This window comes from Poeciliopsis prolifica, unplaced genomic scaffold (assembly GCF_027474105.1).
Source record: "Poeciliopsis prolifica strain line A6 unplaced genomic scaffold, Auburn_PproV2 SCAFFOLD042, whole genome shotgun sequence".
NCBI classification, from domain to species: Eukaryota; Metazoa; Chordata; class Actinopteri; order Cyprinodontiformes; family Poeciliidae; genus Poeciliopsis; species Poeciliopsis prolifica.
In genome coordinates this window covers 4,858,370-4,919,317 of record NW_026562417.1, presented here as the reverse complement: position 1 = coordinate 4,919,317, position 60,948 = coordinate 4,858,370, and the positions used below count along the sequence as shown (strand labels likewise).

The window sequence follows — 60,948 nt, the reverse complement described above, 5'->3', positions numbered from 1 at the left end:
GAGGGTCAAGCTGGAACTGATCAGAGTCTGTAAAGAATTGCTCCAAAAAGGTGCAATTCTTCCTGTCCCTGAAGTGCACACACTTCTCAGATTTTGATTTGGTTTCAACGCAGACGTAACACACTACTTCTCCTGATTTGGCCTCCTGTTGCAGTGAGGTTCTAGACCACGTCAGTAACCAGCTAGAGAATAGTTTAAGTTTATATATGTAGAAGAATTGCAAGGCTCCTCAAATTATTTACAGTTTAAAAGGTTCCCAAGAACATCCTGCCCTCTAGTGGTCTAACATGCTCAAAAGAAGCAAAACCGAGCCTTTTAAAAATTAAATTAAAGAGCACTTTTCATAAAATCGGGCAGCTAACAGTTTTCCATAAGATAAAAACTGGAGTGAATGACGAACATCACGGTAGGTTTCTGTCTCCATAGAAGCAGGGAGCTTCTGGACGGTGGACAGAAAAATATGCACAAAATAATCTAATCAACAAATCCAGAAAAATCAAAAATAGTTCAATAAATACAAATTAAATAAATACAAAAGAACACACAGCAATTATTAAAATAAAACATGCCAGCAACACCAAAAGCCCACATCGGCACATAAGCTTCTCTGAAGCTTTTTGATACTTGTTGTACATTCTGTCTTCCTGTCCCTCCACAGGGTCCAGCTGAATGTGTCTCCTCAGGTCTGGCATCCTCTTATGGAACACCTGATGGGTCTTGCAGTAGGAGCTGAGACACACCAGGCAGGACATCTGGGCCTTCTTGGTGCAGACGCTACACACAACCCGTTCTGCATCAGGATGTGGTTCCAAGCTGCAGCTGACAGTCTGCTGAGCCGGCAGCTCCAGCTGATCACTTAGTTCAGACATTTCTATGTTGACCTGAAGTTCTGGTCTGCTGGTGAAACACCTGTTACACAGGGGACACCGCCATCTGTCAGCGGTGTCCAAGTGTTTGGTGATGCAGGTCCAGCAGAAGTGGTGTTGACATGGCAGAGCCACCGGCTGGGTGAACACATCCAGGCAGATGCAGCAGAGTGGCTGATCCTCGGAGAGCCCAGCAGCTGTCATGTCTGACAACAGAACCAGTGACAAGTTTCAGCAAACACAAGGATTTAAGAAGGTCCTAAAGAAATGAAAACATATTTATTTTAAAGTACAGGTGAACCCTGCAGCCTTGTGGCATTTACAATGCTTTGCAGATGCATGCACTTTTCTTTTATTTGTCATGATTATATGTTTCAAATAAAAAAAATGTTTACTAATGCTCTTAAAAATCACAAAGAGGATGTCGCTGCAGCAAACACAAATAGTGGTGGATGACTGCACTTTGTGTCATTGTTCAAGATTCTGTTCCAATATTTCCAGGAAGTTAGAATCGATGTGTCCCATTGTATTTGCAACAAGCTTCTTATTTCTGCTGTATCTGCGTATTTACTGTATAATAAAGATGGAAGCCCACAGGAACTAAAAGTCAAAGCCTTAATGATGCAAAAGCTTCCAGCTTTCAGAAATCTAAACAAAGGCGGCAGTGACTCAACGTCTGTGACTCTCTGATAGCGCTGCTGTTTCACTTTACATACTTACTGCGTTTCAGTTCCCTTTGGCCTCTTTCTAAACACAAATAGCTGCACTCACCTACCGATGGCTCACAAAGGACTGGCTGGATGTGAGAACAAAACATAGGATTTTGGATGATGTTGATTTTGGATGATGTTGTCTGCAGACTCAGTCAGCTGAAGCTCTGATGATTTTGCTTTCATTTCCTGGTTGACATGTGATTTACAATAAACTCCTGCCTGAATTTGCTCTGTGTGATCTGCAGGATCAGCTGATGAAATCTCCTCTTTGTTTTTAACTGACTTTAACCAGTGAAAAGCCTCATTAAGTGAGAACTGAACCATTTATGTACATTAAACAGTTGTACATTAATGTATTACCAGGTGGTGCTGAAGGTCATAGAATACATTCCATCCTGACCAGGTTGAGGATGTGGTAACTTTTTTGAGAGCTCACAATAGATTGGCTGACAGCCAGAAAAGTTGAAAAGTTAAAGAAATTCACTGAAGATCAAACAATGTCTATATAAGCATGGGAACAATTTTACAGCCACATTCTCAAAACTCCTTCAGATTAACAGCAGAAGCAGGACAGACATCCTCAAAGACCAAAACTGGTTTTAAAATAGATTACAAAGTACCAAACATTTTGCAAAAGTTTGAGTCCTCATTTTAATTCTGCTGATTAGAATAGTGTTAAACATGCAGCTGGTATTGGGATAGAAATTGTTGATGGCTACAGAGAGCGTGTTGAGGTCCAACTTCCTAAAGGAACATTTAAACAAACATTAGTGCAGATGTGAATAATATTATTGTGTGAAAATTCACATTCAAACATATACACAAGAAAACAAACAACTCAAATAAATATTAAAATGTCCAGATGAGTGAATGAAAACCAGTCAACAAGTGTTGAATGTAAAGTGAAACCGCAGGGCTATCAGAGAGTCACAGACACCGGGTCATATCAGTATCTGAAAGGAAGGCGAAACCAGATGGCGCTTCTTGCTGTCATTCAACAAATCAAGCAATATATGTTTGTACGTATATTTTTTATGTATATAGGTTTTTTTATGCCAGTTTGCAGCAGAGCTCAACAACACTGTGTAAGCCCCCAAATGCTTTAAGCATATATTTTCTGCTTAGAGCTGATGAAAATGTCACATTTACGATTAGAAAATTACATCAGACCAATAAAAAAAATGGGTGTGAGATTTAGACACTTTCAACAGTCGGCAAGGATAAAAATGGAGCCAAAACGGCTGGAGATCCGATTTTAACCAGAACTATCAGCACAGGATGACCTCAGTGCTACAACATTTCAGTCCGAGGTGAAGACACATCAGCTCATCATTTTTATCATGACATTGACTCAGTTTAGTCTCCAGAATAACAAAAGAAACAAAACAAAAAGTAAGAAAATGTGTGTTCTTTTTGTTGTTACAAACAGTGAAGGAAAATAACTGCTTATTTCTCTTTCAATGTTGCCTCATCTGTCAGGAGAATGCATTCAGAGTTAAGTATGTGGGTTGAACCCAGAAATGATCTGGCAGTACCATCAGAACCAGTCATCCCTAAAATACTCATGGTTTTTAATTTGAGCTCTAAGTAAATTTGGGGGCTTACACACAACATCGTTGAACTCAGCTGTAAACTGGCATGAAAAAAAACAACAAACAATGCTTGTATTTCTATTTACAAGACAGTTTTGCCAGATGGCATACAGCTTACCCAGGAAGACAGGAAATAAAAGATATATTCATTTTAATCACTGCGCACAGGATTGTGTATTTCAAGTGGTTTTTCCATTAATTATAAATATTCTGTTTTCAGTTAAAGGAAGCTCAAAATTCAGTCTCAGAAAATGTTAAGAATAAATAATACCAATAAGAAATATCTTTTACGCAGGCATCTCTTGGCAACCCCACACAGCAGTATCATAAATAATATTATTGTATATATTAAAATACATACAAAATGCAGAAGGTATTTTAAAATAAATTTCAATTATCTCAGCTAAATCTATATTTATATATCTGTAAATGATTCTTAATAAGCTTAAATAATACTGAGAATTTATGAAAAACATACATACACCACAGAAAATATGAATAATTTTTCTTCTCATAACTTCAGTGAAAACAAATCACATAAAATTTAAATACCAGAATCTTGTTTCTTTAACAACTTTATTTATTTAAACTCTGTTGGTATATACTGACTAATTCCTTTCAATACATTCTAGAATTGATAAGACTGTGTAGAAAATAACTAATTTAAAGGCATATATGCATACAATATGAGTTCCTAAATGAAATCAAACAGATGTAAATGCATAAAACTTAACTCTGCCATGAATCGTTTCTGTGAATTTATTTAGTGGTTAATTCCTAACACATCAAACTTATCACCTGAAAAGCTCCTTATACTTTATGGAACAATAATTCAGATTGTTTTCAAGTATGACCTTGATTCCACATGTTACGTTCACATTTTGACATCGGACAAACTTATAAGACAAGGACAAAATGACAGGAGGAGTTAAAGAAGCCCCTTTAGTTATGACACAAAGGCAGCCTTTCAGTGGGAGCAGACTGAAAGGCTGCCTTTTTGAAATGAGTGGATCAGTCCCTGCAGCGTTGGGCCTTAGCTGTCAATGCCAGGCCGAGTCAAAGTGAATCTTCCAGACGGGTCAGGTATGAACCACCTTTCCCACAGATCTGAGTGGACGGCTGGGTCATTCCATGGTTTGAATGGGCCGTTCCAGTGCAGCAGTTGTGCCCCCTGCAGGAAGCTCTCTGCATAGCGTGCATCAGGGCTCCAGCCTGAAGACAAAACAAATCCTTTAGTCTGATGTGGCGATACCATGTGTAAAATTATTCTTAATCACTAAAATGCTCCCTTCCATGAAACTACATATTCTTACTTGCTGCTCACCAGCTCTGGTCTGGCATTGATGCATTATAAATAGCAATATTATTTCTGATCTTGATTTTCTCTCTTCTCTTGGCGTGACCATGTTTGAAAGGTTAGGTAGAATCTTACCCAGGTGTCTGACATGCCAAAGAGGATCCAGCACTGTGTATTTGTCATAAAACACAATAAGCATTGGTGGAGTGGCCACACCTCCTGCCATAGCACTGCTGTAAATGTTCTGCCTGTTGGACAGAGGAATTTGTTACTGATTAGGCACATCCAAACAGAAGCACTGAAGTAGATGCTGCATCTCACCAGCTGTACCAACTCTTTATAGAAGTTTCCATCATTGTGTTAAAAAACCTCAACCATTCATCAGTTCACTCCCTCTCTACGTGTTCACTGCTCCAAGTGGATCAGTTATGCTAACAGAAGAAAAGGACTTGAACGATTCTGTAATGTTCAACAGAGCTAAATTTATGTTTTTTATCTATAAATGATCCTTAATAAGCCCAAATGATACAGTGAACTAAAGAAAAACACATATACACCATATGAAATGTGAATATTCTACATGTCTTAAAGTAAATAACAAACCATCATTGCCTTTTTGAGACACCTGAAATTATATCATATTAATTTTTTATCTCGAGATCAACCAGGCTGACACAGAATAATTCTGCGCATCAGTATCACACTTATGAGATGCTATAAGTATTCCACATATATGAACTATTACAGTGTTTACCCAAATGTCACAGCAATATCCAAATAATTACATTATTTAATCTCTTGCTGTGCTATGCAGACACTCTCTCTGCACTGATGAAGGTTCATTCAACTCTATATGCCTCCTGCTCCAAGTGGTTTCAACAACAGAGGAGGCCAACCCAGTTTCTGATGAATTTGTTGGCACTCACAACACCATCCTTGTGGTTAGCAACCCCACCCTGCACCTCCCTGCCCAGTTAGTATGGACCAGTGATGATCCTCTGTTTGGGTTCTGGTTATCTCAGCTGCACCAAAGACTTCAATGGAACAAAAAGGAGATGAGCAGAATGTCTCCACTAATAAGAACTCACTGGATTTTTTTATTAACTTTCTTACGACATTGTTGTACGAACAATGTTTCCCATTCACCTGAAATTCTCCTCCATCCATCTCTCCAGCTGTTTGGTGATCTTCTGCTTCTTCCACTCTTTGATTTCTGCGACAAACACTCCGGGGTTAAAGGAGCAGTGGTTGGGGTTGATGGCCAAGTCTTTCACTTCTTGCTTTCTGTAGTCCAGGAATCCCATGTAGGTGGTCTGAGGAACAAGGTCAGAAAACAACAGACTTTCGTTACCAACATAAACTTCATCATCTGTCTTACACTCTACAATATTCTGGTAAAAATGTTGTTAAACTATCCAAATATAATATTGGATAGTTTATGTAAATGTGTATTCACATAATCAATCCAGTGTAATGTGGTTTTCATTAAAAACCATAGAGATGCACCTGCATGCCAATGCTTCGAACCATCTCGTGTGTGGAGGGTAAGTCACAGTCAGAGGCAAAAGCAGCAGCATGTCCTGCTTTCAGCTTTATATTGTAAAGGTCCTTAATGTCACCTGAAAATAAGAAGCATTTAATCAACCATAGAGTCGTACATCGCTGATCATATAACATAAGAGCAGTGCTTTATTTATAGGTTATTATTGTTGCTGGTTCAATAAAGAACTTTCACAAATACTGACTCTCCAATGAAAGTGCAGTAAGCACACAGCAAAACACTGACAACTATTTCACAACTATTTTCAAAAATTTGTTTTGTACATTTTCAAAAGTTAGTTATATATATACACATAATATATAGTTTCCTCATATATATTATAGATACTTATAATATAATAAGTGTCTGTCTGTCGAAAGCTTTGTTTAAATTTAATTAGTGCAGCACTTTGTTCTAAAAAAATGTAAATGACTTCACAGAAGCTTATTTGAAATAGATAGTCCAGGATGTTGTAAAAGATTTTAAGAATTCATAAAAGTATGAGAAAGTAAAAACAAAACCAAACATCATCTATCTTTCAATCTGTCCGTCCATCCGTCCACTCATGTATGTATTTATCTGTCTGTCTTCTATCTGACTGTCTGTGTAGTTAATTATACAATATTTTCTATTGATACTAAAACAGTGAAATGGATCAGCAGTGAGACAGCACCTTCTAAACTCTACCCAGATTCTGTTTTTAAACACATACCCTGCACAATGACATCGTCATCCACATATATGACTCTCCTGTGGCTGATCCCTAGTAGAGGTAGGTAAAATCTGACAAAATTAAGCTGTAAAACACAGTTGAAGTTATTCCATGTGTCTGAAACAGACGCTTTGCTTACTGTAGTTTAGCATATGTGCGAACAACATAATTTGGGAGTAAAAATTGAGAACTCACTGGATGAAGAAGATCAGGACGAGAAGAATCTGGCTTCACCTTTCCTCTTAGAACCATAGGGTTAAATTCTAAAATCTTATACTGGATGCGTTTCAGCTTGGTCTTCTCTATATACCTCCTTGAGAGAAACAAACAGTGATACCTGGATGTGTGAGATGTGTGTGAGAGAAGCCTTTATTCTTGATTTATAGCTGAAGACAGTGACAAACCTTGCTATTTTGACTGCATCACGCAAAGTAACAATGTAGAAGAAAACACTGGAATCAGTGTTACTAATGATGCTGTTGATGGTTGCCATGGTTGCCCCAGTACGCTCCTCGGAGGCACAGATGATAACAGGAACAACATCATCTGTTTCAGCCTCTTCAGCAGGGAGGTCAGCTGTTAAATCGTGGCTCTGCCTGTATGCTGAGAGGCACCAAGAATGGAAAGTGGAGATGAGTTAGATTTGGTTGGGATACCCTGAGTGGAATTGTGCAAAATCAACTTTTTTTTTAGCTTTACATCATGTAACAATGTCATTCCCTCATCAAAAACATACCTGGAGTGTTGCCTTGATTTTTTATTTTTTTTATGCATGTTTGAGAAATCCTTTAATCTTTAACCTAGCCCCGCCTTTGAGGGTAGAAGAAGTGGAGCTGGGCATCTGCTGAGCTTATTATACAAAGTACTTCTCAGTGCAACGCTGGTAAAAATGTTAAAGGGTTAATGGGTGAGCCATGTGATGACTTCATGAAGGAGGAGCTTCAGAAAGAACAGGAGTTTCTTAAAGAGGCGGAGGCTCAATTTCATGGCAAATTTCTTTTAAGTAATATTTATAACAACTGGAGGTAACATAGTTGCTTGATTGTGCTATAAAGTGGCACTCTATGCCTGGAAAACACATAATAATGCCTCTTTAATGCTCAGAGCAGAAAATCAGACATCTCGACTGCCATACCTTTTTTTTGTTGAGTGGAGAGTTTCAGTGAACTATGGAGAAGCAAACATGCCAGCAGCAACAGCAGCACAATAAGAACCTGGTTGACTGGCACATGGAAAGAGTTGAGAGTCAACATTTACTTGGAAGAACAACTAAAGTTTCATTTGTAACAAGAAGTAAATTAATCAAAGACAAACAATTCAGGAACCTGAAAAAAAAAACAACAGAAGACAACGTAAAATGCAAAGATAAAAAAAAAGTACTATACCTTTCATTTCATTGTAGACTGAGTCGTCATCCTATAATGTTTTATCACAATTATTTGATTTAATTGGAACTTCAGTTCCAGTTCAGTTGCCCTTATATTTAAATAAACTACAGAAAAGACTGACATACCTGAACTGCTGTGCTTACAGTGACATTCACCATCAAATCAACTTGTTTTGCTGAAAAACCTAAACAGGTGTATGGTCCTATCTTTAGGATTCAGTGCAAATATTGGCAGTTTGTTTATTTTGGCATTATTTTGCCTCAGACCATCTCAATTCTGGCCTCTTCAATTGAACGATTCTTTCAAAATGCTTTCAGAACACAGAACGCCTCTGGCACAATCTCTTGAAAGAAATGGGATCCCAAATTATTTGAAATAAACTCTGTGCTCCTCTTTTTAACATCTGGTTTATAGGAGTCGATGTGGTTTGTCTTTATGCATTGCTTCCACAATCGACTATCACTAACAAAAAGAAGTGAAATGCTTCGGAAGAGAATTTATTTATCTCCAAATAAATAAATAATTCATTCTGACTTTTTTTTTCTCAGAGTTCTGAGAATGAAGTCAGAATGTTGAGCAAAAAGTCTGAATTCTTTTATTTTTCTTTCAGTGGCCCTAGTCTTTTTCCATAAAATGCAGAGAGGTAAGTACCCCTTTAAATGCCAAACAATGAGCTTTTGAAGTTCTGCTCTGTTTCACCTGCCAAAGGTAGGAGGATTTCTTTTTGTCAGCATAGAAAGTTGGCAGGACTTCACTACTGCTGAGCTGAAGGCATGCGATTCATGCTGCCTCACAGTTTGCTAACAAGCACCACACATGACGCACTTAGTCGAAACAAATCTTAGAAAAGACATGGGGAGAATCAGGATGGTGCTGATCATGATTACTTTTTTGGAGAAGCTTCCAGACGTTTGCGCAATCCAATTGGCTGTTCTCTATGTGACTAAACTCATAAAAACGTAACTCCATACAGACTTGTATCATCTGCTAAGTTAATCACAGCTCACACAGTTCCTCCTCTCTTACCCTGGAGGAAAACTTAAGTCTGTCACTGGCAACAGCTGGTTCTGATAAACTTCCACTTTAAAAACTATGTGCACATGCATGGTAAACTAGACATTGTCATTTGTAATTGTTTCCTCTTCAGCATTGATTGGATCTCACTTAGCACTTACGTTTTTTTAGGACAGGCATATTTCATAATTCTTCCAAGTAGTATCTGCAAAACACACGAAATAAAAGAGAAAGAACGACTGTCAGTTCTTCTGACACATTGTCATTTTGGACTTTATTGGGATGGATTGCATATCACTGGAAGTAAAGCTCTCCAAAAACAAATACTGCATGAAAAAAAATCTGAAAAAGGAACAATGGATAGGATATTGAAGTTCAGGACAGCACATCCAGGCAGTCCGAGATGAGCCCAGAACGACCTCTCACTGTTAAAGTACATATTCATGACTCAACAATATGAAAGATTCTGGATAAGAAATGGGATTCATGTGAGAGTTTAAAGTACAACATCATTGCAAAGCAAAAAGAACAATCTCACATGTGTGGAGCTAACACAGCATTTTACAAAAAAAACAGCAGATTCACAGTCACACACGGAAGAGGTGGTGTGATGGTCAGGGGTGGCTTTGCTGCTTCAAGACATTTGGTCATAATTGATAGAACTATAAATCCCACTCAGTACCACTGAATTCTGGAGAGAAGAGGGGACCAGAATTTCTCCATGGCGATGTTAAAAACTTACTAGTTATGTCTTGGCAGTTAGCTATCACATGTATTTATTAAGTATAGTAATCAAATGCTTTTTCTCATATAGTGCCAGATTGACTTGCATACTTTTTCCCCTTATATTTCTTTATGAAATAAAACAATTAATTGAAAACTGTTTTTTGTATTTATTAAGGCAATTTTTCTGACATTAAATGTGTTTTATATGTTACAGAAGAATTGTGTCTCATGTTTTGGGGAGCAACACTCTCTGACTTGAACAAATTGCTCCTGTGAGTTGAACTGCAGGAAATTTATGGTCGTCCAAAGCCAAGAGAAACTGGCCAGCACATGTGGCTGATTTTGTTTTCCATGGCTCCCTTCCTTCCTGATGCCAGGCTTAAAGAAAAAACTCTGTTTGCATTCTAGCTCTCTAAAGTCAAACTTATTGAACTGGTGGACTAAACAAACACAGATTTCTATGAATTTAAAGCCTTTCTTCCCCCACTAGCTGATGTTGCTGAATGAAGGGTTGGAATCCTTCACAGGAGCTCTGACAATAAAGTGAGTTTATGAAACAACCAAAGGTGAACATACAGGCCGGTTTCTTCCTCCTCTGTCTGCTTTAACTTTTGAGCGTTCTCATGACTCAGCCTGATGTCAGCTGAAATTAAACATGTCCGTTTCACACAGCACATTTGTTTCAGTTATGTTTGTCACTGTTCAGAGAACCTCCACACATCTGGAAGCATTTAGCTGCAGACACACTTTTCATTGTTTCTGTTCTAGATTTGAACAATTAGAAGTCCACTCTGGACACTATGTGTGACAGCGCACTCATCTTTCATCCACATCATTCCCCCACCCATATTCTTCTTTTTCTTTTTCTTTTTTTTTTTTACCAGAAATACTTGTTGGGTCATAGACTTGCTGCAGCGACAGGAAAACACAGACTGGATAAATCCAAATAAAAACAGGATGTTCTTTACTTTCGAGCAAGTCATGCTGCTGGTATTCTACCAGACTGAACTCATCCATTGTGATGAGTTCAAATCTTTCTGGATAACGTTACACATCATAGACTCATGCACAAGTATTCTTATGTTCTTAAACCTTTCTCCTTTTTCATCCTATTACAATCACAAGCATATTTCATTTGGATTTTATGTGGTGTTGTGGATCAGCAGAAGCTATAATTGACATTTTTGTCCTATTTGCAAAATGTTATGTGTGGAAAACCTTTAATTTAAATTCAGTTCAGCGTATGTAAATAGTGCCAATTTACAATAACAACTAAAAAGTCAATTCAATTGAATCATAAAGATTTCAAGTCAAATATATTTATTCCAATTGATCCTGTTATCAAAGAATGGAGTGAAGTTCTGTTTACTGTTCCAATTGGTTAAAAAGGAAATCCAGAAGATTACATCCAATCAGTGATTGGCAGCATTTGGTCCTCCCATATAACAGGAGGAAATCTCCAACATAACCAGAACCTGGCTCAGTGTGAGCAGCAATCTGCCACAGCAGGACCAGAGGTTCTGACAGTACAGTTAGAAAAAGTAATCATGCCATAGGGAAGCATGTTCATTTGTCAAAATCAAGACTTAAATCTCAGTGAGAATTAACTTAACTTGCTGTTAATGGACACACTTTATTCAATCTATTCGAGCTTTTTTGCACGGAAGAACGGCCAAAAGTTTCAGTCTCTGAATGTGCAAAGGTGGTGCAGTGAAAGACAGTTCCACAAAGAACTGACTCAAAGGCATGAATACAAATGCACACAGTATTTTGCACATCTTAACATAAAAAAAAAAAAAAAAACATTATAATTTTCCTTTCCACTTTATAATTCTGCACTGTTTTGTGTTCTTGTATGTGAAAGTTTGTGGATGTAACTTAAAATGTGAATAAGTATAGGAAACATGAATACTTTTGCACAAGGCATTGTGTTAGTCATTGTGTGTTAGACAAATCGTAAGCATTTTAAATAATCTTTCTAAAATGTTCTTCACTCACCAGTAAAGAGATGTTGACAGTCTCATCCCTGGATTTCACAGTTCATGTTGTAAAACAAATCAAGAAGAAATGTATTCCTTTATTCCTTCTTTTAAACTTCTCTATTATTCATCTTCCTCTTCTCACCGTCTAACCCGTCTTGTTCTCCAGCGCCTTTATCTAATCGCTCTCTGCTCCAGAGAAGGCTGGATCATGGCTTTCTGCTTCCTGTTGCCAGCTGAGTTCCATCTCAGCCACATTGATGGAGAAGGAATAAAACCCGCAAACAAAGCTGTGCTTTCTAAATAGGATATTTAAATGAGATTTTTCTTATATTCTTGAAATAAATAACTAATTAAAAAACGTTTTTTATATCAGTGAGCGGAGAATCACACATTACACATTAAAACTACATTTCCCATAACCCTTGGTGTTTCGTTCTGGTTTAAAGGACAGTAAATGCGGAGCCCGATTCTCGCGTCAGACAGTTTTGTTTGTACATTTGACTCCAAATGCTGTTTTATTTGTCAACTGTTGATGAGCTGTTTAATTTGTTACATATTTGCAATAAAGTTGTAAAGTTTGCATTAAAGAGCTAGTTGGAAAAGCTATTGCAAAGAAACAGCTTTGATGTTCTGCAACCATATTCTGAAATAAGTATTATGTGCTGTAACGTAAGTTTTCACTGATTCACATTGGGACGCTTAGTTCGACTGAAGTTAGAGTTGTGCGAAAATTTGGATAATATAAACATCTCTGGATAGAGACAATCTCCGTAAATACCTATACTTGGCCATCTAATTTTACAGCCTCTGAGAAAAGCCCCTGTAAGAGAATACTTCTCCCAACATGTCTGTATCCCCGGAGTTTAGTCCATTTTGTCTTCCAACCAGCATGGGTGAAGGTGATTTAAAACTGCTTGTGAAGCTAACTCAGGAGGGACGGTTGCTCTGTCTGCAGGAACACATCGCATCATGGAGCTCTGAACCGACCGCTTTTATCAGCGGCAAACACTTTGGACGCTCGGCAGATACTCTGCTGCACTACGCTGCGAGACACGGACACTTGGACGTTATGACGTTCCTAATACAGCAGCTTGGCGCAGACGTGGAAGTGTGCAATAACGACTACAAGAGACCGCTGCATGAGGCTGCCTCCATGGGCCATGAGGAGTGTGTCGACTTCTTGCTCCAGGAAGGAGCTAACGTGGACAGCCTAAAGAGGGCAGACTGGTAAGAGGCAAATGAAAATCGTTATAAAACCCATTCATGACGTAGGACTCCGATAGTCGGATTAAAAGCTTAATGGTGAAGGAGGTTTCGCAGTTCCCTTCGATAGCTCAGTTGGTAGAGCGGAGGACTGTAGAGGCAATACGCTGAAATCCTTAGGTCGCTGGTTCGAATCCGGCTCGAAGGATCGACTTTTTGTTTAATTTTACTATCTGAATTTATAATGTACTTGTTCAGCTTTTATTTTAGCACAAATATATCTGCATTTTATAACAAATAAAGCGAATAGTGACTCATATTTTACACTTTACACCTTTATTAAAAACCGTGTTTTATTATGTTCATTCATTCTCATCATTTTGAATTGTAAAAATTTAAAACTTTCAAATTGCCTCGTAATGTACAGATGGTACAAACCGAATTTATGTTAAAACCGCTTGCCATAAGGTTACAAATATTACAACATTACATCATTAAACAATTAAAATGATTGCTGTGTCAGCTTCTAGTCATGTTTTGTGATTCCTCTCTCACAGGACTCCCCTCATGATGGCATGCACCAGAAAGAATCTGAAGGTGATAGGGAAGCTGCTGTCCCACGGCGCAGACCCCACCCTGAGAAACAAGGACGGCTGGAACTCCTTCCACATCGCTTGCAGGGAGGGTGACCCTCAGGTCGTGGAGCTGCTGCTTCGAGCTGCACCAGACGTTTGGAGAAGCGAGAGCAGAACGGGCAGAACACCACTGCACACTGCAGGTAGCGCATGCTTTTGTCTGCAAATTAATTAAATGGGCAGCACTACATAAAATTGTCTTGTTATAATGTTATTCCAAATGGAGCCCCACGTCTTCCCCGCTGAGCTCCTTTAGACTAGCCAGCAGCAATTAGCAAACACCTGTTGGAACTATAGTGAACATTTGCTGAGTTCACTATAGGAGCTACTTCTCAGTTTAACGCTGGTAAAAACATTGTTAAGGAGTTAATAGAGGAGAGATGTTTTAATGGCTTCCTGAAGGCAGAGTTTCAGAAAATCACCACAAAGAACAGGAGTTTTTAAACATATAGAGACCCAATTTTAAGACGCTAAATTACAAAGTAAAATTTCTTTGAAAATCATATGTGATATACATATGGCTTTTTTATCACTACTGAAATTAACATAGTTACTTGATTATGGTATAAACTGCCTGGAACACACATAATACTGCCCCCTTAAGACTGAATCCAGCATTATCATGGTATAGCAGTCTACTAACATCTTTTCTGCTCTTCCTCTAGCTATGCATGGCTGTGAGGAGGTGGTTAGCATCCTGCTGGAGAGGTATGGGGGAAATGTAACCATATGAAGCTTTAAATCACGTGAAGCATTGGAAGGTTCCACACTGTGCAAAGCCAGAATCTTCCTACAGTATTCATGACAATCACTGTAAGACAAGTCCACAAACGTGTCAGTAAATGGCCTGCAGGAGACCAGAACTGAGCCTTTTCTCCTCTCTGGTAGACAATTAGCACCACACATCACCCTGAAGGCTTCATTCCCACTGGGAAGCATCATAGTGGATGCACTATAATGTGGGAACGCATTTTAGATCAACTATGTATAATAGAATCAAAAGGTTCAAAATGTGTAACAACCTGGGACCCTATTGTAGCCAGACTATGAGCACACACACCCACCTGCTCTGACTGATGTTCAGCTCTGCTGCATCTCTTCCAGATGTGGCTACACCCCAGACAGCGCTGACAGCTGTGGAGTCACGCCTTTCATGGATGCTGTCAGGAACGGACACCTCCCTGTGGCCAGGCTGCTCATAGAGAAACACCAGGTGGAGAAAAGTGTTGAAGGGATTTATATATAAATATATATTTTAATTCTGCATTGGTTGAGTTTGCTGGTTTTTTTCTGTTCACCAGTCCACTGTTCACCAGTTCCTGATGTTTCAGCCAGCTGTGCACATCCCCATGTTTCAATATCATTAACTCCAATTAATGTATTTCAAATGTCCCAAAACGGTCCATATTATTGGGATTGTTAGTTTTACATTTATGTCTGAAAATATGTATCCACTTTAGTGATACAAATCACACTTCTTTTTGTGACTGGTGTCCTAGAGGAGGAGCGTATTACAAATCAGAATACTTTTCCACAACAGTTTCTGTGATTGTTTGGCAGGCATCTCCAGTGGCAGCTGATGTTCTCGGGGCTCAGCCGGTGCACCAGGTGGCTGTCACTGGCCAGGAGGAGGCGCTCCGTTTTCTGGCGCTGGACCTAGCTGTGGATATAAACCAGAGAGCCACTGACATCCAACTCACTGCGTTGCATTACGCTGCAAAGGTTAGAACAGCTGCTATCAGGTTGAGGTTCTTGCACATTAGGACAAGAGTAGGAACTTGCAGAACGAATGAATGTTTAAAAAACAGATGAGCTGGGAGCATGTGTAGTTAGCATGTTCACTTCTGCTTTAGCAGCGCTGCTGTGACTTGGGTTTGAGTCATTGTTTTGTTCACTGGCTGACCACAGCTGGTTTCCTACTTCCTCACTGAGCCGTTGTATTGCTACGTGTGACTGCAGATGGAAACTCCATTTAAAGACGAGTCTGTGATGAGAGACTTTCAAACCACCCAAACCTTTCCCTCTCAGTATATTTGACTTGTTTTCTTCCTGAAAGTTGACAGTGAACTTTAGGAAAAAACAAAGTTTAAATCTAGGTACATTGCAAACATTCTCACCACATAGTTCTATATCACTGATTCATTTTGTTTGACATCTTGTTGAAAAAAATTTTTTTGCACACTTTTAAATCAAGCCAGTCAGGCTTTTCCTGGAAAAAAGCAATTTCTACCAATAGTGAAGTGTCAGAACTAAACCCTGGAAAGAGAAAGAGATGTGCTGCAGAAACCAACAGCTAATACAGGAGTCTCACACACACACACACACACACACACACACACACACACACACACACACACACACACACACACACACACACACACACACAGGTGTTACGATTCAGATATTCTTTATTGGGCTGTTGTTGCAACTAAATACATCTAGTTTTAATTTATAGCATGCAGTGACACTAATGTTATTACATATGCATACCTGGTTTCTCGGTCCTGTTTTTCTCTCTTTCTGCAGATGTAGAAGCAGACTTCTAAGGCATATATTCTCTTTATTCTTCCTTTTCTCCTCAACTCTCAAGTCTTTTATATACATATAAAGTGGAGAATTGCAACGAAAGCCATGATCCTCCACTTGTTGGGACTCAGAAATCAAGCCTGAGAGCCACACTGCCAAACATGACATGTTGAAAATAAATTAAGTAATTTATGAAAAAAACTTTTTAAGATTACCCCACCCTACGCTTTAAAGCAGGTCAGAAAACTTTATTTGAATTTTATAAAACTTTAAGTAAGGTGCAGTAAGACATGCTGTTTGTTAGTGTCGTTACAAATCTAAAATTGTGAAATATCTTAGTTTTGATGTATGTCACACATTGATAAAATATTTTTTGAAATTACCAACAGATGAGAGCTGACTGGAGGTAGAAAGCTCAACTCCCATCTCTGATTAACTTTGTGTAGAAGTTCTATTGAGAACGCATCTACAATGCAGCAGCTGATGGTTTTTTTCTTGTGTAATTTTTAAATAAACTAAACACTAACTTCCTTTATTATATCCAAATCAACAGGAACTGTTGAGTTTTCTCAAATGCTGTTAGGTGATATGAAGCTAGAAGAAACTGTGTAGTTCTGGAAGATAAAACTATAAGAGGTTGCAGAAGAATTGAGGAGATAAAAGGTGAGGGCTGTCCTTCCACCAACAGCAACAAAAGCCTGACTTCTTGGGGAATGGACCTGTTAAAGTCCAGACCCAACAAAACATTTGTGAAAAAACTTTAAAACGGTCCTGTGACAGACAAGTACAGTTTAAGGTCTTGCATATTTGACATTAGAGGGTCATTGTTTTGTATCACAGACAAACTTTTAGACAGATTTCTATGAATATTATTATCTATTATCATCTATTATGCTGGTCAAAAATTTTGTGCATAAAAATCTGCTTTTGGACTTGTGAAATTAAAGTTGTTTGGTCAGCCATACCGTGCCTCTAGAAAATAAATAAATACACTAGGAAATATATCTACAGAAGGGAAGTTACTGACTCCTTCTAAAAACTATGACTTAAAGAAATGTTTAAAAATGTTTCAAAATCCTTTATAAAAAGTGGTAGCAGTGCAATCTGAGACTAATAAGGCTGGGTGCTTTTCAGGAGGGCCACACTGCTGTAATTAAAACACTAGTGGAACTCGGAGCAGATCTTCACGTTCGGGACAAAAAAGGACGCACCGGTAAGCAGTGTGTCAGACATCATGTGTTCTCATTTGCAGCTGGATATATAAATGTAATTTTGCGAAGAACAATAACTTTAATCTCCATGTGCTCCTCATCTGTCCTCCCTCTCTGAGCTCTCCACATGGCCTGCATTGGGCAGCATGCAGATGCAGTTCGGACGCTGCTGCTACTCGGATTGCAGGACTCTGAAGACGGATCCGGTGCAACAGCCCAGCAGCTGGCCAGGAAGCGGGACGTACTGCGATTGTTTGAGCGTGACACGCCAGAAACACATACAGGGTCGGCGTGAAAACAAACACACTTTTGTCATTGTCACTTTGAAGCTTTGATACTTCAGAGACTGAAGCTAATATGAGACAGTTTGCTGGAATTTGTGTAAATATGAGCAGATGCTGTAAGATCAGGTTGTGTCTCAGCATGCTCCCTTTTCTGACAGCATCCTGATGATATTATGACCTTCTATTTTGCTCATGACGTACCTTGGAAAGTGGAAATATGACATAAAAATATTTATTTAGAGATTTGCTATGAGTTCTTTTTCCCTGCCAAATGGTTGTGAAGACTTTTTTATAAAAATCTATTCAATAAATCTTTTTTTTTTTTTAAAAAGGTTTTCATTCACTGAGTGAAGATTTTCATACATATTTCACACTTTGAAATTCATTAACATTAAATTTGTTAATGAATTTCAGAATTTAAATTTATTAATGTTGTGCGGTAAAGTTGAATAAAAATATTCTTGGTTGCTTTTGCAAATGAAATCCTCCAAAGTGAAGCAAGCATTTTATATTCAACCCCATTTACTGGAGATATGCTAAGACTTGCTCAATAAATTGCCTGTAATTAGTAGAATACAGTCCACTTGTGTAGTTTAATGTCAGTATAAAGGCAGATGTCCTGTTTTCTGGCATGAACCCAGCAGACAGATCAGACAGAACGCTGTTAGATGTTTAAACCAGAGTTAGGTTCTAAAACAATTTACATTTTTTGTAAGGACGGTAACGTTTTAACAGGCATTATAAAAAGAACACACTCTTTCAATTCTTGACTTTTATTTGTTAGTAAATAGTAAAAAATAATCTAATCCCATCAAGGTTCTAAATGTTCTAATCTCAGATTTTCAAAACAAAAATAGATTATTTACTATTTTGATTTATTAAAGTTTAAGCCAATGTGGGGAATGATAAGAACTAAGTGCCCCTAATGATTGTACATCTTGTAGAACCATCAATGTTCTGTTGTTTGCCTATCATTTACATTTCACCCATTTTTCTATACCTTTTTTGCTTCGGATGATTGAGTTTTGTTTCTGCACAGCTCTTAAAATGACCCACCTCAGCATTTCAAAAAGGTAATATCCTGGACTTTGACTGGGCAAATGCAAAAGCTAACTGTAAGGTTCTATCGGCAATAAAAAAGCCCAAGTTAAAAACTGTCTTATTGGTTGTTTTGAGGAGTTTGTGCTGATGTGCAGTTTAATTTTCTCCAGTGATGTACATTATAACTGGACATATCTAGTTTGGTCAAAACTGGGACACCTCAAGACTCATGTCAATGCAACTTTGCAGATCTATATTGTGCTTCCATACTTACTCATTCCTCCTGGCAACCAATCCAAGCAACCCATACTTTTTCAAAATGTCTTGTCATTATATGGAACTATAAACATGCTAAGTGCTAAATACTAACATGCTGATTTAAAGAGTTGCGGCAAAAGCAAATGAAGTGGCGTAACAGTGCTTGCCAACAACTGATGTTGTGTTTTCCACGATTACTGTTAGATTTAAATCATTTTAAACATAATACAGATTCAATCATTTTCAATATATATGAAAATATAACCTGATATATTCCACCCGGGAATGATAATGTTGCTTTTGAAGGAACAGAGCAAAAGTGTTCATGCTCATTGCACCTGTGCTGGACCAAATGGCCACTATATTTCACTCCACAGGTAAACTTGCGGAGGCCAATCACACTCTCCGACTCTCCGCTAAAGATTGACAAGCTTGGAAGTCCCGCCCCCTGCGTCACGCGCCTGACGTTGAGCTGCAGCCTCTTTTCGTTTCCAGTCTTTACAGATCTCCATTTTCTTATTTCCCGATAGCTAGGAGCAGAAGACGAAAAGCGTTGCAAAATGAATGAAGAGTACGACGTTATCGTCCTGGGCACTGGGCTTACGGTGAGAAAGCGGAATATGACGTGGAACAGAGTGCAGACTTGATTTGCAACCTGTTACTACCGCAGTCGGTGGCTGACAGCTTGGCTTCGAGATAACTAGGCCCAATTAGCTAAGTAGCTAGCTTAGCCGCTAAGGGGAGCGGCGGCGTAATGTAAAGTAATGGAAACCCGAAACCAAGCAGCTAAGGCGAACACTTAGCATCATGCTATATGCTGTCAATGGAAAGATTAATCCAGTATCGCGAAACCTGCATTAGAATAGTAGTTGACCTTTCAGTAAGTTAGTAATTATTCAGAATGTATTTCCTGTGACGTTATTTTAAGCATTAAGTTCACCAAATATCTGAAGTAGAACGCTACTTTAGTTGAGCTTTCTTCTGCCAAGGCGAGATTAAAAGGCGGATAAGTCCGCTAGCATTGGCTAGGCCACTTTGAGCAAACTAATTTCCCTTGATTTCGCTTCCTTCGAGAATGTTTCTGCATCTTGTTTGAATACAGAATTATTGATTCTGCGCCACTTTTCACTCAGTCTGACTAGTTTTTGAATCTCCAGATGAAACACCAAGCAACCTTTCAAAGTCGATTTAGAGACTTGTCATAAACTTTTGCAGAAGTCCCTCATTTTTTACACTTTTAGTACTTTAAGTGAAATGCTTAAGTACTTTATTTAAATGAAGTGTCCAAATTGCACACCCTTCTGTGACACTTTGAAGAGGCGCACAGAGTTGCTGCCTCGGTTATTGTTGGGAAGTTTCCTGATCTTTTCCAGTATGTTGTGTTGTAACACTAAGAAACTTTTTCATGGCATTTCCAAAACCACATTCACCATTCCACCACTTTATGGAGAGCGTTAGATTCCTAAAGGCCCCCTGACTTTCAGGCAGTTTTAATGGCTGAAGCATACAATGGAAACCCTGTGATGACTTTATTGCAGGCCAATAAGCAGCTCTGTGCTATATATGAGTAGCGACATAACTTCGCATGCATTCTCCTCAACCTAGTGAACTGAACTGTAAAAGGAAATGCTGATATATATATAATATATATATAGGTTTCTTTTTAATCTACCTACGGTTTTTAAAAATACTCTTCCACATTAGTGTCACTGCAAAAACAAACCAAAAAAATAATTACTACTGATTTATTTTTATAGAACTTTTGTATGAGTGTTGGGTGTGAACTCAACAGGACTGGAACTGAAACATCACCGCACATTTTCTGAAAATCCGGTTCAATAAGAGCTTTTCTACCAATCAAAACACACGCAGACTAAAACCTTGTTTGTATGAAAGGAGGTGGGTGGAGCTTCATAGGTTTCAGTTCCTGATTCAAATCAGTGACTTCAACATCTACCACCTTCCTCTTTTTGGGTTAAACGGGCAATTTATGGATGGAAACGTGTCACAGGTGTTATCGATGTAGCTGGGTGTCTTAACATCTGTTTTGTTTCAGTGTTTAAATTACTGGGCAGAATAACATGCAACCCATTGTGTGTGACGTATAACGTCAGCTGAAGGGAGAGCTTTCCTGGATGATCCAAATATAAATGTTGGAATTATGAGATGACCTCTGATTTCTACATGTTAATGTTACCTGGAACTGGTTTTCACTGAGCTCAGAGTCCATCTAGAGGCAGGAAAGAAGAGGCATTTATAGACCAGCAATAGTAGGAAGTATTAGTTTTTATGCATTTAGTTATCATAAATAAATGGAAATGAGTAGTAATGACAAAGACTGGATGATAATAATAATCATTAACATCGACTGAAAATGTGGTCTAATTTTTTATTTTTTTGCAGATTAGACCAGTCAGAACCATATCTCCCAAACAGTTTATTAATTTATTGTTCTGTTATGTTTATCCAGCTAATTAAATCCTACCTTATCCACTCAGCTAGTTGAAGATGATCTTTAAATTTGGATGGAATAATCTAGAACAACCACTTTTGTTTTTATTGTTATTCAAGCTTTGACTTGGTGCTAAAGTAAAATAATATGGCTGCACAATATTAGTAGCCTGTGCACTAGTGGTATTATTGTAGGATATTGTGATTATCAGCTGCACCTAAGCTGTATTTTCTACTTTTCCTTGCCACCACTCTCCCTGGTCCTTTAATCTCAATCACTAAGGTCTTCAGGTACAGAAATAATGAGCAGTAAAGTCCATCCAGCTGGTTAAATATAGTACTTGCTATATGTTTATTATTTGATTGCTGTTTGTAAAGCAGTCATTCCAGGAGCAGTCTTTTTTTCCTTTGACCATGGTTGGCTGTAGTATCCCCAGTAGTGTACAAGAGGACGACCATGGAAATTAACTTTTGCAGTAGTGCTGATATGGTCTCCACTGTATGGATTAATGTGGATCATGGTAAATTGTTTGTACAATTAAAATATTTTGATTATAAGTGTTTTTTAGAGGATGTATCAAGGATTTGTGGCTTTTAGCTCTTCACATTCAGCTGTGGCTCTTAATCCCAGAATATACTGGGATCGACGAACAATACAGTGAGTAAAAAAGTGACAATAAAAATGATGGCCAGAAAATGCAAGCTTATAGTTGGATTTACATATGTTGAATTGCCATTCCTTATAGTGGCTACAGCATGTTTCTGTGGCAAAATGATGCTTTTAAACAGGATGCCTATGTATGAGATTCCAAAAAAATGGACTGAATCAGTCAACTTCACCAGTAAGAGTGGTATGAAACCGTTTCTCTGGGTCTGGGGCTCCCAGCCGTCTGATGATTCTGGAGAAGGAGAACTTTTAGGCCCATTCACTAAAAAGTATTGGCTGCCATTATAGGGCATGCTCACTTTTTATTAAATTAAAATTATTTGATTTCACACTGAAGACTATTGAGTTTTTGAATATGCTTAGGCCACCTGTTTGGGTTTTTGGGGCAGAAAAAATAAAATGGGAAGAAATAATTTTATTCCAATGAGTTTAGCAGTAATTTCATTGCTCAGTCCTAATAAATACTGTGTATATGGTCCATAATCCCCCCCCAACCCCCAAGTGTCCATGATTTAGAAAGCTTTTGTATTATTCAGGCCACATATTGGGCATGTTTGATTTTAATTTACATCAAATGAGTCGATGCTTCAAGGCTTAATGACTAAATAGATTAAGATGTGAACATGGACTTTGTGCTTCCTGTGAATTTTGTTAGCTTTAATGTTTGCACACTTTGTGTGTTTCTCCTGTGTCAGTGTGGTGTTTACTGTGATGAGCACTCTGTCTGTGTTTGCTTTTATGCATGGACCAGGCTGGCTTCAGCTCCAGATCACTGCAGAGGAAAGCCAGTTTTTCTTGATCTAAGCTATTTAAGAGCAGCAGACTAGTTTTAAGCAAATGTGTAAGCTGCCAGGAGACCTTCCCTGTGCAGCAACAGGTGCAGGAGGGGCACTCCTGCTTTAAACATTGTGCTGTAATGCTTAAAGTGTTGTAGTGTTTGAAACTGTAACAACTTAGCTAACGCAGTTGGTGTGTTTGTGAGACACACCGTCTCCACCAGTTTTTAAAATAATTTAAATCCATCAATTGACCTGTCTTCTCTTCTGCTGCTGTTCAGTTGAGTCTTATAGTTGTCCTGTTTCTATATGAGAAAGGTGTTTGCTGCTCTACCTCCTTCAGGGCAGCTTTTCCCTGACAAACAGGAAACATGCAGAGTCTATCATTTTCTGTGTGACGATGATGATGCAGGAAGTTGTAAAAAGTGACCTCACGCTCAGTAGGAAACTTGTTTTAAGTCTCTGGTCACATGATGCACATTACACCCACTTAGTTCTGCAAACTTGCTTCTATAATGGCATAAATTCCAGAATAAAGGAACATGCATACTTCCCTTCATTATGGAACCTCTGTGAGCTTTATTGATACCACCTTTATGAACTTTTAGTCTTTAATTGTGTGCTTTGATTTTGTTTTTTAGGAATGCATTTTATCAGGCATCATGTCAGTAAAGGGGAAGAAGGTTCTTCACATGGACCGCAACTCGTACTACGGAGCTGAGAGCGCTTCTATCACACCACTGGAAGATGTAAGTGCCCCTAAAACCAGTGTCAACCTCCCATCAGTATCGAGACAGACAGTGCTTTGTCCTTGTGTCTGCATCGTTGGAGATGGTGTTGGTTTCAGAAGTGGGGCCTGTAAGCTGAGGGCCTCATTGGGTTCTGCTTCCTCCCTGCAGCTCTACCAGCGCTTCCACCTGCCTGGCACCCCTCCAGAGTCCATGGGAAAGGGACGGGACTGGAATGTGGACCTCGTCCCAAAGTTCCTCATGGCTAATGGTAACAACTGTTCTGGGGCTGCAGCTAACGATTGTCTTAGCAATAGAGTACTCTATCAATTCTGATGATTAATCAATGAATCAGAGAAAAAAAAAAAGGCACATTGTTCAGCTTTAATGCTGGTGTGTTTGTAGGCCAGCTGGTCCGCATGCTGCTGATCACACAGGTGACTCGCTACCTGGATTTCAAGGTGATTGAAGGCAGTTATGTGTACAAGGGAGGGAAGATCTACAAAGTGCCCTCCACTGAGACTGAGGCCCTGGCATCCAGTAAGTACTTACTGATCGGGATGTGATCTCTGCTCTCATTAAAGCAGCTCCTTCACTCACAGCTTGTTCTTTTCTGCTAAAGGCCTGATGGGATTGTTTGAGAAGCGACGCTTCCGGAAGTTCTTGGTCTTTGTTGCCAACTTCGACGAGAACGACCCTAAAACCATGGAAGGTGTGGATCCCCAAAAGACCACCATGAGGGCTATTTTCCAGAAATTCAGCCTGGGACAGGAAGTCATCGACTTCACTGGCCACTCCCTGGCGCTCTACCGCACAGACGAGTCAGTTCTGCCTCTGGTTAACGTTTTGTGGTCTTCTATGCACTGATCTGGAGGCTTAATGTGTCGTCGTCCTCCCTCAGGTACCTGGATCAACCCTGCATGGACACAATAAACAGAATAAAGCTTTACAGCGAGTCCCTGGCCAGATACGGCAAGAGCCCGTACCTCTACCCTCTGTACGGCCTGGGAGAGCTACCGCAGGGCTTCGCCAGGTACCACACTCCTCCAGGGGTTCACTGTGTGGGTGGGTGGGTGTATATATGTAGGGAAACTGCAATTTAGAATGTGACATTGGGTTGGAGTTAGGTTTTCTGTTTGAGATTCTGCATAAATTATACCAAATTTGATTTCTGACTAATCTTTTTTTTTTTTCTTAAATTGCAAATTATATTTTATATAATTTAAAATTGGCTTTGATTTCAATCATCCCTTCTGCGAGTTGATCTAAATCTTTCCTCTTAGGGCATCTTTTCAGTATTCAGCACTGATCTGCTGAAAATTATTTCACATTTCTAGCCGATTGGTGAATCTCTAACTTTCCCGTTTTTACCAAGTAGCACAACTATCATAAGACAGTTCTGTCATATGGCTGTAATGCCCCGCCCCTCTTTAAACTGCCTTCGTCCTCATAAAGCCCATATGGAACCAGCTATTGCTTTGCAAGTGTGATTTTGAGGCAAATTGCTTCTTGAAACTTGATGCAGTCACATAGGGTGTGAAATTACGAAACAAATGGCATCATGTGACGTCTGTCAAAAACAATAAGCCTCTGCTGATTTAAATTCCTACAGCCTTATCAGAGGCGTGCTGCCATGATGATTTAACCAGTGATATGGCGCATTAGCTGAGGCTCGCAGATGTTTCTCTAACATCAAAGACACACCAGTCACTTCAATGACTTCATTGTTAAGACCTCTACTGGTTGCACTCCGGTGTCTTTCTTTGTGTTTCAGCACTTTCAGTCTGAGAGGTAAAAGAAAAATAACATGAAACCCAACTGAGCTCCTGAGTAGGAGAGTTACTACTGTTCCTACTTCCAGGAGAGCAAACTGCTGCAATCGAAATGAAATTCAGCACATCTAAAAATCACTGGTATCCTAGTGATCTGTCCACAGAGCATAAGTACATGTCTTTGTCAATGAGCTCATGCAATCAGTGTGGCTTGCTGCGCGCATCTTCTCACCGAGTTCAGTGCATCAACTATAAAGTGAGTTTGGGAGGTGAAGGTAGACGAGCGTCCACACGGGACAGAAATGGCTCTTGACGTGATCTGGCTTTACTTGGGCTAATAAAATTAATAGAAGTATCTGTAACCATAACCACCTTCTATTACTACATATAGCCATCTTATTGGATTTGAGGGGCCGGTCTTGTTGGCGGGGCCCTAATTGTCTGTGAAACACTGACAATCATGAAGTAATTAATATCAGTGTTATGTCACTGTCATGAAGTAACAATGATGAAGAGAAAAACGCTTCTTCCTTAAGGCAATAAAAGAAGAGCTAAAAAATGTTTCTGTTAGCCCTGTTGGCAGAACGTCAGTGAAGGCTTTTGTGAAACTTTAATTTGTGTTGCAGTGTTTTTTGTTTGGTTCTATCACAGGTTGAGTGCCATTTATGGTGGGACGTACATGTTGAACAAGCCCATAGAGGAGATCGTGATGGAGAACGGGAAGGTGGTGGGAGTCAAGTCTGAGGGAGAAGTGAGCACACAGTTATCTATATCATAGTTTTTACTCACAGTATATGGTACAAACTTGGCTTCCAAACTTCAGCCTACACACTGTTGGGCAGAGAAATGGAATGAATGTAAAAATGTTGACCTTAGTTATAAATTCTTCTATTTATGTTTTCACACAAGACACTAAACAGCTCAATGATTTATTTAATAAAAGCAAAACAAAAAACATATTTATATGCTGTTTATAAAGCATATTTGTATTCATTCATTTAATCAACACTAAATGTAACACTGATATTTTGAACATCTAGGCTGAGAACTTGAGGAATGCTTCTGGGTGACAAACTCATTAATCTAGTCTATGAAGCAGATGTTCAGTAATTCCACTTCATTTTATTTGTAGAAAAACTTCTACTCAGATATGTGATGGACATTACTTACAATTAACAAAAAAATCTAATGAAACAAGATATTAGAAATATTTTGCATATATTTTTTGTTTTATTGCTAACAAGTAGCAGGGAAAAATGTCATCTGCTTGTCAGTTTTCCAAAAACATTAAAAAAAAGCATTACCTGATCATGGTAATGTTTTCTTGAAAGAAGTGCAGGACTGTTGGCATGTTGGAGAAAACAGTCATGCTGAAAATGGGCCTGTTCTGTTGGTTAGCTGAATGTTAATACAACATTACGACCAATTGTTGGCAGCAGTCAAACCCACAATTGGGTGCAGCTCAAATGTCTTGGATCCATTAATTCTGACTGCAACCATTCAGTCAGTGCAGATGACTTAAAACTTGGAACACGATTAAGCACCACTACAAACTTTATATTTTCAAACCAACTACCTACATTTTTATTTCTAAAACCCAGCTGCTCTTTTTATTAATTTTCTGTCCACCACTTCCTCTCAGATTGCAAGGTGCAAACAGCTAATCTGTGACCCCAGCTACGTCATGGATCGTGTGAAGAAAGTTGGCCAGGTGATCAGAGTCATCTGCATCCTGAGTCATCCCATCGCCAACACCGGTGACATCAACTCTTGCCAGATCATCATCCCACAGAATCAGGTTAACAGGAAGCACGGTGAGTTCACATGTGAATAGGAAAGACTTGCTTCGATTAAAACAGAAATGCTGGAAATATTTAATTTCCACAGTGAATCTGTCAAACGTTAACTTCGTATTTTCTCTTTACAGACATCTACGTTTGCATGATCTCTTTTGCTCACAACGTGGCCGCAGCTGGTAAATACATCGCAATCGCCAGCACCACGGTGGAGACGAACGAACCAGAGAAAGAAATTAAGCCGGCCATGGACCTCCTGCAACCCATCGAGCAGAAGTTTGTCAGCATCAGTGATCTGTATGAACCCACCGACATGGGCACTGAAAGCCAGGTAGGTACAGTGGAGTAAATCTACTGTTGAAGACTGCTTCCCATTCTGGTCCTGAAAAAATGGGCAACAATTAAAAACAATGTTTGTTTTGGTATGAGACAAGATATCGTTTTAAGTAGGAGAGGTTAAAGCTGTTGAGGCTTTTGTTTGGTAGAACAGAAGCCAGAGCAGGATTTGTCTGTTACCTCTTTCTAGTCCGCTAGTGTGTAGTTGCAGTATGGATCTAGCATCACCTTGTGAGAGCATATTCCAAATTGTTTTCTCAGTAGGAACATGTCTTGGCGGGTGGTGAGGGAGGCAAGGCAGGCAGATTGATCGCCCAATTTCTTTGATTTTGGGTGATCAATGACCTATGCATACTTGCACGTGAATAGATCTAATCAACCGATATATATATATATATATATATATATTTTTTTTTTTTTTTTTATTTTTTTCTCTACTACCGCAAAGGTCTGAGAGAGGGCATCGTTCAATAATGGTCTGCCTACTGCTGTCAACTTTGCAACTTTTTTGCTATATTTGTTGCAGAAACAAATCGGTGTAGGCCAAAATGAGTCAAGATTTTTACATACTGTGATTGGACGAAAACCACAATGATGTATCCCTACTTTCTAACAGCAATAATAGTTATTCCTGTTGCTATTTGGAGAACAAGCTGCAGCAATTAAAGCAAAATTCAGCATTTTTAAAAAATTGATATCCTTCCCTGTTTTGCAGGTTGTGGCGATTGTTTTTCTGTTTGCTGACGGGAAAATGCTTTCGTTTGTATACGAGCGCACCTGACTCAGCGCGTGAGCGTCTGTAACAGAGTAGAAGTGCATGTTTTTTGTCTACTTTAGCTTTGGCACTTACGAACATTTGCGATGAGCTTGTGCAAGCTAAGCAAGTGGTGTGGCTGGTTGCACTCATTTCAATGTGTCAAGGAGATAAGCGACCACATAGGGACAGAAATCACTATCATTACTTATCAATAAAATCAATAACAATTTCTGTGAACACCTACAATTACAGTACGTCATGATCTTTTCTACTTTCTGTCTGTTTACATTAGCATGCTTCAGTAAAAAATCATTGTATTTTGAGATTTCATTAGCATTTTAATCAGACACCACTCTGATCATCACCTGAAAAATACAGAACTTGCATCATAGACAAGATTACCACAAAGGAAAAGAAACACAAATGTTTGGGTCCCCCGGTGGGTTGGCTGCTCTGTCAGTTCAATCTTATTGCTCATAAATCCACCACTACAGCTCCAGAAAGTCTTTGAAAGTCTCCTGGCTCTGGTTTTCCTCATTGCTGTTTTTGTGACAGAACCTAAATGGCCTCCAGCTAGCGTTGGACTGTTTCTTTGTATTTTTAATTTCTGTTCAAATCCAGAGCACACACTCCCAAATTAGTTTTTTTCTGGAAATCGGTGTCAGCAGACCTGCTGCAATAAACATTAAATCAAACTCAATGACTGAAGTCTTCAGTCTGGTACTTTGGTTTTAACTAAACCTTTAATCAAATTTTGTTAAGAAAGATTCCCTAATTCATTTTATTTATTTCTGTCATTTATTTTGAATATTAATAATGTATTCCAGTTCCAATGTTAAATGTTCATTAGAATTTAAAGTTTATTGATCTCTGGGAATGTATTCTTGCATTATTATGCCATTGCCATTATGTTAATTGAAAATAGTCTCAAAACAACAATATTATTTTTTGTCGCAATAACTTAAAATATATTTAAGAATATATTCAAGTATAAGTAAGACAATCAAATTTCTTGAAACAAACCATGTGTTTTATTATAGATTTAGTTTCTTGCATTAAGGCATTTTGTTCTCTGGGCTCAGTCAGAAATATTCGTCTCATCCTTTTGTCCTTTCCAGATTTTCATCTCCCGCTCTTATGATGCCACGACTCACTTCGAGACCACCTGTGCTGACATCAAGGACATCTACAAGCGAATGACTGGTTCAGACTTTGACTTTGCTGAAATGGAGCGCAAAAAGCAGGACATCTTTGGCGACGGCGCAGAGTAGAGGCGACACATCCACAGTACTCCAGATTATCAAAGATGGCAATTACGGAATTCTTAAAAAAACAAAACAAATAGATAAACTACAGAAATATGTATTCATGGCTGGGCTAACCAGATATTCAGGTATACGGTTTGCCCTCTGGAAGTTTATGATTTATAGAAAGATATGAAATAGTGTTGTTGGATAGGGTTCAGAAAGGGAGCATTGCTTTTTCAGATTTCATTCAGGTGGATGTTGCACTAAATACAGTTTATGCCTATTAGTCAGTACTTTATACTGTTGTGAGTCATCATGTTTAGATGAAGCATAATCCAAAGACCCTGAATCAGAAAAAGAATTGATCAGTATCTCTAAAAAAAACTAATTCTGGGGTTTAGGGTGGATGGGGCCCAAGTTTTTTTTTGTTTTTTTTTGTCATTCAGGTTCTAAAAGATGTACAATATCTCCAACACCATGTTGTTTCTGCAGGTGTTTGTTTTCCATGTCTGACTGAGAGGTGGCTTTGTCCTTTTTGTATTAAATCTTGTAAGCAACTTTGTCCTTTGCAGGGTGTCGTAATTTCAGCAAATAAAGACCTGCGGCAGAAGGGGTCTCACCTCTGACACACTGCCAAGACGGTATGCTTTACTGTTAACAGTCACGCTGATGACCGTACTCAAGAGAAAACTACCTGAAACTACCAACAGCTTGAGTTCCTAGAAAGCAGCAGACATTTGGATCTATGCCTGGTAAAACGATCCAAAAATTGATGGTGGATGGCAAATATGGTTCACTGTAATTACTTAAGAAGGACCAAATGTATTACTGCAGTATTGAACTGATGAGAGCCTCGTCTCTGTTTTGAACAACTGTAAAAGAAAAACACTTGGCCTGGGCTCAAATGATTTCTGTACTGCAAAGTAAAAAAAAAAATAAAACAAGTGACTTGTATTTGTTCATTTTTTATGGAAATGTATAGATTTAGTTGGAATTTTTAAAAGTGTTCTAACACGCAGGAGAATTAATATCAAGTGTTCCAACTAGGACTGAAACGATATACCTGATTAACGGTGATGAGTTGGTTATTGAAATAATCGTTAACTAGTTTAGCATTTGATCAATTATTAACTGGAGTACACAGACTCCGCAGTAACAAAGCTAAAAATAATGCATATGTAAGCACTGACATGCATGCATACCTTTTGCTATCCAATTATTAATCCAAGTAGCTAAATGATCTGCCCTAAACTGTCTTACGTGGAGCAGAAAGGGCTCAGATTTTCACATGTTGAATTATTTTTTACTGCAGATGCAATCTGCAATACAAACCCAGAGCTTCTACTTCTTAGCTGAAACCTGGCGCAAGGAAAGCGTCAGAATGACGTGTCCTCTCCATGGCGAGTGAAGATGTTGGAGAATAGTACTCTGCACAAATCTCCATTGGAATCTGGTGATCACACCGCGACTAGATCTTACGATTCCCGGATTGTTTTCGACCGTCACTGTTTTTCGTCACAGTCGATTCTTCCTGGTTTATGTCTACTAGTCAGACAAGACTCTAGGGTTCAATCCACAGCAGGTGTTCTCTTTCAAAGATAATCTTTTTATCTTTTATATTATAGGTATCAAGCACAAGTAGCTTAGTTATGGTAACATTTCTAATTCCATTAGCGACAAATGCGCATTTCCCCCGTTTCCATGATGAACAGCGTTATTTCCGTCCCTTTAATGACGTTTTCTCGCGCTCAAGCTTAACTCAGGGGTAACTTAACTCAGAATTGAGTTACTTAGTTGATATTCTGAAACTAAAATCCCCGGAGTTTTACAGAGCTGGGTAGGTCTACTCAGAGTACTTTCTACTCAGAGCTTGTTAACCCCGCTTTCTGAAACGGGCCCGGGGCAAATTGTTTTTACACAGTGGACAGCAATGCTCCTAGAAAACTACCTACTATAGGTCATTTTCTAGCACCATTTCTGAGTAGAGTCACTGTCTAGCTAGCACCTAGCAAGCGAGACAGTGACCACCTGCGGACTACACTTCCCACAGTCCCCTGCTGGACAGTCCTCTTTCACCAAAGCGTTGCTGTGCGAGTTCTGGTCGGATTGATTTACCGTCCGGATCATCATGGAGGTGACTCCGGCGCGTCGCTCGTTTCTTTGCGACATTGGTGAGTCCAACTGTTTATGAGCGGAAAACCGCGGCATGTTCAGCAGCCGCGGTTCATGCAGGCTAAACTCGGACAGAGCAAGTCAAGTTAAACTGTCGTAAATCTGAACCCACACAAATGTAAAAATGTTTTATTTTTGAAAATCTCTCTCAAAACCAAGTTTAGTTTGTCAGAAGATGAGCTACGTAAGATCAATGAAATTTATTTTCAATACATATATTTTATGCCACGGTCCACACAGTCATACGAAATACTGCTGAGTTGACAGCTGTCAAATCCTGTTTTTGAAAAACATATCCAGGTGTGATGCGCTTCTTGATGACTCCAGCCTCTTAAAGAAATGTCATTTATATCACTAACTGTACCTAGTAACTGCATATAATTATACATTTTAAATTTACATTTATTGATACTCTCATTGAACAAACAGTGGAGATAACTGTAAAATTAACAATCCTGACGACAGTTTTTTTCTTTTTGACATCACAATTAGGAATTTATCATAACAATAAATCAAAATTCTTATCAAGATGAGTGAGAATTTTGTCACAGTTAATGATAAATGGACAGCCCTATCTGTGGTATCGTTTGGGTCCAGTGTCCTGTCAGGTTGTGCTGTGTGTTACTCTGCCGGTGTGTGTGTCAGGTTCCTGGGCAGACCGTACGGCGTTGCATGAAGCCGCGTCTCAGGGCCGGGCCCTCCAGCTGAAGCAGCTCATAGAGAGCGGAGCCTCTGTCAACACCGTGACCACGGATAACATCACACCGCTCCATGAAGCCTGCATTCAGGCCCGTCCCAATTGCGCCCGCCTCCTGCTGGAGGCCGGAGCTCAGGTGAGTTCAGGCTCAGCAGCACCAAAGATGCAGAGGTGGTGGTGAGACGGCGCCTGGTGTGTGTGTGGCTGTTCCAGGTAGACATCCGGACCATCCACGGCAGCACGCCTCTCTGCAACGCCTGTGCCGCTGGCAGCCTGGAGTGTGCCCGGCTGCTCTTAGAGTACGGCGCCACAGTGAACCCATCGCTCACGGCACTGACTGCATCTCCACTCCATGAGGCCTGCATCCAGGGTGCGCCCTCTGGGAATAGGCTGGGGAAACTAACGTGTTCATTCAGTAACGTTCCAATCTTCTCCCAGGTAATGCTGATGTGGTGAAGCTGATGATAACCAGCGGTGCCAAGCTGGAAGCCTTTGACGTCCACTTCGGTCCTCCGCTTCACATAGCATGTGCTAAAAGTCAAGTGGAGTGTGTCAAGGTGCTGCTGAAAGCAGGTTGTTAACCAAGTCAAGGCCAGTGCCTTGCAACAGATCCATGCATGAGCTGCAACCACAAACTTCACTCATCTTTATCGAGGTTGTATGTGATCCACCATAACAATGTAGTGTACAAAAGTGAATTGGAAGGCATGTAATATAAAGAGTTGTTTAAAAAAGTAGCATAGAGTAGCCTGAATAGACCTTGCCAGCGAGGCTTAAGAGTGTGAGCCCTCTATAATTGGAGCACACCCTCCGGTGGGCTGAGTGGACTAGAATGCAACTGTAGCTTATTTGTTCTGCTATTCAGAATCTCTCACTCCAAACAGCCAACTAAAGCTAGTGTGTTAGTTTTAATGGTTAGCAAGAGCCGTGAGATGAAATGCTGATATTTAAAGTTGAAGAAATTACCTTCAACCGTTCTTTTCTGAATGAACACCCAAGTGTGTCTGTAAAATCATTCAGTGCGCATCTTTTATTCACCCTCAAATAAAGGCAAGTTACATCATGTCAAAAACTACTTCAGTCACTGCAGCGTTCTCCCAAAAAAAGTCACCTCCATTTGTGAACACAACATTGAACATAATAATAATCCTTTTTTTGTGACTGTAAATAATGTGAGCTCATTGATTCCAGGATTTGAATAGGTTGGTTTTCATCCTTTGTGCAGGTGCCAATGTGAATTCAATGAATTTTCACGACACAGCTTTGCACCACGCAGCTCGAGCCCACATGGTGGACATGATCGAGTTGTTGGTGGAATTTGGAGCCAACGTGTACGCCAGTGACAGACGTGGAAAGAAGCCATTCGACTACACAACGCCGGGCTCTCCCTCTTACACCTGCCTCCAGTTTTATGAAAGTAATTTCAGCTGAATTCTGCCAGAAGCACCAGCTGGCCTGAGTGGCTGCAGTCTGCTGAAAAACTAAAAAGTGAATTAACAGAGATGTCTTCTTCCTGACAGGTAATCCTCTGAACCTTCAGCAGCTCTGCAGGATTGTTTTGAGGAGGTTGCTGGGTACCAAAGCCTCAGAGATCATGGACCAGCTGAACATCTCTCGACGCATCTACGACTACATCCAGTTCTCTGGCCACTGCTGAATCTCTCCTATCCACTGAAAGTCTTAAAAAGAAAGTGTCTTAAATAACTGTAATGTGCCATGCACATTTATTGGGTTTCTTGTTAAAGACTTGTGACAAGAGAAACTTAATATAAATGCACCACTCTGAAGAAACATTTTCAAAAACTCAAAATTTTTATGAAATTTATTTATTGGGTGAGACAATAATTCTCTTAAAATAAATGTTCTGAAGGGTTTTTTGTCATTTTTAATTCCCTTTTTAGGTGGGTGCAGTGTGGGAGTTTCAATGAACTTAAAAATGTTGATGTAAACACTTTTTTAAGATGTCTGATTAGATCAGTTTTAAATATTACCTTGTAGTACGTATGTAATTTTACGTACTTAATGTATACAAAACACTTCACCTCAATATGAAGAAGTAGCAGTGACAAGATGTTTGCTCTCTATTTAAATGATGGCTGCAGAAGGATAATCATGTGATTGTGAATACTAAGGAGGTTATACTTTCTCCTGACAAAGACTACTCTATTATTTATCATTTTTAATTTACAGAGTGGGTTGGGGAAAACTTGGCACAGCTATGAAAACGTGAAAGCCTATTTTTACTCTCAAACTGCAACTACCACTCAAGTTGATGTTATGAGGAACTCACATCATCATTGAAATATGAAGTTTTGAAAAAAAAATTCTCTACACAAGCAAGAGGAATCACCTGCAGAGAATGCAAATAGTCAGAAAAAAAATCATGCAGAAAAGTATACAGACCAGTTTTGAAACCTGGACCCTGTTATTGTAACAGCACCTGTTACAATGCCTGCGTGTAACAGCCTGTTGCACAGGCTGTTTATTCAAAGTATACCTGAATACTTTGAATTTAGTAATTCAGGTGTACTTGAATTACCTGAATTACTTCAGAATTACCTGAATTACTTCAGGCGCTCCCTTTCCGGAACGAAAAGGGGTTCGGCTGCAGTTTGCTGAATATATACAAAATATATTTTGTATATTAGCTGCAGACTCACGTTTGTTTTTTTTTTTTTGAAATTTTTATTGATCACAGTTGCTACTGGCACCACAAAAGATTATTGCTTTTAAAAAGAAAAAAAAAACAACAAAAACTCCATACTTTTGGATGTAGAACTGTTAATAAAATCAGTATTAGACTCTGCCATGCGACATGTCCAGGGTGTACCCTGCCTCTCGGCCAAAACATTTGCCGGAGGTAAACCTCACCACCCCTTCTGACCCCACTAGGGAGAAGGGTGTTAGAAAATGTATGGATGGCTTTATTTTGAGTGTAATGTGTTCTATTTGATACCATAGCAAATATAGTATCAATTTTTTTGGATGATGTAGGCAAACCAGAGCACCTGGAGAAAAGCCACATATGCACAGTTACCACATGCAAACATAACACAAACTATTCCCACCTGAGGTTTGAATCCATTCTTGGAGACTGAATATCTGAATATCTCCAAGAATGTTCTCAATGTCTCGTTGGAAGGAAACAAATTCCTTCTTGAGATCATTGAGTTTAAGCACAAGGGAAGTTAAGTCCATCCATCCCTCCATCCATCCATCCATCCATCCGTCCTTCCCACATGTGCCACGCATGTTTCCTCTTCTGACTGGCCCAGCCAGTGCTGGAAAATATATCTCCTACCTCAAGCGCTAGAGTTCATCTGGTCCAGTCTCTCTCCAGATCGTTTTCCCTGGCTTGGTTCTGGTTTTTACATGCGCTGCCCACCATCTGTCTGTCTCTGTCGTATCACTCTTCTGAATGGTCTCGGTCTTCAGATGTGTTGTCCTCTTCTGAAGTGGATTCTTGATGTCTGTCTCTAAGCCTTTGGAAGTCTTAACAGTCTGATTCTTTCAAACTTGTGTCATGTGAATCTGTTATGTTGTCTTCAGATGTCATGTCTTCCAAAGGACTTTCCTCTAGCTTTTTGTCACCTGTCTTGTTCTCTGACTTTGCGAAATCCTCCTGTTTCCCTTTCATTCTCAGCCTTTGGAGGTCCGGAGAGTCTGACCCTTTAACAGTTGTGTTGTGTGACTCTGTCAAGTCATCTTCAAATCTTGCGTCTTTCAAAGTCCTGTCTTCTAACTCTTTCTCGTGTATCCTGTCATTTGACTTTGGAAAATCCTCCTGTTTCTCATTTCCTCTCAAGGTTGAAAGGTTTGGACAGTCTGACTTTTTCACAGTTGTGTTGTATGAGTTTGTTAAGTTATCTTCAGATGTTGTGTTTTTCAGAGTTCTATCTTCAAACTCTTTTTCACATGTCTTTTTCACTGACTCTGAAAAATCTAATTGCTTCTCATTTTCTCTCTGCCCTTGCAGGTTTTGAGGGTCTGAGTCTTTCGTGGTTGAATTGCATGATTCTGTTAAGTTATCTTCAGACGTTGTATCTTCCGTAGTACTGTCTTCTAATGCTTTACCACTTGCTTTGACCTTTGACTCTGAAAAGTGTTCTTTTTCCTTGTTTCCTCTCAGCCCTTGGAGGTCTTGAGGGTCTGACTCTTTCACAGGCGTGTTGCATAAATCTGTTGAGTTATCTTCAGATGTTGTGTCTTCGAACTCTTCATCACTTGTTTCATCTTCCGACTCTGAAATCTTCTCTTGATTCTCGTTTTCTCTCTGTTTTTGGAGGTCTTGAGGAAATGACTCATTTATAGCTGTGCTGTATGATTCTGTTAAGTCATCTTCAGATGTTGTATCTTCCGAAGTACTGTCTTCTGACCCTTCATCACTTGTCTCATTCTCCGACTCTGAAATATCAAGTTGTTTCTCGTTTTCTCTTAGGCTTTGGTGGTCTTGACGGTCTGAATCTGTCACAGTTGTGTTGTTTAAGCCTGATAAGTCCTCTTCAGTTGTTGTTTCTTCTAAAGAGCTGTTTTCCAATACCTTATCACTTGCCTCATCCTCTGACTCTGAAACATCCTTTTGTTTCTGGTTTTCTCGGGAAGGAGGCACGCATTCTCCTTCAGATAATACTGAATCCAATGAAATTTGTCTGCATTCTCCTGCTGAATTAGAACCCTCTCTGGTAAGCTTCTGATCTGCTGGACGAATTTTATCTCGGACATTCACAGCATTAAAAGACTGAACATCTCCAAGAATGTTCTCAATCTCTAGTTGGAAGGAAAAAAATTCCTTCTTGAGATCATTGAGTTTAAGCACAAGGGAAGTTAAGCGTTTTGTCAGGTTGTCTTTGTCCTTTTTCTTTGATTTTATCCCAAGTTTCATCGTTGATTTTAAATCCTCTATTTTGTATAGGTAATTTTGTTTGATCTCCTCCAGCTCTTTGATCAAATCGGCTGTCTCTCTGTAATCACGTTCCAGTGCAGTTTGATATGACAGTTCGTCTGTCAGGTCCTGAACCAGTTTTTCTAACTTAGGGTTCAGTTGTGTGAGCCTTCGGCATTCTTGTTTTACACAGCTGTAGTGGTATCTCATCATAGGCACATCAATTAGCTGTTGTTTCAAACTTTCAAGCTTTTGCAAAAGACTATTGTTCTTTTTGTCTAAATGATCCAGGTTTTCATCTTTTGCCACGTTTTTGTCATTCAAAGCCGCCAAGTTGAATATTTCCAACTTGTCCATAATCTCTGTTATGCAGTTTTCTTGAATCTTCATCAATTTTCTGTTACTGTCTGCAGACTTCGTGTACTTATCAAATACTTTAGTTTGATATGAAAGTTGGTCTGTCAAGATGTTAACATGATTCTCTAACCAAGTGTTAAGACGTTTGAGGCTTTTCTGCTGTTCTTTAGCCCCACTTAAGTAAGATTTTAACACAGGTTTCTCAATTAATTGTTCATTCGTCTTTTCCAAAGTCTGGAAAAGTTCATTCCTCCTTCTGTCTAAATACATCAGTTTTTCTTCCTTTGCATTCCATTTGTCAGCTTCCAGATCCAACTTTCTAATCCGTCTTTCACATTCTTCGCTCAACTCCATCTCAGCTTTCATCACTTTTTTTGGATTTCGGAGATCTCTCTTCTTTTCAAGCTTTTGGTTCTTTTCCAACAGTTCTTGGATTGCCTCATTATTCCTTTTGCGCATTTCTTCAAGATCGATAAAAACAGGTTTCTGCGTTCTCTTGAAAATTGTGAACATTTTGAAATTGTTCTTGCTGTCTGAAACTTAAAAATTGATTACAATTTTTCTTGCCGTTTAGAAATGAAGCAAAATGTCAGAGCAAAACGAATGCTAGCAGAATGCAGAAAATTCTGATGATGTATAAAACGTCAAATATCAAAGGGATATGTGACATCACTGGTGATGTATGATGTCTCATACATTCAGCTAATGGCAGACAGTTTCAACATGAAATTTGGTTTCATCACACTTAATTACAAACTACCTAAAGCATCTATTTCAGGTATCAACAATTAAACTGTGGCTAGTCATAATGTAAATATATATAATATTTCACTTTTTGTTCTGGCTAGTTATAATTCTACAGCTATCTTGAAATACACTGTAATTCTAGATATTTTAAATGTACTTTTAGGTAGGATGTAGATCGATCTGACAAGTGGAAATTAAATTTCAAATATCCTGAAAGCAAATAATAATTAGGTAAAACTAAATCAGAGATATCTGGACCTTGAATTTTGACTCGTCAAAATTTCTTTTAAGATATTTGTAGACATCAAGTTGTACTGCCTATTTTTTATTTTTATCTTTTTTTTTATTACTTACACTGTTTTATCTGGATTTTTGTGTGATAGGTACAGAACGACAAGTTGATCTGATGAGTACCAGCCACTGCTTTTTTGACCACCTTTGGATGAGACACCTTGAAAAATTGGGTAAGTCTCATTTTTGAATTTGTGTTCTTTTTGAATGCATCTGATTTCTTATATCCAGTCAGCCAAGATCAGAAATCTCTACATGTATACACTGTTATTTATTGTCGTATCAGCAGTAAATTTGTTTTGCTCTGCAATCAGTAATCCTTTAATGATTGTTTTCTCATGGATGGATCATTCATGTTGTGATCTGGCCACTCCTGAAACAGGCGTAAGGCCAATATCTGAATTATTAAATCGATATACACGGATACTCCTGGATATAACTTTGTCCGACGTCAATATTCACAAAAACTACAAGTACCAGGCTCCTCATCGGTGTCCAGTCATGTCACGTGACTATGGAAGCACGCAAGCAGTGAAGACGCGGCTGTTTACAAACAACCATAACTGTGTCTGCTTTTAACGCCGCTTCACCGGTGAAAAGAAGAGAACAACCGGGATGGAAGTAGAGATTTCTCAACCGTATTACGTTGGGGATATTGGTGAGTACGAGACACGCAGAAGCTCCGGGGAGACTTCCGCTTGTTTCGTCCCGACCGGGTTTGACGTAGACGTGTTTGGCACGGCTGCCCACGAGCTAGCTAGCTCGGTAATACTGAGTCAGGTTGGAAACAGCTGATTTGGAAATCAGCTGTTTCCAAAGCTACCTCCTCGGGCCGCTAAGCGCATAAACATCAAGAACACTGCGTCAGAAGTCTTGGGTATCGCTGTCATCAGCAGGTAGGTCTGTCTCTGTTGGGGGCCTCAGAGTCTTTAACACAGTGTTTGTACCTGCGACCCTCAGTGTTTAGTTGTTTCTCTGCTTTGACGCACCTGATCCAGCACCTGATCCAGCTGTCAGTTTGACTTGCGCCGGTTAATCAGTTGAAATCAGCTGTTCTGCAGCAGGAAGCCCAACAACATGTTGGGCAGGTCGGAACCACTCAGGTCTGAACAGAAGCAATTTCTCTTCTTAAAAAATAAAAGGAATCATGGATGTAGAAGTTTTTCTACATGCTTTATGCAAGATCACTGAAGCATTTTAGGAAGATGAATTCAGTGTTTGTTTTTCTTTACATTTTTTTTTTTACTAGTTGTGTCCAGTTTCCTATGAGTTTTAATATTTTTTTAGATGAGCTACCTGTTTGTTTGTTTGTTTGTTTTTTTTTAATTTTGTTTTGTTTTTATTCCTTTGTAAACATGAAAATGACCCTATTGGCCTCATTCCACAAAAGATGGCTTTTTTCAAACTAAACAATTAATATTTTTTGTACTTTTCTTCAAAACTAACAGTGTATTTATAACACTTGATATGTGTTTTTCTTCTGGCAAAAATAAATTTTGTTGCACTACCAAATATGTATTTTTTGAGGAAGGATGAAAAATAGTTCCTTGGATTGACAAATTGCAGAGTTCTGCCTTAGATTCTTGAGCAATAATATTGAAATGATGACGGCTACTCTGGGGTTGGGGATGCATTGACTTCATCAATTAATCACAGTTTACATTTTGGAAAAGCAGCTGACTCCATCCAGAGTTATGCTGCCAAATGAAAGGTATAATGATTTTTAGGACATCTTCATACATTGAAATTCAGCAGTAGGATGGATGACTGTTTCTGGATAACATGAAATAGTTTTAACTTGGCCTGTTGTTGGAAATTCTCCTCCTGCCCCCTCTGCCTCTCAGGCTGCTGGGCGGAGAGGACGGAGGTGCATAAGGCAGCCTCTCTCGGCCACGCCTCCCACCTGCAGCACCTCATAGAGGGCGGAGCTTCGGTCAATGTGGTGGCAGTGGACTCCATCACGCCGCTGCACGAGGCCTGCCTCCGGGGACAGGCCCGCTGTGTGCAGCTGCTGCTGGACGCTGGAGCCCAGGTGAGCTCTCCTCGATGACATTAAATCATATCCACCACAATTAACTTATGAGAGGTTACAGTACCTGGAAAAAGCATTTGCACCATTTGAGCTTCTTCAGATTCTTCTATGCTACAGCCACACACTTTAGTCTGTGCTCTGGTCAGATCAGACCAAAATTAGTACGGGACAGAATCGTAAAAATTTGAAATGATATAAATATGTTTAATTAGTCCTGTTAATTGATTAAAACATGTAATCATATTAGTCACACTCCAGTGCAATCATAGCTAGTCACTCTGACTATTGTAAGCTTGAAATATAAATATGCACACGGTTGTGGTTCTTGCAGGAATGGTGGCCAGGGCAAACCTCTCTTTCTGCTGCATGCCAACCAATTAAAATGCCAGAAATTATCAGATTTTTCTTTTTTTTCCTTTATGCTAATAAAGCAGTTATGTAGTCTCCCTGTACACAAAGGTAACTAAGGGATACTAATGCAAATGCTACAAGTAGCAGCTGACAGATGAGGTAAACTTTTTTTTTATTCTTTGTGCCCTATCCTTTTCTGATGCTGCCCTGGGCAAATGCCCATATAACCCATATCAAAAGCCACCACTGTATGCACATTTTAAAAACATGTCTCTGAAATGGTTCATTGCCTCAAACCAAACATGTCTAAAGATTCTCAGTTTTCAGGAGGATTTAAAGGAAGTCATTTTGTTTTGAACGTCTGTTTAGAAATGTCCCTCTCCTTTCATTTCCTATGGAACTTGTCTGATGAGGCGTCAGTTTGTCCTCATCCAGTCGAGTGGTCGACGTATTTTATATGTTGCTATGTTGCTGTCTACCGTTGTGAAAAACTTTTGCTGTCGCTCGCTGTGTGCAAGTAAATAATTTACTTGTGCAATAAATTAAGGTGTCCTGATCAGATATTGATATCGAAAATTGGTTCAATATCAACCTAAAAACAAGTATTGAATTACATTGGCCTGATATAAGCATGCTGATAGAAGCAGTCTGCTCCAGGACTTAGTCCACCCCAGTATTTCTATCCAGCAGTGCTTGTATTCCTGCAGACCCACTGGTTAATAATAAACTGATCAGTTGTTCTTATTGCTATTGTTGCTGACTGTTATTTGCTTTCTAACATTGCACACTAGAAGATATTTAATAAAAAATATGTATAATTGGTCCTGATACTGTATCGGTATCGACCAATACTCAATGCTAAAATATCGGTATTATATCTGAAGAGAAAATGTTTTATCGGGACACCAGTAGAATAAATACAAATCCCCAAAATTGAAGCCATAATAACTAGAGTTCTTCCAGGAAAAGAAAAGCTTTTAGATTGTGACATTGTGCGTCCCATGTTTAATTCCAGGTGGATGCCAGGAACGTGGATGGAAGCACGCCGCTGTGTGACGCCTGCTCAGCCGGTAGCCTGGAGTGTGTGAAGCTGCTGCTGGAGCGTGGAGCCATGGCCAACCCGGCTCTCACCTCCCGCACCGCCTCCCCACTTCATGAGGCCTGCATGGGAGGCAAACACTTCATTCTCAATCATAGACTTTTGGTAGCACTTTATTTGATGGGTTGTCAATAAGACTGTTATGACACCGTCGTAAACATGACATAAAACCTGTCACGAACATGAGTCTTTATGAATATTCATGATTGTTATAAAGTGTCATTCGGTAAATCATGACACTTTAAATACAAAGATGACGTTATTCAAAATGTCTTTGTTATGACAACTTGACATTAATCAAGAAATGATGATCTGACATGACTTTGTTATAAAAGTACTACTAATTAAACCTGAAAAATTATGTAAATTTATGTTATTAAACTTTAGCTTTAATAACATACAGATACATAATTTTTCAGGTTTAATCAGTAGTACTTTTATAAACATTATTTTTTGGTTAATGATAAGTTGTCATAACAGAAGTTTTGAATAACGTTAACTTTGTATTTAAAGTGTCATGATTTACCGAATGACACTTTATGACAACAATCATAAATATTCACAAAGACTTAACCATGTTCTTGACAGGTGTCATGTCATGTTTATGACAGTGTTATGACAGTCTTATTCACAACCCGTCAAAAAAAGTGTTACCAGATTTTTTTTATTAACCCAAATGGAGGATGTTTTTAAACTGGGGAATGTTATATTTCTCACAGGTAACTCAGACTGTGTGAAGCTGCTGATTGCCATGGGTGCTTGCCTGGAAGCATACGATCTTTACTACGGAACTCCGCTGCATGTTGCCTGTGTTAATGCACACACAGAGTGTGTTAAAGTTCTGCTTAATGCAGGTGTGTGTCACTCCAAAGCAGATTTTTAAAATGGGATGGACAAAATCAAATTAGGATGTTTGCCAATGTTCAAAAAATACAACAAGCGGTTTGTTTTCTAGAAAAGGAAAATGACTGGTTGTCCTTTGTTTCTAGGTGCTAAAGTCAATGCTGCTAGGCTACATGAGACGCCGCTACACCACGCAGCTAAACACACGAGAGTTGAAATGATTGAGGTTCTTATAGAGTTTGGAGCCAACCTCTACGCTAGAGATCAGCACAACAGGAAACCGGTGGACTACACCACACCTGGCTCTCCTTCTGAAGCCTGTCTGCAGTTTTATGAGAGTGAGTTTTAATCCTCCCTTGGTTTTAAGAGATGGGGTTATTTAGACACCACACCGTTCGCGATCCGGCAGAGTCCCACTGACTCTGTGAGGTGTTCCATCAGACCAGTGGATGGTCTGCTCAACAGTGACATTGAGTGAAACGAGCAGCCTCTATAAAGGATGCAATGTCAGGGAATCTCCACCAGATGGCAGACTTAGACTCTGTCATAGAAGATCATTCTTACTTGTAATCTAAACGTAAACAGCTATAATATTGGTGCCGGTTTTTTAGAAATTGGTGCCGGTTTTTTAGAAATTGGTGCCGGTCTTTTAGGCATATATGCCTTTAGGTTTCTAAGTGCTAAGTGTTTGATGCTTGTTAAATACTACCATACCTTACAAAAACACCTGAATTACAACATGTTAAAATCTTTTAAACCAAAGATAAGGATAAATACAAAATGAGTTTGAGAAAACTAGATTCTTCCATAGAAATTAAATGAGTCACTATTACTACTGGCTGTAATTAAGAGATCTTCTTCCACCCATCGTTAGCACAATGCCAAGAGAGAAAGACATCTGGAATGACCTTGTAGAGAAGTGAATGAAACAGAACTGTTGTTTCCCTTCAACCTGGGAATAGTTAAAGTGCAATTTCCAGTTGTAAGACCATTTAGTAAGATTAACAAGTGGAAAACATTCATAGATTTAAATACTAAATCTATGAATGTGTTCTTGTAAACATCAGGAGCTAAGTTTGTCCTGTCCTCCCCCATAGCCACCCCCATGACTCTGCAGCAGCTCAGCAGGTTGGCAGTGAGGAGGAAGTTGGGAACAACAGCTCTGAACGTCATAGCTCAACTCGACATCCCAAAGCTAATCATCAGCTACCTCTGCTATCAGTGACCGTTACACCTCCTGGGAGAGTGGGCTCCAGACTGAAATCAAACCTGTTGTCTGGAACGCAAACACACACTGGTCAACATGGTGCCAAGCATCACATCAATGCCTGCTTCTGTCCAATACTGCACTTTATTATTGTGTGAATACTCTAAAGTGTAACTAACAAGGTTCAGTACAGCTCTTTAGTTAATGGTAGCATTTTAGCTAATGATGGTCTATATACTGATTTTAGAATAGAAGAGAGAAGTAGTTAATGCTAACTAACATGATAATGTTAGCTAATACTGTAATCCAATGTTGGCGTCTGAGACGCTCTTAGCATACCTTGCTAAGAGTGGACATATACTATGCTAGATAGCCAATGGGCTAAAATTGCCATGTTAGCATTTTTTATAATGAAACGATATAAGCTACTGTTTGCATGGTGGGGTTCATTCACGCTAAAGTTAGCATCCTGCTTGACTTTAGCATTATCGCTAATGCCGGAACAAGACGCTATTAAAATAGCAGCTAGTCCTGACTATTTTTGGCTAAAATGCTACTATTAGCATGTTAAAGTCGTAGCGCTAGGATTCTCGCACTTTGAACTTTCAGTCATTTCTGCGTATGTTCAGCTCCTTCAGTATATGAGCTCATCAGTTTTATTTTCTTTTGGTTTTGGTTTAAAAGTGAAAATTTTGGACGGAGGATATTGACAGTTGCTTATTTAAATGAAGTTAAATATATATTTGCAATATGTCTTAATTCATGTTTACGGTTTGTCACGTGAGACTTGTAATAGTAATTAATTAGTTTGAGACTATTATTTAACAACACTTGCTGCTTTATAATGGCACTGAAGTCAGCTCATTATGAGGTATCAAAAAAGTTCTTAAAATGCCAAATGTTTGGAAATGTACAGAGATATTTTTTTTCGGATTTTACTTTTTCTTTTAATAGAAAACTGAATAGGCGCATTTAATTACATTAAATCTACTGCTTAAATTATAAAATACTATGTCCATATGTCTATTAATTTGTTTATAAAAATGTAATTATGTATTTAGAATGGCAGTAATTATCTTGAACAAACTTATTTACCTGGAAGAAAATGTTGGGACTGAATTTATATATATATATATATATATATATATATATATATATATATATATATATATATATATATATATATATATATATATATATATATATATATATGTGTGTGTGTGTGTGTATATGTATATATGTTTGTAGGTAATATATAGAAGTACTTAAACAGCTAAATTGTGTGACACCTTTTTTTCAGCCCTTTTTTGAGATTATCTGAGCATTGCCTCTTTCTTCAGTACAGTTTACTGAGTTTGCCTGTTAGGATTCTTTGGTGCTTGATGTTTAGTCTTTCAGGCTGCAGCTAGTGGCGGGCATGATTCCTCTGCACAGGCCAGCTTCAGCCTGTTTCAACTGCACCTGCTTTTTCATATTTTTATGACGGCACTGCGCCAAGCTTTCAAAGCCCTTCATTTTTAGTCTGTGATTGCTGTCCAAGCTTCTAGATTCACTCTCTCATGTGGCTGGGGGCCTAAACCTGCCTGGGCTGTACAGATCTGGCCTGAATACATCCAAATTTTAGTTTATGAAAGTTTACCTTTAGCCAAGTTAAAATGTTTTGACAATTAGTCATTCTCAGGAAAGTAGTCCAAGACAATAAAGTTCGGGCTGTAAATGGAGATCTGTGGGTCTTTAAGCATAAATAAAATGTCTGACTCCAATACAGATCTGAAAATAACCGGTGGAAAACATGCTTTGTTTAAAAACACCTCCAGGCTACAGAGGGGAACGGAAAAAAATCAAGTGAGGGGAAGGTATGAAAGAATGTCCTGCTTTCTAATAACTCAAAAAGACAGATGGGGTTTACATCTGGAACACAGTGTTGCCTTCTGACAAAACCCATCAGAAGCACAGTCTAAAAGACTATAACTTCCAATAGCTTATATAACAGATAAACTCATAGAAGCACATGAATATAAAGTGGAAGGAGAATCATGCATGTTTGAAAAAAAAGAAAAAAAACAAAACACAAATTTGCTTCTGCATTTGCATTCAGCCCCTTATTATGGGGAACACATTTTTAGCCAACCTCAACTGGGAAGTACTTTGCAAACCACCACATATGTAGAGCTGGTCAGTGACCATAAGTGGGCAGGTTGGAGAGTGAGGTGCTTCCCGGTTGAGGTTGGTTGTGGTTCGCTCTTTGGCCAGAGCCCCGAATAGTTTTGGCATCGAGGGAGAACACAGAAGGACAGCCATCTGTAGCAGCAGACATTGGCTCAAAATAGTTGTGGCTTCATTGAGGATAACTATGGAGTAGCTAGTTAGCCATCTGGACATGAGCTGGGGACTGACCATCTCTGGACAGCTCACACAGTTTGAGGAAAGGCCAGAAACACCTAATGATTCTAGGAACATCACTGCTGATGTTTCTGCACACATCAGAATACATCTCACATTGAAATATATTTTTTTCATAATTTGTCTTCATTTCACACACACTAATATATTTCAGGTATTTATTTCAAATAAATGCAGTGACTACAGCTTGTAGATTTCAGTTTGGCAGATGACTGCTGGAACATTCACACTAAATCTCAGGTTGTGTTTATTCTGTCTGCATTCTTCATCCAAACTTGATTTTAAAATAAAAAATAAAAAAAAAACAAGCAAACAACTGATGAAGAGCCCAGGTAAGAGCCAACCACTTACTGTTGTTGCTCGTATCCTGGATCTGGTCGTTTGAGGTGGTTTGTGAAACTCGGACTCCAACTGCAAGCCCAAACCTTGACAATATCTCACCAAAGGTTTTGTTTTGCAGTCCTTTTCAATCTTCTGCTATCGCTGTTCGCCAAAAGCTTTTTCTACTTAACCTTCCATTAATGTGCTTCGCTTCAGTGAAACACTTTATGTACCTCCAACTTCTTGATTCACCTGAAACAACACATTTTAGGGGAATGTGTTTACAAAGTAACTGCCAGTTCAGTTGTACTCTACTACCACTAGGTGGTGCCAGAAATAAAGAAATCAACAGAATACATTTGCTGTTGGAGGACTTACAACTGATGTAGAAAACTAAAGCAGTTGGTAAATATTAACTTGACCTTGCTGCCTTCCTCTCATCGCTCATCTACCGCCTGAGTATTAGACGCTGGTTATAATGGGAGTGTTGGGGTGTGTGGGCATATAGAGGGGAGCATAGAGGAAGTAGAAGGCTCCTGGTTGAGAATGAGGGATAAACATGGTGCTGGATGGTGTGATGGTCCAGTGCCATGCTCCTCCATCAGATACAATGGCTGCAAAAAGCCCCCACCTCTCACCCTCTTGAAATGAACTACAGATGGATTGTGGTTTCCAGACATACATGTTATATTCAGCATATGTGTTTCATAGTGAAAAACCTAATGGAAATGTTTAAGTTAACTGAATGTGGTTGAGGGTCTAAAAACATCAGTAAATGGAAGAGAGAATGTCATGTTGTAGTTTTGGTCTCTGCAAATCGCTCTTCTGTTCTCTCTTAGTTATTTTCCAAAAAGAGACAATTTGGTTTGTTAGAGAATTAGTTCACCCAAAGATGGGACCCTGACTCCATATGAAGTTAAAAAAAAGCTGCTGGAGATAGGCACCAGGTGGATAAATGGATTCTGAAGGGCAGCAGCAACGTTTTATCCACAACATCATTCAGTATATGGTTTTATTCCTGAACTTTGTTTTCAGCTTCTCGCCAACATCCTTGCTGACCTGCCTGCTGGGTTCCTTCTTCATGATGCTGATTGTTTATTAATGTTCACTAGCAAACCACTGAGGGCTTCAAAGAACAGCTGCATTTATGCACAGTTTATTAGAGTGCTGGGACTATTAAAGATACACACAAAAAAAACGTTCAGACATTCTGAGATTAATTTAAAAAAGCCATATAGTTGCAGATAGAAAAAATGCTATTTTCCTTCCTCAAATATGAGTCATCCACATTCATATGAAGGTTTAATATAAATATTTACAATATTAAAACTGAGATCTTCCCAGATGTTATATGGTTGGAAATTTGTAAGAAAAAAAAAAAAAAAGAAGAAATCAAAAGAAGTTGACGTGACAGCTGTACTTGCGAGGGAATGAGAAAAGCATTCAGCACAGGTCAAGAAAGCTCGGATCGCCTAAATTATAGCACATTGATATCCACAAAAATCCTGGTGAACATCAAGTTTGAAGATTACCCCTTTTACAGTGATGATTTATTGATTGCACAGTGAAATGACAGACTTCCAAAGTCTGAATCTCGGCCTCCGCCCATCGTCTACTCCCACGCTTACAGTCCGACTGCTTTGGTCTGAGAAAATGACATTCACATTAGAACGCTGAACACACATATACACAGAGGGAGACTTCAAAAGCTGCCAGAGGACTGAGACATCTGGTTGGAGTTTCTGGAGGGAGTCCCCTGTAGCAGACGTCCTCTGTCTCAAATGTGTGTGTGTGTCGCAGTGAAAATGAACTGAACAGACATTTTCCCCTCTTTCCTTTGTTCTTTAGCTGCTTATGTCTGCATTTAAGCAGTACCACCTCTGAAAAACCAATGACTAAACTCGTTCTGATTTAGTGCAGTGGAGTATTCCAAGGTTTGTACACATCGACTCATTCATAGGGACGTGTGCCAGAAGTAAAAATGGCCTGTTTCTAACCCCAGATACTGTACGCTTCAGTTATGTCTGAAGATCCATTGCAGTTGACAACTTTAATGACTCAGATTCAGACTTCAAAAGATCTGCTATGGGTTGACTGGAAATCCTCCAGGTTAATGTCGTGTCAAACCCAGAGGAAGCAGCAGAAGGTTGAATGTGATTACTAAAAGCTCCCAGGTTGTCACTTCATTTTCTGTCAAATGTGCATCAAATGTATACCAGAGAATTCAAATCCTCCATCTCCATTGTAGGCTCTGCTGTTTCTCATCTTTTTCTTGACATCAGGCTATCAGATGTTGATGGTCATCTACATTCAGTGTCTCTGCTCTGTCTTCTCAGAGCCCCAGTTGGTCATGACAGTTGGCCACTCACACAGAGCCATGTTCTGGTTCTGATTGGAATGTCTTCCTGGTAAAGGGGAGTTCTCTTTCTATTCTGGCTACATGCTTGCTCAGTATGGGAGATTGGGACATTTCCCTTGGGCCGTTCTGATGATTGGGCCTTGTTTTTCCAGGTTGGTGTGCATTCACAGCACTGGTGGGTTGATCCCATCAGCTGCTACTGTTGTATGGCAGACCATTCTAACCTGAAATTGATTTCGTCTGACTATCTGTGATTGATGTAAGCGTGATGAAGCTGATTTTATGTTAAAACAACTTACCATAGATGCTGCCCCCAAACTGGTACCTCTGTTTTTTTTTGTTGTCGTTATTGGTTTTGTTTTTGAAGACGCTGAAAGATGTAATGCGTCACTGCACTCGGTCAGCAGCGGTTTTTAACAGATGGATGGAAAGAGCAACGCTAAACAGAAAAGAAGGACAGCTACAGGAAAATAAAATCTCTTTCAGGAATTTGTCATGGAACCATGAAGTACTCTAAAATGTCCTGCTACACAGCTGCATTGACTGGACTTCAGAGAACCCAGCGGACCAGAACCAGCAGGTGACATGACATATACTGACTGACTTCCCACTGGACCTCTCCACTCTTTGGTCATCCTGACCCTGAGCTGGACCCAGCAGTGTGATAGCCAATATGGATGCCTGAAGGTGAACACATCAGCTTCAGGCATCTGTTATAACCAAACCAATCAGGTGAGGCTCTTCCTGATATCTTGGCTGAAATCTTTTCTTTTGGTTTTGTGGCATCAGAGAGTGTGTCAGGGAAGGACCAGAAGCTTTGAAAACTAAGACATTATCTTTAAAAGGCTTAAAGTATGTCAATTTCTAATGTTGAAGACAGCAATAAAGCATTCCCCCAAAACAATTTGTCATTGTTGTAGCAAACAGAAGAAATAAGACTGGAAAGATTGTCTAATTAGAAGTAGAAACCATAACTCTGACCTGCTATCAGTGTAAATGTGTGTTCTGTCAGTCAGTCCAGGATAATTACATCTCATTGATGTGCAAAGAACAGCACACAGTGTTCTGAAGGTATGGCTGTTGCTTTGAACTACATTTTTGTACCTGATAGCTATTAATTAGATCTTCTTCACCGCGATCTTGGCACACTTTCAGCATCAGTGGCATTAGAAGCTTTTACTGTGTGGTGAGGCTGGGAACGGCGAGGTGGAGCTGAACATTGTGTTCATGTTGTAAAGGTCTTTACAGAAGTAAACACGTCTATTAAAGTGGGTTCTGTGTCACATGTAAACTTAACAGTGCTTAGCAAAAACCCTAGATTGTAATTACGTTGTATCGGATTAAAGCAAACGCCTGTTTGTAATGGTCTGAGATGAAACACATGCATTGAAAGTAAAAACCGGGGTTTTTTTGTGCGCCCAATTAAAGTTGTATATTAATTCCTATTATGTCACTGAAGCTTGGAGAGACTGACGGTATAAACACTTTAAGCAAAGAAACAAAGAAAATGATAGTTGTAGCTACTACTAGTAAAAATCATTTATGAGGTGGAAGTGGGAGTTTGTCGAGTTGTGGCTACTTAGATATATTTTACACTTCAAGAATATCAAAGTTAGGACAGATGAGGTCAGACCAGTGGTCTTGGCTCACAGTTGCAGTGATCAGCGTTCTGAGGTCGCCACCTCTCCTGCCCTGCTGCGTCGCCACCTGAGCTCTTCTTTCACAGTACATTCACAGAGCATGGCTTCTGTTGCCACCTCCCTGCTAAAACCTACAGCAGCGGAGTGTGTCCAAGGCTTCTGAAAGACTGGGTAGGACAGCTGGCAGCATGAGCCTTCAGGCAGAAAACGTCCTGGACTCGTTGCATACCGGTGCAGTTGGAGCTGAACGGCTGTACACTTGTGGGTTTGACATCCCACATAATGCAGTTGCTAAGGGATCTTAGCAACTGCATCATACATGTTCAAAGTGAGAAACTGTCAAAGTTTTCAAAAAACATTTTGTGAGAGAGGTGATGGGGTCATAATTTAAGAGGAGAAGGAAAAAAAAGCCAATGTATTACAACAACCAATAATAATTTTTGTGTCAACGTGTGGGGCGGATCCATAGAATGGACTAAATGAGGAGCTTAAAGTACAAATGTAAACCAGCTGTTAAAACTGTATGAAAAGGAGCTTATTACAAAACATGTTGTATAGGGTGCGTGTCTCAGAGACTAAAGATTCTACTACTGATCTTAATACTGTGTGGGAAATTGTGCTTTCAATAATGAGAGTGTGAGGTTTGAGCATCATTTAATGCAGGAGTATTTTAAGGCTGATCTGGAGGTTAAAATGATTGTATGTTGATGAATATCAGAGGGGCAGGAAATCATGAGATCTTATATCTTCTACCTGCTCCTTTTGAACAAATTGTGTAAAATTGCATGTCGTTTGGCATAATTGTCTTATTTTCATTATATGCCTGGCTCATCTTGATTTTTTTACTTACAACATAACTTGAAGTAAAAAGAAACTGAGTGGGTCTTCAAGAAAAAATGTTTTTCTGGTCTTCTGTAAACCTTGTAGGCAAACTGTGAAAACAAAAAACAAATCAGTTCGGAATTAGGAGGATTTTTGTAGCGCATGGCAATCTATCTTTTGCACCACTATTCTCATTGCAGTACAAAACCCCAGAGATTTATAGTTGTTGTACAATGCTATAACCTTAGAAGATCAATTTGAATCTTGTCTTCAAAATACAGAAGTGAGAAAGAAAATGTTCCTATTGATTCTGTTTGTTTCTAAGTTAAAGTTTGGTGACTGATTTATTCCTCAGACTTTAAAGCAGCCTGTATTGATACTACACACATTCAGCATCGCAGAAATCCCAGCAGTGCTCTGTGCCAAACGCTGCACTGCTTCATCGTTGCACAAATGTTAGGAACTGTAAATCAGCCATGACAGGGTCAAGACATGCTTCAAGGTCATAGAAACTGTAGAGCGCCTCTGCTCTTCTTTTCACACACATATTGCATGCATTAGAAGGAAGCTCGGAATGTTGCAGAGAAATCATCATAATGGCTTCAGAAATCACCCTTCAGACCGGATCAGCCATTGTGTCTTACAATGTCTTTATATCATCAAGAGGTCAGAGGAAGCAGCTTAACGCAGGTACCAGTATGAAACTACTTACATTATTTCTCACACATTTATGTCTCACAGACTTCAAGCTGCTTCTTTGACTGTTAGAATATCTTCCTTTGAAAAGCTGTCTTTTATGTCATGTCTGAGATAAACAAAGTTTTTAAAAGAACTGATTAACTTCAATTTATTTAACTACTTGACTGTGTACTTGATAAATACTGCTACTTAAAAAAGACATTTTTTTTACATTTTCTGAAGGAACTCTGAGGGGTGCACATGACACCAAGATGCATTATGGGAAGAAGAGGCAGTGTAAAGGCTTCCTAGGCTCTAGTGGGACGCATTTGGTCCTGCCATCCATGTTGACGTTACGTTAACATGTACCATGTACTCCATCACACCTCAAGGAGATTTACTCTAGATTCAATATTATTTTCATTCAGCAAAGAAGTTACATGAAACTTTTTGACTGTTTGATAACTAGGATCAGTCGGAGTGTCTGAACTGAAAATCACTTGTTTGTAAAATGCTTTTAGGGACATTTGTTGTTAATTGATGCTAAAGAAATAACGTGACTTGGTTTGAAGTTTGTTTCTGACAAAAATTAAGACTAGAGTATATTAAAACGTAACAAAGGGATGGAATTTAAGTATTGAGTTTTAAAAAGAGGTTTTTATTACAATTTGATATTGAAAAATATTTACATTTTTCTCATCAATAAATCCAGCTCATTTATATATTCAAATATCAAAAGGCACCTTATAAAGAAAGTCATTTCAATCCAGTAAGGAAGCATAGCTTTCCTTACACACATGTGCAGACTTACATGTATTTACTGTCATCTTACTCCCGTCAAGTAAATATTAATGTAACTGTGTGATTTGCGTCTGTCTGTCCTGTGAATGTTAACCACAAATCTGTCAAGCAGCCACACATCCCCTCCACTCTCTCTGGACATTGGGTAATGTCTGGATTCCTTGCATTGTGGCAGAGCTGGTGGTCTGCTAATGCAATTGTCGCAGTGGTCCGTGATGTTGGGGTCGGTTGAGCCAAAATATGAGCTAATGATGTGAACGGACCGCAGTTTTCCAACAGAGGCAGGGAGCCGAGTGTCTGCAGCGCTCAGAGAGTTAACACATGGAATAGGAAAGCCTTGCCATCTCAGATGGAAGGATAAACATTTTTCAAAAAGCTACACCTTCAAATAGATTTTAACCATGTGCTTGTTGGTTCCATCAAGTATAAGTGTTCAGTTTAGAGCCATTTTGCCCTCAGTCCTGCTTATTCAAAACAGGTTTAGAGCTATAAATCTTGCCTGACTTTTTGAATAAAGATATCTTATAATTCCTGACAAATATCTACTACATGAAGTTTGTTGTAATTTTTAAAGAGCAGCCAAAAGTTTTAAGATAAAGAAAAACATACAACTTTTCAAAAAGATGGTGGCAACAGTCTCTTACATGGCATGTTGAAATTTGTACATTAAAACAAGAAAAAAATGGTTTACACTGATTGCAAATGGGTTTTTAAGAACTCGGAGGAATCCAAAGTGTTACAGCCAGCTTTGGGTTTGTCAACCTCTCACGCCAGAAACGCCATGATGTCCAAAAACTGGAATGTTGGATTTCCATACATGTACAGCTCTCATGACTCGTCTTCCACTTTGACTGACGGTTTTCACAAAGCTACTGCTACACCTGAAAGGTCAGTAAGACTGGAAGGATGCTGATGGTGATCCTTATTCAGGTTGTTAAATCTCTAGAATTATTTCTGAATTACAAAATAGACTAGAAAGTCACAGACTGATGAACATAATAACTCTTCTGGCCGAGGCTTCTTTCTGGTTGTAGTTTTGGTTTCTTCCAAACTCAGATCATCACAAGGACCCCATCAACCAATCAGAAGCTGACCTTAGGATGCAAAAAACAGACTGTACAGTTTTTCTGTCTGAAGCTATTTCACATTCATACAGCTATTACTAGTTTACGCATTCATCATTTCCTATATTTAAAAGTAAGTAGACATTTATCATTTTTAACAATTTCAGAATATCTACATTAGACCAACCTAATGATTAGGATGGAAATGTTTCATTACAAGTAGATCTGAAACAGGAAGTAAAATGTTCTGGGAAGTTTCTGAGAAGTTCATTCATTTTTATTTACGCTTCATATGGAGGTAAAGACATTGCAGAGCTGGTGATGCATTGACAGCATTGGATGGTCTGCAGACTGAGCGAAGCCGAGGGCAGGATGTAACCTGGAGCCACCTGTCTCCATTACAGAGAACAGCAAGTTTATTAGCCAGCATCGGCTCTGATGAAAAGCCCTCAATAAATGTATTTATAAAAAAATAACTAGACAATAAAAATTCTTCAGTCTGTGATGCAGATCAGTTACATGAAGACCGATCTGCAGAGAGCAAATATGAACATTACCTGAATGAAGTGTGTGTTTTAGGGATGGCAGGCAGGTGTTCTGTCCTGGCTCTGTGACAAAAAAAAAAGATGATTATTGTCTCAAAAGAATAATAAGCTCTTTCTGATCCTTCAAGTTACCAGCTAGATCTTCTTTTCACAAAACTCACTGGGTAAATTTTGCAAATTGAGAACAATGGGTACGACATGACATATGGATAATGTTCTATGTTTCAATGGGATTTAAAGTCCATTTTTTAATACATCAAATTAACAATACGTGACAAATTTTTCTTAATTTGTCATATTTTACAAACATGGCAAACCCACATTTGTCATATTTATAAAAAACAAACCACCAGAAAAAAACTTCATGGTGTCACAGTGGATTTTCAGGAAGGTGACTGGATGAAGGATCTCATCTGTTTGCAGACTCTGATCACATCCATCTTTTCTAACACCGAGAAAGCAGCTGTCTGCTTGTTGGGGTGGGACTGTGTTGTGTCTGCAGAACCTTGTGGTGTGAGTGCGCGTGTGTGTGTCATGTAGACTAAGAGACCACCCAGGTGAGACATTTTAACCTTTTATTTTCTCCTCAGGTCATGCATGGGGTCATTGACACTATTCTGGTCTCTGCAGACAAAGAGCCAAAGAACTTAGCTTGACTCTTTCACCAGTGATGTGCGTGCGTATGTGTGTGTGTATATGTCTAAGACCAGTCTTTTCTTTCCTTCTAGGTAAAATAGTCATTCGGAATAAACTGAGTGAAAGTGATGATTAATTATGTACTGTTGCATTGTCTTCATTTTTTCCCCTTTTTTCTTGTCTGCATATTGATCCTGTTCTCCAGAAGAGAGACGGCTCCTTGGGGCCCCAGGGATTCTTTCAAGGTTATCGGGTCTTTCTGAGAGTTCTCTGGGTTGGGAACTTCAGGATCTCATCGTTGCTTCTTGCAGATGATGCTGTTAGGTTGGCATCTTTAAGTCACGATGTGAAGCTGTTGGGATGAGAGGCTCTAAGACTGAAGCTCTCGATTGGAAAAAGGTTTCTCTCTCCTGCGGGAGGTCAGTCTTCACCTCAGTTGAAGTAGTTCCAGTGTCTCTGATCACAGATACAAAAAAACAGAAAAACCATTTACTAGCCATCACTGGAAGCCATTCTAACTAGCCTTAGCACTGACAACGCTAAAGCCCCCCGGATCTGATTAGTTGTTTCCGGTTTGCACTGGGAGAGCAATTTATCTCTCATACCATAGTATAGCGACAGTTTCAACAAATTTGTAAAATAAAATTTTTTCAAAATGTTACATACTGCAGTTTTAAACAACTGATTATTCCAGGTAAGCAAAGTGTTATTTAGTAATATCTTCTTTTATACAGAACACACCATGTCCTGCATGAGAGCTTAACAGATTTGCTATATCTTGTATAGCATGTATGTAAGTTGTTTTCTTTTAAATTATTTTAATTAAATTTTTTTTTAGCTTTTTGGACTATCAAATTATTTTCTTCCAGCTTCTGACATTAAGGTAAAAAGCAAAACTTATGAACTTCTCACCGTCTGTTGTTGACATTTCACTTCTTTCTTCCCGCTGGGACTCGTTTTCCTTCCTGGCCTCACACCCCTCGCTCTCTGATCTAGTATTTCCACAGCTCAATCCCTCCACTTTCTACTGTGTCCATATGTTATAGATGGAAAACAGCTGGTTGTCTCCTGAATTTCCCAGCATCTCTTTTCTTTTGGAAGACTCCCCCCCCCGGCTTTCACTCTTTTTTTGTCTGGACGGAAACAATGACAAATTGCAAAAAGATCCATCCATATTCAGCCCACTTGATCAATAGATTATTGCTTAATTTATGATTCTGCTCATACTCACACACACATACCTACACACGCACACACACGCACACACACGCACACACACGCACAGACACACATCAGACAGAAAGTTTTTGGAAAATTAGACCTGTCCAGACTGTGCTTCCCTTCCAGAGGACTTTCTCCAGTTCAGCCTGACAGCTCATATTGTTTTTTGCAGCTCACATAATCAAAACAATATTGCAATAATTCTATGACCACCTTGTTGCATAATTTGAAGAAATGCTTAGCTAAGTGTCGCAAAATGGCAGACCAAGACAGTTATCGTAGGAACCAACATTTTTTTCCATTTCTTTAGCAATCTGAGCCAGACTAACTGGTGACAACAGGAATCTGCCACAAGAGCTGTGGATTTTGGAGACGTATATTGAAACCCTAAGCTGGACTGACATCACAAAACACATCTGCAGCAGCAATTTTCATGAGCTTAAGTTATGAAACCAATATTTTTTTCCACTAAGATAATGACTGAAACTTTAGTTTTTTTGGTTTTCTGCCGTGGAAACTGAGAACTCACCATTGAATATTTGTTAGAATGATGTGCTCATGTTCCATCATTGTCTCTCTTGGAAGATGTTTGACTGGTCCTTAGTCAAATTGTGGATCATAGTTTGACTATTCTTGCTTCAGGATGTCTGTCCTTCCTTTTTGCAACTCAACTTATGAAAAGAATACATAAGTTGCAAAGACACAAGTTGTGCCTATGCAACACTGGATGTGCGGCATAATGGACTTTGCTGCTATTAGACACTCTGCAGTGCCCCCTAGGGTTACCTGGATGTAAAAACCAGCCTCTTGTTCTACACTTTGCTTCATCCAGAGGGTCTGGAGCCTCGGCTGTTGAGAAACGATTACTTCCTGGAGGTATGAACTCTGATAAAGTTTTAAATTGTACCCAATTTCTAACATTTGTCTGGTTCGGGTTCAATGCCAAGAAGTTAACCAGAACTTTCCTGGCTGCAAACAACCATCCTGCACTACAAAGAGAGAAGAGCTGAGCAGAATGCAGCGCCTGTTGATGTTAATTCAACATTTGGAGGTGTGACCGACTCACTTCCATTATTGCCATTGTTTAAACAGCTGTCAGGCTATCCTAGAACTGTGCAGAAAATCAACTCCATTGTTCATAACTTCTACTTCTTTTTGCTGACCAGAGTTTCTACCAGAGACATTTTACTTTCTTTGTTAAAGCAACAAACTCAGTGCTTTAACATCTGATTTTCAGACCATTGATCTATTTGGTCTGACTGTCTTTGGCTCTAACACATGAAATGACCTTTTTTCTAACTTTTGAAAACTGTTGCTTCATGTTTTCAGTGATTTCTCAACAAATAATTTGACAAAACTCAGGATAAAAACACACATATGACCAAATGTTCTTTCCGGTTTAATATTTCCACCCATCCAACAACTTAAAGACCTGTTTACTTCTTCCCAGACCCTTTGGTCAGGCGTCCTCACAGCACATACTCTGTCTAACATCTGGTTTGGCGAGACATTTAATTTCACTGTTACATCAGGCACACGCGCAGACTTCCAGTAGAGGCCATTAGAAACATGATGCTGGACAAGTCTGGGGCGGCCAGACAAAGGAGCCTTTTCAGCGTTGCACCAGAACTTTGCACCTCAGTCTGGAGTCTAACAGCAGCGCTAAAACAACACCAAGGTGCAGAATGCTCAGAGACATATGGACGGGTCTGAGAGCATTCATCCAGGAGAAATGTTTTTCAAAATTTAAAGCTGCAGTTTACCATGTTATTCATTAGGTTTCTTCTTTGTGTCGGCTTAGAAACAGCAGTTAAATACCTAATATGACATCTCTGAAGCTGCAGATGCTTCCACAACAGAGAGAGAGAGAGAGAAAAAGAGAGAGAAAGAAAGAGAGAGAGAGAAAGAGACCAACCACTGAGGAACAATCAGCCTCAAACCTTCTGCTAGAAAAGAGAAAAAAATGTTTTCATGGTGGCAATCACTGTTTAATCTCCCCGATTGTGCTTTAACTGTTTTCTGGATAAGTCAAAACCCACCTCAATATTTTTTACAAACTTGAGAAATATTGATCAGGAATTTCGTATCAACTTTTTCTAATGTGACACCTCAGAATGCAGATGTTTACCTCTCACCAAGCTGCTGAAGGGATAATACTGAGAAGATTGTCCATTGGACTTAAAGGATTACCATTGTGTCCCCAGAGTCATCGTAAGGTAGTTAATGGATTTGGTTGATTTCATGGACTTTCTGGTCCCTATAAACAAAGTTCAGTTGGACATTGTTCATGTCTATTCATGAGTAACACTGGAAGGGAATGTGTCTGACTTTGCAAATTCTGGTCTCCACGCCATGACCTTCAGAGTGCATAAGGAAAGCAGTTTAAAGCCTCGTGTGAAGTGGCCAGGGTGAGAGTCATCTAATTTAACATGAAGCCATGAACTGAAAAATGAAGGTTTGCCTCAAGTATGCCTCAAGAGGTGGAAATAGACAGACTGTGTAGGCCTGTCTATTTCCAGGCCTTCAGTTACAAAACCAGTGGTCTGGTTGATTACTTCCAATGCAGTTCAACAGGCCAAACAACAAAGATAAACAGGAACTTGACCGCTGCATGTTTTTCAGTCCGGCTCTGCAAGCAGGAAAAATATACCTGATGCCCACTGCAAGATTTCTGTCTAAAGTGATGAACTGAGGAGTCCAAGGGCCAGGAAACACTTCACAGAAAGCTTCAGAAATACATGGAAAAATATATTCCTCTCAACTAGCACAGCCTTTGCTCTACAAGACTCCACTCCTGAAGGAGATGTATAATTTGTGGACTGTCTGTTGATACAATTTGAAGATCCATTAAACATCCTTTAGTTTTCAGGTTGCTAATTCAGAAAAATTAGTAAACTGATTCTCAGACAAGAGTCTCGTGTGCGTGTGCATGGGTGTGCATGTGTGTATAGTATAGTACTGTACTAGTTTTAAGCTTTGTTTTGTTCAGAGGGTCTGGATCCTCCACTGTTGAGAAACGATTACTTCCTGGAGGAGTGGGCTCTGTTAAAGTTCAAAATTATTGGATCTAATTTTATCTGATCGCTAAAGTTTAGTTGTGATGTATATAATGTGCTAGCTCGATTGTGAAGGAATGACAGGAAGTAGCAATGCATGTAGGAAGAAGAAAATGTATTTATTTCTGCCTTTATTTTGAATTGTTTCAAATTTTCGTCTTCCATCCCCCGCTGTGAAAGAAGAAGTGCAAACCCCAGCAAGAACTTTGCCAGCAATAACAGGTTCTATGCATTCCTCCTGCTCCGTCTTTAATTGCTCAATAATTGGAAGCGTGGCCAAATAGGACTGAACAGCTAAACCGCAGAAACTCCTCCTCTAGTTCACTCTCAGATCACTATGAGGTATATTACCCAGTGGGACTGCCAGACTGCTGCACACATTCAAAATGAGGGCAATTAAATAACCCATGACCCAGCACAGAGTGAGTGTGTGTGTGTGTGTGTGGGTGTGTGTGTGTGTGTGTGTGTGTGTGTGTGTGTGTGTGGGTGTGTGTGTGTGTGTGTGTGTGTGTGTGTGTGTGTGTCTATGTATGTTCATGGTTCCATTGCAAAGGAAATTAACAGGCAGTCAAACTAGGCTGTGTCAGGGTTTTTAGCCCAGGCTGTGTTTAGACAGGGTGTGCTGTGGAGGAAGAACAACACAGAGGAGTGAAATGAAGCTGAAATCAGCAGAAGCCAGGGCTTACCATGTCGCACACTAACAACCACAAATCTACAAATGTTTACAGCAGAGACTATAACTGCCTCATCATGAGCCGTCTGTCTGCCTCTCAGGTTAGCAGATTTTTCTCCAGCTACGATTCAGGTCAGTCCAAAACTTTCCCAAACACCCCGACAAGTGAAACACACACACACACACACACACACACACCACCACACACACACACACACACACACACACACACACCACACACACACACACACACACACACACACGCAAAGGAACTTAACTACTGAGAGTACACCAGAGGACTTGCTGCCAGCCATTGTTAGGTTGCCATATGAATGTCAGCGAACCAATCAACACTCAGCTTGCTGTCAGAGGACCATGGCATTACATCTGTGCTCGCTGCTTAAGGACTTATATGGAGTAATGAGCCAAAACTGTTACACCCATATATGTTGCCAATGGAAACTCACAGAGCTGAGTGGGCAAGTTGATGTAAGTGAGTGACGGGTGGGGGGATTAGGAGAGTCTCTAGAGCT

The 60,948-nt window shown here is 39.3% G+C and overlaps 5 protein-coding genes and 1 non-coding gene across 8 annotated transcripts; 5 read left to right on the top strand and 1 right to left on the bottom strand.

The window, feature by feature from the left end:
* Positions 1-3,730: 3,730 nt before the first annotated feature.
* glt8d2 (glycosyltransferase 8 domain containing 2) lies at positions 3,731-11,977 on the bottom strand. Of its 2 annotated transcripts, XM_055055409.1 has the most exons (10): positions 11,847-11,977; positions 9,284-9,327; positions 7,856-7,942; positions 7,125-7,323; positions 6,916-7,033; positions 6,721-6,805; positions 5,975-6,087; positions 5,615-5,781; positions 4,604-4,716; positions 3,731-4,383 (listed from the first exon to the last, which is right to left on the bottom strand). In XM_055055409.1, exons 2-10 carry the CDS (start codon positions 9,300-9,302, stop codon positions 4,205-4,207), a joined length of 1,080 nt encoding a protein of 359 aa, XP_054911384.1. In that variant the 5' UTR covers positions 9,303-9,327; positions 11,847-11,977; the 3' UTR covers positions 3,731-4,204. The 2 variants fall into 2 exon arrangements, with proteins under 2 accessions (XP_054911384.1, XP_054911383.1); XM_055055408.1 differs by having other exon boundaries at positions 7,856-9,327.
* A 676-nt stretch (positions 11,978-12,653) lies between these two features.
* ankrd16 (ankyrin repeat domain 16) lies at positions 12,654-18,020 on the top strand. The gene is made up of 7 exons (XM_055055397.1): positions 12,654-13,057; positions 13,591-13,811; positions 14,334-14,376; positions 14,773-14,881; positions 15,229-15,390; positions 17,329-17,407; positions 17,525-18,020. The coding sequence occupies exons 1-7, from the start codon at positions 12,675-12,677 to the stop codon at positions 17,698-17,700; spliced, it is 1,173 nt and encodes a 390-aa protein (XP_054911372.1). The 5' UTR covers positions 12,654-12,674; the 3' UTR covers positions 17,701-18,020.
* Positions 13,154-13,241, top strand: trnay-gua (transfer RNA tyrosine (anticodon GUA)). The gene is given in 2 exon segments: positions 13,154-13,190; positions 13,206-13,241. It is a non-coding gene; the product is annotated as a tRNA-Tyr (tRNA).
* Positions 18,021-19,439: 1,419 nt separating the features above from the next.
* gdi2 (GDP dissociation inhibitor 2) lies at positions 19,440-30,472 on the top strand. The gene is made up of 10 exons (XM_055055744.1): positions 19,440-19,593; positions 23,524-23,631; positions 23,782-23,881; positions 24,016-24,150; positions 24,233-24,431; positions 24,512-24,643; positions 26,034-26,133; positions 27,025-27,196; positions 27,310-27,509; positions 29,390-30,472. Exons 1-10 carry the CDS (start codon positions 19,549-19,551, stop codon positions 29,540-29,542), a joined length of 1,344 nt encoding a protein of 447 aa, XP_054911719.1. The 5' UTR covers positions 19,440-19,548; the 3' UTR covers positions 29,543-30,472.
* Positions 30,473-31,170: 698 nt separating this feature from the next.
* On the top strand, positions 31,171-34,804 carry asb13a.1 (ankyrin repeat and SOCS box containing 13a, tandem duplicate 1). The gene is made up of 6 exons (XM_055055410.1): positions 31,171-31,689; positions 32,336-32,523; positions 32,601-32,757; positions 32,826-32,960; positions 33,613-33,804; positions 33,908-34,804. The coding sequence occupies exons 1-6, from the start codon at positions 31,647-31,649 to the stop codon at positions 34,042-34,044; spliced, it is 852 nt and encodes a 283-aa protein (XP_054911385.1). The 5' UTR covers positions 31,171-31,646; the 3' UTR covers positions 34,045-34,804.
* A 3,801-nt stretch (positions 34,805-38,605) lies between these two features.
* asb13a.2 (ankyrin repeat and SOCS box containing 13a, tandem duplicate 2) lies at positions 38,606-45,303 on the top strand. Of its 2 annotated transcripts, none has more exons than XM_055055791.1 (6): positions 38,606-38,837; positions 40,509-40,696; positions 42,063-42,219; positions 42,866-43,000; positions 43,136-43,327; positions 44,087-45,303. In XM_055055791.1, exons 1-6 carry the CDS (start codon positions 38,780-38,782, stop codon positions 44,212-44,214), a joined length of 858 nt encoding a protein of 285 aa, XP_054911766.1. In that variant the 5' UTR covers positions 38,606-38,779; the 3' UTR covers positions 44,215-45,303. The 2 variants fall into 2 exon arrangements, with proteins under 2 accessions (XP_054911766.1, XP_054911768.1); XM_055055793.1 differs by lacking the exon at positions 38,606-38,837 and adding an exon at positions 38,903-39,322.
* The last annotated feature ends 15,645 nt before the right edge of the window (positions 45,304-60,948 follow it).

What these genes read in the sequence shown, in the direction of transcription:
- glt8d2 (XM_055055408.1), bottom strand. Translation starts at nt 7,973, where the DNA reads ATGTTGACTCTCAACTCTTTCCATGTGCCAGTCAACCAGGTTCTTATT. An exon ending in TTCGAAGCATTGGCATGCAG is followed by an intron (nt 5,782 to 5,974) that starts GTGCATCTCTAT and finishes CTTGTTCCTCAG; the next exon opens with ACCACCTACATGGGATTCCT. An exon ending in TGGATGGAGGAGAATTTCAG is followed by an intron (nt 4,717 to 5,614) that starts GTGAATGGGAAA and finishes TCTGTCCAACAG; the next exon opens with GCAGAACATTTACAGCAGTG.
- ankrd16 (XM_055055397.1), top strand. Translation starts at nt 12,675, where the DNA reads ATGTCTGTATCCCCGGAGTTTAGTCCATTTTGTCTTCCAACCAGCATG. An exon ending in GTTAGCATCCTGCTGGAGAG is followed by an intron (nt 14,377 to 14,772) that starts GTATGGGGGAAA and finishes CATCTCTTCCAG; the next exon opens with ATGTGGCTACACCCCAGACA. An exon ending in GGACAAAAAAGGACGCACCG is followed by an intron (nt 17,408 to 17,524) that starts GTAAGCAGTGTG and finishes TCCCTCTCTGAG; the next exon opens with CTCTCCACATGGCCTGCATT.
- gdi2 (XM_055055744.1), top strand. Translation starts at nt 19,549, where the DNA reads ATGAATGAAGAGTACGACGTTATCGTCCTGGGCACTGGGCTTACG. An exon ending in TCCTGGGCACTGGGCTTACG is followed by an intron (nt 19,594 to 23,523) that starts GTGAGAAAGCGG and finishes TTTGTTTTTTAG; the next exon opens with GAATGCATTTTATCAGGCAT. An exon ending in AAAGTTCCTCATGGCTAATG is followed by an intron (nt 23,882 to 24,015) that starts GTAACAACTGTT and finishes GTGTGTTTGTAG; the next exon opens with GCCAGCTGGTCCGCATGCTG.
- asb13a.1 (XM_055055410.1), top strand. Translation starts at nt 31,647, where the DNA reads ATGGAGGTGACTCCGGCGCGTCGCTCGTTTCTTTGCGACATTG. An exon ending in TGCTGGAGGCCGGAGCTCAG is followed by an intron (nt 32,524 to 32,600) that starts GTGAGTTCAGGC and finishes TGGCTGTTCCAG; the next exon opens with GTAGACATCCGGACCATCCA. An exon ending in CAAGGTGCTGCTGAAAGCAG is followed by an intron (nt 32,961 to 33,612) that starts GTTGTTAACCAA and finishes TCCTTTGTGCAG; the next exon opens with GTGCCAATGTGAATTCAATG.
- asb13a.2 (XM_055055791.1), top strand. Translation starts at nt 38,780, where the DNA reads ATGAGTACCAGCCACTGCTTTTTTGACCACCTTTGGATGAGACACCTT. An exon ending in GAGACACCTTGAAAAATTGG is followed by an intron (nt 38,838 to 40,508) that starts GTAAGTCTCATT and finishes TCTGCCTCTCAG; the next exon opens with GCTGCTGGGCGGAGAGGACG. An exon ending in CTGTCTGCAGTTTTATGAGA is followed by an intron (nt 43,328 to 44,086) that starts GTGAGTTTTAAT and finishes CCTCCCCCATAG; the next exon opens with CCACCCCCATGACTCTGCAG.